At 35.4% G+C, this 72,089-nt stretch overlaps 2 protein-coding genes and 2 long non-coding RNA genes across 4 annotated transcripts; all 4 read right to left on the bottom strand.

Annotated features, from left to right (window-relative positions):
• Window positions 1-1,475: 1,475 nt before the first annotated feature.
• LOC123652596 lies at window positions 1,476-3,261 on the bottom strand. Its single transcript, XR_006742025.1, has 2 exons — window positions 3,026-3,261; window positions 1,476-1,653 (listed from the first exon to the last, which is right to left on the bottom strand). It is a non-coding gene; the product is annotated as an uncharacterized LOC123652596 (long non-coding RNA).
• Window positions 3,262-10,572: 7,311 nt separating this feature from the next.
• Window positions 10,573-27,525, bottom strand: AADAC (arylacetamide deacetylase). Its single transcript, XM_036445522.2, has 5 exons — window positions 27,260-27,525; window positions 23,977-24,199; window positions 19,532-19,601; window positions 17,858-18,029; window positions 10,573-13,176 (listed from the first exon to the last, which is right to left on the bottom strand). The coding sequence occupies exons 1-5, from the start codon at window positions 27,395-27,397 to the stop codon at window positions 12,580-12,582; spliced, it is 1,200 nt and encodes a 399-aa protein (XP_036301415.1). The 5' UTR covers window positions 27,398-27,525; the 3' UTR covers window positions 10,573-12,579.
• Window positions 13,780-15,532, bottom strand: LOC118723309. Its single transcript, XR_004989218.2, has 2 exons — window positions 14,472-15,532; window positions 13,780-14,237 (listed from the first exon to the last, which is right to left on the bottom strand). It is a non-coding gene; the product is annotated as an uncharacterized LOC118723309 (long non-coding RNA).
• A 14,139-nt stretch (window positions 27,526-41,664) lies between the features above and the next one.
• On the bottom strand, window positions 41,665-61,388 carry AADACL2 (arylacetamide deacetylase like 2). The gene is made up of 5 exons (XM_045583601.1): window positions 61,121-61,388; window positions 57,995-58,217; window positions 53,373-53,442; window positions 52,118-52,289; window positions 41,665-43,079 (listed from the first exon to the last, which is right to left on the bottom strand). Exons 1-5 carry the CDS (start codon window positions 61,259-61,261, stop codon window positions 42,477-42,479), a joined length of 1,209 nt encoding a protein of 402 aa, XP_045439557.1. The 5' UTR covers window positions 61,262-61,388; the 3' UTR covers window positions 41,665-42,476.
• Window positions 61,389-72,089: the final 10,701 nt, after the last annotated feature.

The raw sequence follows: 72,089 nt of genomic DNA, 5'->3' as shown, positions 1-72,089 counted from the left end.
CTGTGGGGACAGACTCTTTCTTTGCCTAATAAGATTTCTTTGCCTAAAAGAATTCAATTATTGAATAAATGAGAAATAAAACATAAATCTGAGAGTTACAATCCGGGAGTTTCATCCATGGAAGAAATAGAAAAACATCCCCATGAAGCTAGACAGGGTCACATTCCCCCCCCCTCCCCCCCCGGCCACCACCAGAGTCAGAGGCCGGCAGGCAGGCAGGCAGTCACCATGACACTCCAGGGTCTCCTCCTCCATATCTGCACATCATGCCTCTTATTGTTAAACCTGAGCACCTGCTAACCAGCAGACTGACAGTATTTCCTTGAGAACTTACTTACATGTCTACACTCTGGATCCAAAAATTACTGAAAGTTTCTAACACAGTGCTGCAGAGTCAGAGATCTCTGGTTTGCTGATTAACTAAATGCTAAACAATATCTAAGATATCAAACATCTAATTGCAAACAAACACCACTCTTATGGCATTAATGCTACCTAAACAAAGCATTTTTAGTAAAAGCTACTCAAATGCTTCCTCACTTATTTTTCTTCTTATTTTTTTTTAATTTTAATTTTTGTTTTACTAGTTTCAAAGAATGGAAGAGGGAAAGGGAGACAGAAAATCAATGATGAGAGAGAACATTGATTTTCTGTCTCCTATATACTTCCTCCTGGGAATCAAGCCCCAAACTCAGGCATATACCCTGATCAGGAATTGAACCATGACCTCCTGGCTCATGGGTCAATGTTCCACCACTGAGCTACACAGTCCTGGCTTTCTTAATATTTTTTTAAACACGATTCTGATATAGAAACTAGAAACCAAGCAAACAAGTTAGCAATGTTTTAAATAAAAAAGAGACAAAGAATTGCAAAGTTTGTTTTTAAAAGATTAATAAATTGATCAACCAATAAATTAATGAAAAAAACCAAAGGGTCAAAATCATGGGAAAATCACTCCTCCAGATCAAATGGTTGCACATGCACATGTTCATAAAACTCCAAATTTACCAAATGTACTATAGTTTTCATATATGTCTTCAACCATATTATTCTCCATGGCTCCTCAAAATCATGTGGCAGAAAGTAAATAAACACAATATGCTAAAAGGACCCCCATGATCAGAAGGCACATGGATTTTCTTCCCATGATGTAGTTCCTATGCTTCTCTGATCCCTGAAACAGAGACTAAACTTGCCTAATATGTCAGCATGGTGTACTCAGCCTTGTGCTTCAGCTCCACCAAGAGCTCTATCTAATTTGTGAACACAGAGTTGCACACCTAGTTTTAGGGTTGGCATAATGAGGTTTAGATTTCACTGCCTATCCTTAGATAAGCATGTGAGCACAAGTTCAAGGTTAAGTAATAACAGGAAACTAATGCAAATTCTATTTTGTTTGTATTCCAGCCACCTGACTCAATGATGTTTCTATTTGTGCCTTTCTGGATTATTCCTGTTTGAACATTGCCCACTTTCTTGCTTGCCTCACTCTCCTGTGATGATGGTTTTTTCCCCTGAAATAGGCTGACTCTGTTTTACTTGTTATTGAAACCTCCCCTCCCCCTCTTGGCCCTGTAGGGATTATGTCCTCATCATTCAAGGGCTGCTTTGAGGTCTTTTCTTTAAGGGACGCTCCAGCAGTCTTGGTTTCTTCATGGAAAGAAATTGATCAATAGAAAAAAAAATAATAAAGTTAACATTAGTGATATTACTTGGCTTTTTCATTGATTTCTCCTCATAAGCATTGATTAACTGACATTGTCTATAATTAAAAATATAAAAACTGCAGCAGAGAAAGATGAACTAACTCACCAATAGCACACATTTATTTATCTTGTTATACCATAATAGTTTCTTATTACTGATGCAGAATCTATTTCTTAAACGTGAAATTACTTCTTTGCTCAGCTATTCTTTTTGGAGCAAGACAGATTGGGCTTGCATTTACTTCACTTTAGCTGTATATCTTTATTAACATGATTTTTTTGTTAATATTGTTTCATGCCTGCTTTACATTGAAATATAAGAAATTATCTCAAATTTTCAATAGTAAGATTCATACCATCACCAAAGGATCATTAATATTTGTTTATACTATTTTCTACCTTAAATTCTTCCACTTGAGTCAAATACTCAAAAGGTTACTAGAAATTCATTCTTTGTGTAATGTTACCAATATATGGGTTAGATTCCTTTGTTTCAGTTTGATTGACTTGAATACAATGATTATCAATATAGAAAATTATAAATCATACACTAAGAGCTATCAGAATACATTCTATTAAAACATTTTTTCTAATTATGATAATATTTGAATCTAGCTGTTCCTGTTACCTAGTTCTCATTTCTCTATTTGCCTTTGTACCTGGCTATCTTCAACTCACTATTGTTTGTTCAAATAAAAATAGGTATTTTTAGGAGCAGTTTGAAACCTAGGTTCATGTTGCCTTCTCCTAGTGATGACCTATATTTGCTGCTGTGAGCATTCATCCACATATTATGTAATGTTATACAACATCCTTTAAAGTATATTCTGACTATATTCAGAATACATGCAATATGCTGACTTTCAAATTATTGTTATTACTATCATTATTGATTTTTTTTCTTCACCCAAAAGGCTGGTATAGTATATAGGAAATTATATCAGTATTTTAATTAAAAATCAGTATTAAAGCATGAAATTATTCTTCTCAATGTTCCCTATATAACTAAAAGAAAAAAATATTGAAAACACTGTATTTATCATTTAAATGTATATCAACAATTATTAAATTAAAAATGAAAGAAAACATAATAAATTAAAATGCTAAACATTTTATCTGCTGAGTGACTGGTGCAGCTGAATTCTCTCTAGCACTATCTTCAGAAGTACCAACTCTCCCAGGACCTACACCATAGCTTACAAGGACTTTGGGATATAAAACCCATTTGAACAACTTGATAACAATAAAAATAAACCAAACCCAAATTAGAGCTTTAGAAAACTTTCCTCTCTTGGTTAATAAATATTTTCACTTACCAAATATGATGCTATTTTTATAACAGCATTAAACAGCCTTATTTTTCATTACTCCTTAACATCTGGAAGTGGTATGAAAATATAATATGCTAGGAGGACTCCCAATATCAGGAAGTAAAAGGATTATCCCCCATATTATAACGTATCATATCTTTAACAAGACTATTACGTTACTTCAATTCTGCAACTAAATAGACTTTGGGCAAGTCCCATTCAAATGATTATCTGATTTTGCAGTCACATCGTTTCCTCAGAAGCACACCAGATTTTCTTTTCTTTTCTTTTTTTTTTTAAATATATATTTTATTGATTTTTTTTCAGAGAGGAAAGGAGAGGGATAGAGAGCTAGAAACATCGATGAGAGAGAATCATCGACCTGCTGCCTCTTGCACACCTCCTACTGGGGATGTGCCTGCAACCAATGTACATGCCCTTGCCCGGAATCGAACCTGAGCCAAACCAGTTTCGGCAACATACCAGATTTTCATGTGACAAGTATCAACAGGTAGAGTTGCTGATAAAAGTGCAAGTTCCAGTGCGTGCTTTGTAACACAAATCACTCTCCCCAGGCAGGTTCTATTAAATCTGCCGACAAGATTGCATCGTTAATCACTGGACAAATATTTGTGGAACAGCTACTTGGAGAAAAGTCTATTTATTTTCAGAATTTGGAAAATATAGTAGAGCACATTGCCCTTAGAGGAGAGGAAAGAAAAAGAATTCAAACATGTTTTTTTTTTTTACATATTTTTACTGATATGTCTTTATTTTCCTTATATCTTTAATAAAAGCCAAATAATCAAATGCCATTGATTATCTTAGGAGCTATGTAGTGAATGGAGTCATTTGGAATGAATCATGGAAAACTTTGCTGCAAAGGTAACTTTGAATCAAGTCTTAGAAAATTAATTGTTTGATAGACTGGAAAAGGACAAAGGACCTTGCAAAATAAAAGGCATGGAAATAAAAATTTGTAAGTCCAATTTTTAAAGTGCATTTCTCAGCTTAATATATAACTTCTTGCTCTTTTGAAAATCCATCCTGGTTAATCTGTATATAACCTCTATTCACATGATGTTGAGTAACTCCACTGAATCATATCAGAAATGGAAATGTTTTAGGTGTGTTATTAAGCTAATTTTGCTGACTTTAAGGTGAGGTGTGTGTGTGTGTGTGTGTGTGTGTGTGTGTGTGTGTGTGTGTGTAACTATTCTTTCAAGGAACACAGGGAAAAGAATTTAGATATCCACCTTTTTCTGTATTTACAAGAGAATTTCTGCATGGAGAGTAGATGGTATAAAAGTAAAAATTTCAGTCACAGCAGTACTGGCCCTGAGAGAATACAAACTTAATGCTGTGCTTTACTAGAACTCTCTTGTTACATGCTCTTAGAGAGCCACACACTTTACGTAACTGTGACCCGAATCCAACTGAAGGTTCTTCTGTAACTAATGATCTATGGGGCTTGTTTTAACCTATTGTATACAGATATATGGAGTCATCGGTGTGCTGCACCAGCACAGCCAAGGGTCCGTCAAGCCTGAGGGAGGGCTGGCGAAGGATGAAGAAAAGACAGACAAAGATAGTAAGCTGGATCTAGGTGGATCTTCTGTGCCTGGCTGAGGCCACAGAACAGATCCAGACTGCAAGCTGAGCCTTTATTTTACAGTCCAAGGTAAACAAGGTAATTTACAATGTCTTTTCACTTGTTTTGGCAGCACTTGCTGCACCTCCCACAGTCCATTAGCTACCCAGGAAAGATCTAGGGAGTGTCACAAGATCAAGCTTAATTATGCTAAGAGGACTGTGCCCTTTAAACTGGGACTTTTTTTGGCTTTGCCAACAGATCAGTCCGAGGCTTAACCCTATAACCGCTCCCTACACATTGGTACTATTTGGAGAGCTGCTTTTCGATTCCTAATTATTACAGCCAATAACGGACCAGACCCAGGCACTTTTTAATATTTATAAATGTCTTTTCCTCCTCAGGAAATGACTCAATGAACTTCTTGTCTACCTGGTAATTAGCTCAGAATTAGCTAGATAATAGATAGATGATAGATGATAGATGGATGATAGATAGATGATAGATAAAAATATAGATAGATATAGATAAATACAATATATAGTTTTTGCTTTATAATTTGACTATAGGTAGAAGGTATTGGATAGAAATAAATGGCAGTTTAAGGCCCATGGGAAAATGTCACATTTCTTTCTATTCTTTCACTCATTTATTTTTGCCTTGTTCAACACAAATTATATATATATATATATATAATTTAAAGAACATAAAATTAATAAGTCACAGTAATAAATAGAAGAGAAATGTATGCATTAAATAACTTACAATTTTATTTCTCAGTTATACTTCAATAAAGCTCGGGGGGGAAAGACTATTTTATAAACTATAACATTTTTCAATATAAATGCTGCCTCTCCCACAGGGCAGAAAGTTTTGTTGCTGCTGCTAAGTTTGGTTCCTCATGGAGCTGCGGTGAGTTCTCCCCAGTGCCCTCCTCTCCTGCTCATAAAAGTGTTCCTTTCTAAGAGAGGCAGAGGAGGAAGTGCTGATGTGCTTCTGTCACTCTTCTTCAGCAGCCGCTCTTCTCCCCAGATTACACCATATTCACCTGTCGTGTGTGTGTGTGTGTGTGTGTGTGTGTGCATTTTCAAAATATTGCAGTTTTGAGCAGGTTGTCTTTTTGATGCATTTCACTGTGTGAGCTGGAAGCCCTAGTGAATTCTGTCTAACCAACCTCTACCTTTCATTTACATAGTCCCAAGAAGAAAGAAGAGAGAGAAATTCAAAAGCTCTATGAAGAAAGAATGCTAGGATCAGTGGACTTCAGCTGGGATTGGAGCAGGTTGCACTCTGGCATTCATCACTTTGAGGCCAGTTCAATTCCAATGTAATCAAAAGTTTGCCGTGTGCTAGAAATAGAGAATCTGGAGTTCTGAAAAAGACCAATGTAAAAAAAGCAAAGCCTGTCCTCTATTCAATCACAGCCTATGTAATGAGGTGATTATTATTTAAAAACCAGAATAAGGCTGCATTATGCTTCTCATTTAATAGATGTTATCATTGAAACTTACCTGTATGATTCACTACTTGTATGATCAACAGGAAATTTCTTATATTATTCTTGATGCAATAATTTCATTTATAATAAAGGCATATTAACTCATATTGAATGGGGTCATTTGGATTTAACTACTAGGTTTCCAATAAATGGTAATGTTGTAATTGCTACTCTTAACACTATATACTATATTATTATTAACATGACAGTGAGAAAGAACACTATATTTATGCCTGGATGGATCTGACTTAATCCATTACCCATTTAAAAAAATATCTACTCCTTTGCCGAAACCGGTTTGGCTCAGTGGATAGAGCATCGGCCTGGGAACTGAAAGGTCCCTGATTTGATTCCGGTCAAAGGCATGCACCTTGGTTGCAGGCACATCCCCAGTAGGGGGTATGCAAGAGGCAGCTGGTCGATGATTCTCTCTCATTGATGTTTCTAACTCTCTCTCTCTCTCTCTTCCTCTCTGTAAAAAAATCAATAAAATAAATATATATATATTAAAAAAAAAAATCTACTCCTTGGTGTTGCCTAAACTGGTGGATTGAACTATGAAGAGGGACAATTTAATGCACAAGCCCTAGGAACTATTCCTGCAAACCAGGTGGCCTTATAGAAAAGGCCAAGATTGTGCAGTGCAGTGAGTGGAGTTGAATAAAGGCATAGTGCCCATGGGAACCAAAACTCCCTGCTCCTTGATTGCGGATGGATTATTAGTCCATTAAAAATAGATAAAAGGCACCAGGTCTTCTAAGTGAAAGTTTTTGAATTAAAGACATAAAGCTTTTACACAAATATGAAAACAATTCCTCCTTCCCCACCCCGCTGTCCACCTGGATCACACTGCTTCTTTTAGATAATGCACAGTACATAAGATTATGCAAGATGTACTTCCATCCAAGAATGAATTGATGGGAAAGTTTTCCTCCTCACCCGTGAGCAAAGGTGGAGTACAGAGAAGCATGTTGCCTAGGGGAAAGAATGTTCCCTTTACAAGGATCTGTGTACTAGAGAACAAATGAGGACTAAAAATAGAGACATGCCAAGCCTTCCTACACTACACTGTAAGAATACTGACATAAAAGTTTGTTGGTAAACCAAATTCTCAACTTTTTTTTTTTCTTCTGAATTCAGTCTCACTTAGATTCACAGAAACTTTCACACAGGCAGGACATATGTGGCTTCCCATGTTGCAGGTATGAATAAGTTCCCAAAATGTTTGGCATTTAGAATTTAAATTATATCTAAAACCTAGGATTCTATTTTCTGTGAACCAATGAAGTGTTAATATTTTAATGTTTCCAATCGCAAATTAAAGCTTTTCTCACATGCTTAGCAAAGGTTGCAATTTGAGAGTATATAATTCTCACCGAGTTCATTTCAGCATTTTAATGAATACCAAAGGATTCAGAAATGTGCTCACAACCTTGAAATATTGTGGCTATTGTAAAACAAAAAAACTCACACGATCCCTAGCCAGTTTGGCTCAGTGGATAGAGTGTCAGCTTGCGGACTGAAGGGTCCCAGGTTTGATTTCAGTCAAGGGCACATGCCCAGATTGTGGGCTTGATCCCGAGTAGGAGGCATGCAAACAGCAGCTGATCAATGATTCTCTCTCATCATTGATGTTTCTATTTCTCTCTCCCTCTCCTTTCTTCCCTGAAATCAATACAAATATATTTTAAAAAAATCTCACACGAGAGAAACCAGTATGAAAGTGGTTGCATTTCCTCCTCTCAATCTCCTCACCCCATCTAGGAAAACTATCTTGACTCCAACTAACCTATCAAATGGATCCTCATTGGTTGTTGACGGTCCAAAGGAATTTAAAGTGATATTTACTGCAGCAGAAAGACACAAGGCCAACACTGAACAGAAATCATAACTCATGCCCATAAGGCTTTAGATATATGCCAATTGTTAATATTGCAATGCACTGCCTCCATCTGGCAGGGTCACCGGTTGTATGACGGGAAGCAGGAGAGAACTGTGGACTAGAAAGTGAAAAGTTGGCTACATATCCTTCATGGGCTCGCCCACATGGCTATAAATCAGGCAGGCAGCACAAACAATCCTGGGGAGCCTCTTTCCCCTAGTCAGGAGTTTCAACTGCCATGCAGCAACCTCTGAGTGCCAAGACTTTGCATGCTTGCAACAAGGCTGAAGAAAGAGCCAATATCATCACCTAGTTTTGGAATTTCCTCAGTCTGGCAAGCTCCGTGGCTTAGAAAACACTCCAAGTGCAATGGGGTTTATGATATGAGCTTACATCTCCGCCTCACTGAAGAGAGCACGTGGACAGGCTGGGCCCTGACCTAGGCACCCATATGTTTACAGGTATATTTCTATTAAAGTCCAAGTCATGTATTAATTCCCATATCTGTTTTTCTCGACTAACGGAGACTTCACACTGAGAACTTGTTGCATGGCTATCTGTCCAATCCCAAACTCAGAGGCTGTTGCACAATAGCCTTTCTGTTAATTTGTTCAATAATATTTTCCTTAACTGTAAAGGAATTATAATGCCTTTCTTACAGTCAAATAAATTAAACCTCTTTTTAAATGTTTGCTTTCTTTTTAGTATCTCTTTTTAAAAATGTATTGATTTAAAAGAGACAGGGAAAGGGGGAGAGAGAGGGAGAAATATTAACTTGTTGTTTCACTCATTTATGCATTCATTGGTGCACTCTTTTTAAAAAATATATTTTATCCATTGTTTTACAGAGAGGAAGGGAGAGGGATAGAGAATTAGAAACATTGATGAGAGAGAAACATCAATTAGCTGCCTCCTGCACATCCCTTGCTGGAGATGTGCCTGCAACCAAGGTACATGCCCTTGACCAGAATCGAACCCAGGACCTCTCAGTCTACAGGCTGACGCTCTATCCACTGAGCCAAACCAGTCAGGCATTGGTTGAATCTTGTATTTGCCCTGACTGGAGATTGAAACCACAACCTTGGTGTATCAGGACGACATTCCAACTAACTGAACCATTTGGCCAGGGCTTAGTATCTCTTTTAACAAGGAGTTGTAACTACACATATAATAATACATGCAGTAAAATATATACCAGGATATTTCTTATATGTATTTAATGTATTTTCCTATCCAAAGATAACTAATTTATTTGACGCTCCCACAAAGCTTCCAAAAATGATCACATAGTATTTATAATTGGTTTTAAAATGAGTTAAAGTGAACTTTGTAAAAATTCCATACATAACAAAAACAAGTTATAATACCTTACATCACTGCTTTTCATTAGAAATAGGTGAGCTCCAAATGCAAGCCACATATGTAATTTTAAATTTTCTAGCATAAACATCAATAAAGGCTAAAAATAGCTTAAATTTAATGTTAGCAATATTTTATCAATATAAAATAAGATATTTTTGTACTAATCCTTTATGAAATTATTATTGAAACTATAGAATCACATACTCAAATTTTCATGAGCACACTGAAAAGTTTTCCAATAATAAATTAAGTACAAAAATAAATTTCCTTTATTATTCGCATCCATCCATATTGACAAATTGCTTCATCATTAACAAAATAATTCATTTGACTCTTAAGCAAAAACATATCAGTTTCAAAACTATATTTATCAAATGTAAGTAAATTTTAAAACTCTTGTGTCAATTCAATATAATTAACACAAAAATTAAAGGAGCAATGACTAAATTGAAAAAGGCTCTAAATTTATCAATAGCCATGAATGTTCTCCAATATTTCTTGTTCTTTTTGCAGCCAATTTATAAAATTATTTCAGTTGTATGTTAACACCTTCTGTATATTGATTCCTGTTAGAAATGTGCACAAACCATTATCACTGATTCTGATAATAAAAAGTGTGTATTTCAATATAAAATTTGGCACCTGTCTAGCTAGGTCACAAGTAAGCTTTTCTTTACTTGGAGTTTCAGAGTTAGCTTATTCATATGAGAAACAAGTTACACTGTCGTTTTTTATAGAACACAATAGTACATTTGGCAAACATTCCTTTTGTTTCAAGAAAACCTTAAAGTGAATGAATAGTATAATAAATCTTTGTAAAACTCTCTAATGACTCAACAACAAGCATTTTTTAAAGACCACAAGAGGATTAAAATCATATTTTATTTATTTCAATAGATTCACAAACTGGCAATGATTCATAACATTTCCACATATATATAAAAATTTAGAAAAGATTATTCATGGTACTTTTCACAGTTATTTCCAGATAGCTGAGCCAAACCCTTTCAGTTGATACCACACAGGGGACTGAAGCAGTAGGAAAAAGTGGTCTTTTGCTTAAAAATTCCATGAAGTCTTGAATGTTGCCTAACACACCCAGCTAGAGCACTTTCTGTGATGATAATTTTTTTATGACTAGTTAAAATTATTTTTTGATGGATATAGAATATTCAAACATACCCATATCATGAGTTCAGTATTTTTGGTCACAAGTGGACGTGTGTGTGTGTGCCCATGAACTTGGAGTATTTTTTAGAAAAAACATACCCAGAGTATTAATTGATAGATCTCATATCACACAAGTTATCTAAAACTAAAAGGGTTGGCGCTTTTCCAAATTTTTAATTTACTGATCTTTGGTATTATTACAAATATTTTGCATCCTACATATGATTATTTGTATCCTACATATAATTGTTTTAAATCCTACAAATATTTAAAATATTTCACTTTTCTGAACAATTATTTTAGCCTTTATTTCATCATTTTCTAACAAACACCATAATATATATGCCCTATGTAAAACTACATATATATTTATGTGTATATGTAGTTTTATCACTATCTATTACGACCTTTTTATCTAAAAATAATTTTCTTTTTTTGTGTCAGAATCCAAACTCTAATTGGACAAAGTTATAAACTCAGATCACATTAAAAATAATTTATAAATTATGCATAAGCTACTATGTCTATTCATGTTATCCACTTTATTATTTTCACAATTTGTTTTATACAACAGACAAGTAGCGTATTGTTTTTCTCTGCTACAGAAAAATCTCAGCTGCCACTTGCTATAAAGTTTTAAATACACTTTCTTCCAGTCTTATCTTTTTGTAGCTATTTCAGGAACTGCACTAGCTTATGCATCTCTGCTTGACTGCATTAGTCTTATACATTCATTTTAGGCATTAAAATGTGTTCAACTTATTTTTTTCAAACTAAAAAAAGGACTGAATTGTAAATAAAATGATTAACTATTTCAATGTAATTTCCAATTAAGATTTACAAAAATACTGCAAAGCTCCTGCTTTCTTCATGAAATATTCAACTACGCACATTACAGTGCTACATCAGTGTTCAAGAAATCATTTTCACTAAGTCAGCCTGTTGACAGTGCGTAGATTGTGTTTTTTGTGTAATATTGGAAATAGTCCACACAACTGACACTACAATATAATGATAGCTTATATAATGCAACAATTCAAGTAAAATGTAGTCCTATCTAAAAAAGTAAAATTTATAGAAGTTTTAAAATTTAGGTTTTTATGTTTAGATCAATAAGTCATTTTGAGTTAATTTTTTTTCTATAATGTGAAGTAAGTCAAGATCAGGGTTAAGGGTATTTTATATGAATACTCAAATGTTTAATCACCATTTAAAATATATATAATACTTTTGGAATGGGATTATATTGGCAATCTTATCTCAACAATTGACTCTAAATATATGAATTGGTTTCTAGATTCTATTGTATTATCTATTTGCTTATCTGTATTGAAATGCCATACTATCTTGACTGGTAGCTTTATATTGCTTTGCAATCTATAAATCCTCCAATTTGTTCCCTCAAAACAAAATAATGTTTTTATATCAATTTTATTTCCATACATATTTTTTAATAAACATTGCATTTTCTTTAAAACAGACATTACTCATTTCTTATAGCTGTATTTTACAGCCTTAGTTTTTTTTATTGTCTAATAGTATTATTGTTAAGAAAACGTTTTAAATAAACACATCTGGCTTGTAAGATACCAGAAATGGATTTAGTGCCTTGAAAAAATCTTGAAGGCACTAACTAATATGACCTTTGTGCCAACTGTTTTTTTCAAAGTATTTGTTTCAATATAATGCCATCTATTACTATAAAATCCACTTCTTAATATGAGTCAGCCTATTTCTGTTCTAGGATACCAAAATTAATACCAGTGATCTCTTAGGCACTTTAGTAGCAAGAAAAAAAATTTAAGAATGTAGACATTTTCTAAGATAACAGATGTGAGTACACAAAACTTAGAATAAGAAGTAGGGAATCTACTCAGTAAAAAAGCAAACAAAAACCAAACAAAAAAAATCCCAAAACAACAAAAAATCACAATAGTTCAGAGGACCTTAGAAAGGTCATGGGTGATAAAGAGAAATTTAAACATAACCTTTTGATTCTCACTAATGTTTTATATTTGAGGCTTACATATTTTTATAAACCACTGCTAAGATATTTACTATAGATTTTCACTTAGCCAACTCAGATACTGATTTTCTACTCTTGGTCCAATTTTAAATCCAGGAAGGGTAACTATTCCATGAAATCCATCCTCAACATGGTTATGGGTCACCCTAACTCCAGCATCCCGAAGTCGGGTGACATACATGATTCCATCATCTCTTAAAACATCATATTGACAAGTGATTACATAGGTCAAGGGTAAGCTACGCAACTTGTTGTCATCAACTAATAAGGGGGCTGCCCTCACATCTAGAAACCCTGAATACTTTCTAGCTAGCTCAGAAGGACCATGAGTTGGATTGCTATAGATGTGCCCTTTCTTAAAATTCTCTGGGAGCAAAGAACTCCAATTAACAAATTTGAAGAGGTAGCTTGATTCCACTGGTACATGTTGATTGACGAGCATGGCTTTTTCAAGTGATCTATCTGTGGTAATGTATTCACTCCAAAACCTCACCATGAGTGATCTGGGCAGAGTTGAAAAATGTGCATTTTCCCGATAAGATGGTAAATCCATATCAAGAGACTGAAGGGCAGGATAAATTAAAGACTGGATCTTGAGTTTGATCTTGACATCTGGATCATCTATGAGCTGAAATTATTTAAATAAGTTGTTGAAATAATAATTTCCACTAATATTATATGTATATTTTTATTTATGAAGCTATGATACATTCAAAATTTCAAAAAGATAGTCAAAAATAAGAAATATATTTCAAAGAAATTCCCAATTTTTAATATTATACCTAAGATTCAGTATCTACACTTAAATACTATAAATATAAACAAAAAAATTTGTACTACTCTCCTCCTGGGTAGGGAAAAAGACTAATATATGATTAATCAGTCATAAATATAATGTTTCTCTGAATAAAACGGAAGAGTGTACATATTTTCCCCATTCTCTTGCATATTTTTTGTTTATTTTGGATTTATTTCTTCTTAAGTGTTTGAAGCAAATTGCCATTGAAGTTTCTCATTGGAACTATATTTTTATTATTTATGTAATTTATTTTATGATTATAAGATGACAGGTTTTCATTTCTTATTGTTTCTGTTTTGCATGATATATTTTTATTTGTTAATTCAATTAAAATATTATTAGGTGTTTTAATTTTAAAGTTATTCAAATATTGCTTTTGAGAGTTGCAATGTGCATTCTTCACATCAAAAACTTTCTTTTTTATGTCAAAGGGTCTGAAGAGTTGTCCCTTTCTCAATCTTGACATTTGTACCTAACTTTTGTTTTTCCTCATTTGTCTTTTCAGAGAATTAAAACTCTGTTATTCCTTTCAATTAATTAACTTTTTGCTTTTTGTTATATTTACTCTGAGCTTATTTGAATACCACAATTTCTTTTCTTGTCATTATCTTCATTTTATTGACTTTATTTCTTAAGTCAGATGCTTATTTCTTTCTTCCTTATTTTCTAACATATGTTTTTGAGAAAGTATAGTTTTCTATAAATATAGTTCTAAATGCAGAGAACATATAGATGCATTCTTTTACATTCCTGACCCATAGGTTTTTAGTCTATTTTTTAAAATTTCCAAATTTCCATAGAAGCATATTTTATTTGTCTTTTTCTTGTTGATTTCCCACATTATTTCATTGTAGTAAAAGTCCAAATGTTGAACAATTTAAATTTTGTGACTTTTTTTTAACTTTCTGTCTAATTTTATTTTATTTTTTTTACATTTTTTAATTAAATTATTATCTGTGTACATATTTTAACATTGCCTCCCCTCCCATACAAACCCTCCCTCCCCAGAGTTTTGTGTCCCTGGTTGTACTTGTATGCATGTATACAAGTCCTTCGGTTGATCTATTATCTCCCCCAGATCTCCCTACCCTCCCTGCTGTAATTTGACAGTCTGCTTGTGTGACTTTTTTTGAGACTGGCTTTTTTATGGTCTAGAACTCGGTTGATTTTTAAAATGTACTTGCTTATTTGCCTGTTCCCTTGAATGAAATATATTGATTATTATTACATTCCTCTATATACTTATTATTTTTGCCCATTGTTCTCTTCATTGCTACAAGTAGTACTATTAAACCTCTTGTTGTGGTCATAAACTTGTGTTTTCTTCTGTCATTCTTTTATGTATTTAATGCCATCTTATTAAAACCATGTAGATTTAGTTTTATTTTCTTGGCCATTATTTTCTATAATGATGTGATCTTATATGTCTAGCAAGTCTTCTAAATATTATTGCAGTGTGTACATTTTCCATCCATTTGTTTTCAAATTTTATGCTTATTTTTTAATCTTATAATCTTAGTACTACAGCAAGATCATTTAAAACACAAATGGTTAAATTACTAAAATCATTAGTCATGACCTACCCCTTATTTTGTGCATCTTCTTTTTCTTTTTCTCTACTTTTTGCATTCTTTCTGGTTGGTTGATCTTTCAATTATTCTATTTTTCCCCCCTGTAGCTTTTTATGTTATACCCTGTTTTTATTCTTTAATTGAATACCCTAAACATTAAAATATGTATTCTTAACTTCTTATAGACTAAGGAGCTTGTTAAAAGACAATTCAAAGTCTTTATTTTTTCTTAGATGATAAAAAATACCTTATAAGATTTGAAATCTATCCTTTCCTTTAAATTATAGTTTTTTTTGTCATATTCTAATTCTGTATATCTTATTATTATTATTATTTTAAAATATTCAAGTTTATGAAGATTTACTCACATCTTACCACACTCTACCTCTTTGCTTCTTCCTGCATGTTAAAATTTCAGCTGCATTTTCATTTCATCTGAAACACTTAAAGTAGTCTTAGAGTGTTCCATTAATAGCAAGTTCTCTTAGTTTTAGCTTACCTGAATGTTACTTTTTCTCCTTTATTCTTTTTTTTTTTTAAATCTTTATTGTTGAGAATATTACAAATGTTTTTCTTTGTTCCTCCATTGCCCCTATCCACCTGATTCCTTCCCTGCCCCAGGCCTTCACCACTCTATTGTCTGTATCCTTTGGAAATGCATATATGTATATGTATTTTTTATTCATCTCTTCCTGCTTTCCCTCCCCCAACCCCTTTCCCCCTGAGACTCATTAGTCTGTTCTTTGTTTCCATGACTCTGGTACTATTTTATTCATCAGTTCATTAGTCTGTTCTTTGTTTCCATGACTCTGGTACTATTTTATTCATCAGTTCATTTTGTTCAATAAATTCCTTGTTTATTTTGATTTTTAGATGCAATTGTTGATAGATAAGTATTTATTTTCTTCTTCTTCTTCTTCTTCTTCTTCTTCTTCTTCTTCTTCTTCTTCTTCTTCTTCTTCTTCTTCTTCTCCTTCTCCTTCTCCTTCTCCTTCTCCTTCTCCTTCTCCTTCTCCTTCTCCTTCTCCTTCTCCTTCTCCTTCTCCTTTTTTTTTTTTTAAGAATACTATTCAACATTTTATTTTATGTAATACTTGTTTGGTGTTAATGAGCTTCTTTAGCTTTTTCTTCTCTATGAAAATCTTTATCTGACCTTCAATTCTAAATGATAGCTTTACTAGGTAGAGTAATCTTGATTGTAGGTCCTTGCTATTCCTCACATTAAATATTTCTTGCTACTTCCTTCTGACTTGCAAAGTTTCTGTTGAGAAATCAGCTGACAGTTCTATGGGTGCTAGGTAACTAACTGTTTTTCTCTTGCTGCTTTTGAGATTACCTCTGTCTTTTGCCCTTGACACTTTAGTTACGATGTGTCTTGGTGTGGGCCTCTTTGGGCTCATCTTTTTTGGTCTTCCTGGACTTATAAGTCTATTTCTTTTACTGGGTAGTGGGAGATTTCTGTCATTATTTCTTCAAATAGATTTTCAATATCTTGCTCTCTCTCTCTTCTCCTTCTGGAACCCCCATAATGCAAATGTTGGAATGCTCAAAGTTGTCCCAGAGGCTCCTTACAGTATCTTTGGATTCTTTTTTTTTTTTTTTCCTCCTGGTTGGGTGTTTTTGGCTTCTTCATATTCCAAATCACTGATTTGATTCTTGGAATCCTCTATTCTGCTGTTGAATTTATGTAAATTATTCTTTATTTCAGTTACTGAATACTTAATTTTGACTAGTTCTTTTTCGTGTCTTTGAAATTCTCACTAAGATCCTTGAAGTTCCCACAAAGTCCCTTGAAGCTTTTATTAAGATCATTGAGAATCCATATAACTATTATTTCAAACTCTCTATCTTATAGTTTGTTTGCTTCCATTTAATTTACTTTTCTGAATATTCCTTCTGTTCTTTCATTTGTCATGTTTCTTTGTCTCTTTATTTTTGCTGCTTCCCTATGTTTCTATGTCTTAGGTAGAGCTTCTATGTTTCCTGGAATTGGTAGAGTGGTCTTGTGTGGTAGATGTCCTGTAGGGCCCAGTGGCTCAGCCTCCCAAGCCATCTGAGCTGGGCACTCTAGGTGCACCCCTGTGTAGGCTGTGTGTACATAGTTTTTGGTATCTTTTTTCTTGTTGAAGACAAGATGATTCTAAAACTATAAGTAGCCAAAATTTATATACTTTAAAATGTGTATTAAAATAAACAATAAAAATGATAGCAAAGTTTGTTTTATAGCACAATATGTTTATGTGTAATATCTATTATTAGAATTAAATTGTAAACATTTATTTGTAAATACATTAGATTTTTTTTTCTCTCCAGGAACATTGCTTCCAAGCCATCAGTGCCAAGTTAATGTCTTAGGTTAATTAAACCAGTATCCAAAGCAATTTTACTCATAATCTATTAGACTAAGTATAATTAATTATTTCCATATTAAGTCAATAGTTAATAGGTGTCCAGTTTTAGCTAAATGTCATAAAAATAGTGTATTAATTGATATATGAAAAGTATAGTTCCTTCTGAAAATGAAGAATATTTGTGAACCTGCTAACTTTTTTGTCCATAGGCAACTTTATTATTCTGATAACAGTTTTCATCTATGTTTTAACATACTCCACTAAAGAATATTGAAATAAGCATCAGATTGGTATCATTGATTGATTTCACAAATGCAATCCAGTAATATAACAAACACAGTGATAATTACCTGACAATACCAATTAGGTTTAAACCAATGATCTAGAAAGAGGATTTTATAATGTTATTTTAATAAATATGGCAGGAGGTAGGAATAGAGGAACTAGATATATTAATGTTCTCTGACATGATTTCTATGTATCTCTAATGTATTAATATAACATATTTGAGTTAATATTTTAATATTTGAAATAAATATATTTAAGTATAATACATTTTTAAAAAGGAAGCAAATCCAAGCAACATACCTGTTGAGTCACTGCTGCAGCTAAATTTCCTCCAGCACTGTCTCCAGAAATACCAATTCTTTTGGGATCTACACCATAGCCTTTAAGAATATCTTGGCGTAAGAACCACTTTAATGCATTATACACATCTTCAAATTGATTTGGAAAGTGGTATTTAGGTGCTAGTCTATAGCTGTGGGTAGAAAAACAATGTACTTTAAGTCAATATTTATAATAAAAATGTGTGTGTGTGTGTGTGTGTGTGTGCCTGTGTGTGAGTACATACCCATTTGTGTGCATGCTATTGCCTCAAAATAAAAAGTAAAATTTTTCTTTAACAAATATATTTTGAATTGCTATGAATCCAAAGCCAGACTTAATTCTAATGATAATACTGGATATGAAAATTTTCATAAATGTCATTTTTGCATGAGTAATGGCCTGAATGCAAAACCTGGATTGGGTTTAAGAAAAAAAAAAATCCCAGATGATAACTAACTAAACTCCTAGAATGTTATTTTCTTTGTAATCATTATACTTTATTACTAACCAATAGATATTAAACAAATCTTAGAAATTATTTTATGCCAACTTAATCTCATGATCAAGTTGCCATGCATCAATACTATTTTTTTTTCATTTTCTATTATTGATTATTGGTCTAGAATGCTTTTTAGAATAGACTATGCCTGTATTCCCATGTTATTTAGTAACTACTGGCTTTTGATGAAGGATTATACCATAAAATATACTATACTGCCCTAACAGGTTTGGCTCAGTGGATAGAGTGCCAGTCTGTGGACTCAAGGGTCCCAGGTTCGATTCTGCTCAGGGCATATATCTTGGTTGTGGGCAAATCCACAATAAGGGTTGTGCAGGAGGCAGCTGGTTGATGTTTCTCTCTCATCAATGTTTCTAACTCTCTTTCTCCCTTCTTCTCTGTAAAAAAATCAATAAAACATATTTAAATATATATATACTATACTAATTGCTTTAAACATAGTTTATTATTTGATTTTCAAAATAACTCTATGACATAGGAAATATTATATAATGCCCAGTTTACATATGAGAAAATGGAGTTAAAATGAGATTTAACTGTCACAGTCACTCAGTAAATTCTAGAACCAAATTTTGAGCTTGATTCTCTGGTACTGAAGCCCTCCTTATTCATTCTGCAAACTAAAAGTAGGTGGGAAATCCAACAAATCATTTGTCAATAAAATTTAATATTTTAATTTTATTCTAACACTTCCTTTTTTAAAAAATATATTTTATTGATTTTTTACAGAGAGGAGATTGAGAGTTAGAAACATTGATGAAAGGGAAACATCAACCAGCTGCCTCCTGCACACCCTCTACTGGGGATGTGCCCACAACCAAGATTTATGCCTCTGACTGGAGTTAAACCTGGAACCCTTGAGTCTGCAGGCCGATGCTCTATCCACTGAGCCAAACCGGTTAGGGCTCTAACAATTTCTTGACATCCTGTTTTTTGATCCCCACTTGACCCAACTCTACAAATCTGTTCTCTGTCTCTTTTCTGGTCATGCCCAAGCTCACTTTCTCTGTTTTCACCCTCTGATTTTCATTTGAAACACACCTGGCATAACCAGGGAATCATTAGAACATCTGAAAACATCTCACTATCTAAGGCACCTGGCCCAAACCCAAACCAACCAACAGTGCTCTTACTTGGTTGAAATGACAACAGCATCAAGTCTATCAGCTGTTCGTCTTGACAATGTATCATAAGAATAAGAAGCTGAAATAAAAGAAAAGATAATCAGAGACTGATAAATTGATGGACATTTTTCCCCCAGCAAAAAGTCTACTATGACATCTCATTCTTCATGAATGTTTTGGAAAAATATTTCTAATATTTCATCACAGCTACAGAGCATGAATTCTCTTGCTCAGTGATCCTGTTACATGTACATTATCAGGTTTTTTTTGCTCTTCCCCACATTCTACACTGTATAATTTAAGCAATTTCACTTTTTTTTTCAAGATTAATCTGTGCTTTCTTCAATCAGCAGTTGTTAAGTGTTAAAAGAATAAACATAAATATACCTCCTGACTTTCAGGAAATCACAGTCTACTGGAGACAGGAGCTGGGAAGATCAAGCATATATACTAAAAGGAATATAATAGTTGCTTTAATGGAGGGGTAGAGATAGTGCTCTGTGGAATAGTATTCGCTTTCATCAAAATTGCCAGAGCATGTTAAAGAAGAGTAAAAGGAAATAGGGAGAGCTGAGACCCGATTTTGGCATTCATTTTTCCTAGGTAGATGAGAAGACATGTATTTTCTGGGGTTATTTTGGCCACGTATATGGATCGAGTGGGGAGGAGTCACACATGTTTGCTATTGTGCTTGGAAAAATGCTTCCTTTGGCACTTAAAAAGTGTTTAAGAAAATAAAATAGGATTTTCCAGTAACAAAAGGAGGGAGAGATCATAAAGTACTGATGAGAAATAATAGCATATAAAGTTGTCACAAAATGTACATCCTATGGACCATAAAAAGAGGATTAGACATTTTCTTATGATGTTGCCAAAGTTGGGTGCTGAATATTCTTTTTAAAAATATATATATTTTATTATTTTTTTACAGAAAGGAAGGGAGAGAGATAAAGAGTTAGAAACATTGATGAGAGAGAAACATCGATCAGCTGCCTCCTGCACAGCTCCTACTGGGGACATATCTGCAGCCAAGGTACATGTCCTTGACCAGAACCGAACCTGGGACCTTTCAGTCTCCAGGCTGATCTTCTATCCACTGAACCAAACTGGTCAGGGCAGGTGTTGAATATTCTTAAAATATAAAAGACACACCAAATTTTGAACTTTTGTTTAACATTTACTATACAAAGTCATGCTTGTATTTTGGATTAGGACACACATTTTTATAGGTTTTTAAAAAAATATATATATATTGAAAGAGAAAGCATCAGGCAAATACTATTTTGCTTCAGAGATAATTCTTATTTAGTTTTTTTCCCCCTTTATAAGCATGCTCCTCCTCTTTTTTGTTTTGTTGTTATTAATCCTCACCTGAGGATATTTTCCAATTGACTTTTAGGGAGAGTAGAAAAGAGGGAGAAAAACAGAGAGAAACATTGATGTGAGAGAACACAACAACTGGTTGCCTCCTGCATGTACCCTCACCAGGCCACAGGCTGGGAGGAGCCTGTAACCAAGGTGCAGGCCCTTAACAGGAATCAAGCCCAGGCTTCTTTGGTCCACAGGCCTATGCTCTATCCACTGAGCAAAATCAGCTAGAAAAACCTATATTGTTGTAGAAATATAGGAACTACATAAATAAATTAAAATGTGCATTTTAATTTTTGTTTACTCTTTAGGGAAACATTGATGGAAAGATTTTTAAGGGATTGCTTTCAGCAGCAGGAACTCATGGAAACCAACTGAGGCATGGCATCGTGGCAGAGTCTGTTTTTTATTTTTATTTTTATTTTTTAGATTTAGTCTTAGAACATCACTTCATTGCCAGCTGATGACTTCACTGCTTGAATTTATACAAAATGTTAGCATCACACCCTTTACTGCTCCAATTTACATTTCTAATCTATATCAGTACTCATCAACACCTCTTTTTTATTTCCCTCCTGAAAACAGAGAGAGAAAACATAACAGAGAAAATTATGTTTCTCTCCATGTGTGATATAAATACTCCCTTTTGTAAGGAGTCCAGTTCCCTCTAACATCCTGTAGGTCAGGCAAACTTTATCCTGTCCTCCTGTGTCTCTTCCCACATTTCAACACACTTCTATTTACTGTTATCTTTTTCTTTTCTTTTTTGAAAATAAATTTTTATTGATTTTTACAGAGAGGAAGGGGGAGGAATAGAGAGTTAGAAACATGGAGAGGGAAACACTGATCAGCTGCCTCCTGCCTGCCCCCTACTGGGGATTGAGCCTGTAACCAAGGTACATTCCCTTGACAAGAATTAAGCTGGGGACCCTTCAGTCTAGGCCCTTGCTCAATCTAGCCAAACCGGTTAGGGCTATTTATTGCTTTCTTTACCTTCAGCTTATAAACATTTTCATAGACCTTCCATATATAAATATAATATGTATTTAAACATAAATATATATAAGACTAGAGGCCCAGTGCATGAAATTCATGCATGGGGTAGGGTTGTCCCTCAGCCTGTCAGCCTGACCTGCACCCTCTCCAATCTCAAAGGATGTCTTATTGCCTATTTACAGGGATAGGGCCTAAACTGGCAGTTGGATAGCCCTCTTGCAATCCGGGACTGCTGGCTCCTAACCCCTTACTTACTAGCCTGCCTGCCTGATTGCCCCTAACCACTCTGCCTGCTGGCCTGCTTGCCCCCAAATGCCCCCTCCCCCCCGTCAGCCTAATCATCCCCAACTGCCCCCCTGCTGGCCTGCTCACTCCAAACTACCCCCCCACTGTCCTGATCACTTCCAACTGTCCCCCACTGAAGGCCTGCTCACCACCAACTGGCCCTCCTGCTGGTCTGCTTACCCCCAATGGCCCCACCTCCCACCAGTCTGATTACCCACAACTGCCATTCAGTACTGGACTGATCACCCACAACTACCCTCCCCTCTTGGTCTCTAACCACCTCTACCTTGGCCCTGCCACCATGGCTTTGTCCAGAAGAACATCCAGAAAGTCTCCTGGAAGGTATTCCAGTCTAATTAGCATATTATCCTTTTATTAGTATAGATAGAGGCCTGGTGCATGGGTGGGGGCCATCTGGTTTGCCCTGAAGGGTGTCCCAGATTAGGGTGGGGATTCCCTTGGGGCATGGGCAGCTTGGATGAGGGGCCTGTGGTGGTTTTCAGGCTGGCCATACCTCCTTCAGGGTGGGGGTATAACCTGGGGGAGGGGCTGATGGCTGTTTTAAAGTTGGCCAAGCTTCCCAGTGGGAACCGTACCCCATGGGAGTGTGGTTAGCCTGGGTTAGGAGCTGAAGGCTGTTTTTAGGCTGGCCATGCTCCACGATGATCCAGGCTTCCAGCCTCTCCTTTCTTTCTTTTTCTTTTTTATCAGTGCCTCCTAGAGCAGAGACCAGGTATTTGGGATTTATTTATCTTCTATAATTGAAAATTTGTAGCCTTGAGAGGAGACCAGGGCCGGCCAGGGCGGGTGGGAAGTTTGGCTTCCTTTATCACTAGGGGAAACCCAAGCCTCCTGCTTGCTCCAGCTCCATGGCTGCCACCATCTTTGTTGAGCTAATTTGCATATTTACTCCTGATTGGCTGGTGGATATAGCAGAGTGATGGTCAATTTGCATGTTTCTCTTTTATTAATGTAGGTATAACATTTATATAAGATATAAAATTTATATTACATTTAATGAAATGATATATTTTAGATATATTTGTAGAAATATAGGAAGTATATAAGATAAAATGTGAATTTTAATTTTGGTTAAGCCTCACCCAAGCATATTTTTATTTTTACTGATTTTAGAGATAGGGGAAGAGGAAGAAAGAGAGAGAAAGAATAGAGAGAGGAAGAGAGGGAGAAATATTGATGTATGAGAGAAACATTGATTCCTTGCCTTTTATATGTACTACTATCAGGGGTCAAAGCCATAACCTAGGTATGAGCCCTGACAGGGAATTGAACAGGCAAACTTTCAGTGCATGAGAAGACCTTCCAAACAACTGAGCCAAACTTGTCAGGGCTGTACATATATTTTTCATAAAATGAAAATAAAGTACACTTACTCAACCCTATGCTTCTTTTCTATCTGAGACCTCATCTTTCCTAAATTTATTAAAAGTCTGCATCGCCATCTTCATTTCCTCACTTCTCCTCCACACTTCAACTAATTTAATTTTGGTTTCCATTACAACATTCCATCATATTTGCAATTAACAATCTTAATAATACATTTCTACGTTCACGAAAGTTTTTCTCCTTATCTGAAATTTGCTACAGCTTTGAATATTTATTTCCTTTGAGAAATGAATTCAAAATAATTTTTAAACTAACATAATTCCAACTAAAGAAATTTCAGACAGCTGAGGTATTCTGTTTCTGTGATAATGTTCACCAGATATGTCAGAGAAAACATGTTAATAAAATATATGCTCTATGATAAAAAATAAAATAAAAGTGCAACAAGGGGAACTTACTAGCACTTCCCAAACACCAACCGCCTCCATGAATATAAAATAAGCCCCTTCTTAGCGCCTCTGACTTGCGCTTTGGTATGTATACTCGGACAGGAACATTGCTGAAAGTTGTGTCCAACACAGTAACAGTTTCATCAGATGTGGGTGGGACATCTTGAAAGCTCATGAAAAACACTACAGTGCTCATGAAATGGTTGATTCCCAGGAGTTCACCAACCAGGGCCTAAAAGGAAAGAAAGAAAACACATACCATCCAAGTTACAAACAGCAAGTGCCAGTGCTGTTTATGAACATAGAAGTATGCACTTATGCTCCCAAAAGCCCTGTGTCTTGTTACCACAGCTGAATCTGAATGACACAGAATCTTTACCATAATAGTTGCCTCATATTAAAAAAAAAGATATTTAATGAATTCTTGAGATATTACAACTTGGAAGGATCTAGGCTTCACTTTACTATGAGCTTTGAAGTACATTTAAAATATATATTTAATTTCAGAGAGGAAGGGAAAGGGAGAGAGAGAGAAACATCAATGATGAGAGAGAATCATTGATTGGCTATCTCCTGCATTCCCCACACTGGCGATCAGGCCAATCACCTGGGCATGTGCTCTGACCAGGAATCAAACCTCCTGGTTCATAGGTTGACACTCAACCACTGAGTCACACCAGCCAGGCTGAAATCACATGTATGCTTCTTACTTCGAGTACACAGGTAAACAATGTACACTTTCTACTCTAAATAAACTCGGAGTCAAGTGGGAGGAATGGATACAAAAGCAGTTATGAAACAACATAGCTGCCCATCTCAGAGACATGTACAAGAACTTTGGCAAAAGTCACTAGAGAGGTAAACTATTGATACTTGCCAGGTCATGAGACCTGAGGGAGAAAGTTTCAAACACTATGTGAACTCTGCTGTGAGTACAGAGAGGGAAGTTCGGGTGAACAAAGGAGAAAATCTCTTTCTAGGCCAAAGGAACAGGGACACTCCTAGTACAATTAGAGACATTCAGGTAATTTAGTAAAGCTACAAGTCAGGTCCGCACCGGGATGCATGAAGTAAACAGGGTCCCAGAAAGTGAGTGTGAGCCAATCATGAAAGACCTATCACATTGGGTGGTCAAATATCAAAAAGACGATGCTTTCACTCATAATTTCAAAACATGCGGACTATGGGATCAGGGTCCAGTGGAAGGGTATTGTTTCCCCAAGCCAGGTGCATTTCCCAGCCCACTCATGCTCCACCCAAGTTGATGTTCAAGTGCAAACAAATACATCTCCTTACTGTTGCCTGGCAGCTGTCCCAAAGGAACTGTAGAAGTTAGACTCACAGAAAAGCACACACCTTCCAGAAATGGCTGTCCTCATGTGCACTTACCATCAGAGGAGTAGAATTCATGAAGATGAGAGTGAAAGGCAAATGCTTAGTCTGCCTGACAAGCCTCAGGAGACTGGCTACTCCAGCTATTAAGACTGTTCTAGGTGTCGTTTCCACATTGTGGGTACCCTCCCCCCCACGCACACACCCACAGAGAGAGCTCCACATGCTGACCAGGCCCCAGCATGGGGGTATCTTCCACCTGCTCCTCTCTGCAGTGGCAGAAGGGGTGGAGACTCCTACCTGCAGTGGACCATCATCTGTGCTCTTTATCTCTGCAGTATCACATTATGTTTCCCCATGTTGCCCAGTGTGAGTTTTGCACAAGCACTCCAACCAATTAACAGTGAGATTTTGAAGAAATCACATAAACATTAGGCTGATTTTAATTGTTAACACAGAAAGTTGAGATGCAGGTGATAGCATTTACTTAATTTTAGCAAATAAATTTAAAGTTTCTACAACCTCTGACGTAGAGGAGATATCAATGCGTATCCCACAAAAGTAGGTTATGCCAATTTAGTTGGCCCTCTGGCTTTAAATGAAAGTTAAGTACAGATACTGCAAGACCATCTTTCAAAACATTTATTACTGGACTCAAGTCATTTATCTTGAAAGAATAAGTCTGTTTTAAATTTTTTTTTTAAATGGCAGAGAATGGTACAAAGTTATGCAATTTAAGGACATAAATTTAGTTATGCAATACAAATTGCAATGTTGTATAAGAAAGTACAAAGTATGAAATTTTTAATGTAACTTTACAATTGCACAAGTTTTTAGATTCTACTAGGAAGTTTGGTTAATAGAAAACTGAAGACTAAAAGCCACCAGTGTGGCCTAAAACTATTGCTCAGTGTCTCTTGCAGTCTGAAATAAATAATTAAGGTCTTTAAAGTATCTTTGACTCTTTTTTTAGTGAAGTGTGGTGAATTAGAGAAGCAGATTAATATCTCAGACCAGCGTACTCTCTTTATACTGATTCCAAAACCCAAAAGCAATTGTTGATATGAGTTTGAAATATCGAATAATCAAGAGGGAAAATTTTGACCAACTCTGGAATTTATATGCCTCAGTGTGTGGACAAAATTGTTTTTCATACCTCAGTCATACAAAGATCTATCAGCTAAGGAAATAAATAGCTGATGATCACAGCTGAGAAATAGTGCCTATGTTACATACTGCACTGATTCAAAGCTACATTATATGCCAAAAGAGATTGTTCAAATACCTTGAAAAAGGGAGGGGTGAGACAAGGAAAGAGATAAAAAGCCAAGAGTTTTATTAGTCAGGCCAATTGTCCTTGAATTATTATAGGCAAATTGCTACCGAGAAGATTAAAGAAGATAATGAGTGGTTTCATTTCTAGGTAATTAGCTTCACTCAGAAAGAACCATAGGTCTTTAAGGAGCAGCCATGGTGGGCAGCTAGCCAGCCTAAGTCACCCCAGCAGCTCACCATCTAGTGGACACCACACATCTCCCTGGCCTTTACCAGTGACCTGTTTCCCAAAAATCTCAGTAAGAATTTATTTTTGTGTCTGAATACAAGATCATTGCATAGCATTCTGTATTGCTCAGTCCTACAATTTCTGTAGTTCATGCTTTAACATGCTTCCTCCTGGCTGTGTTCATGCCATGAAACTCACAAGAAGACTTTTTTGTTTTTCTCAGCTGACACATTTTGTCCTTTAATATTTAAAAATCAAAACTACTTGGCCACTTCCTTCATTTTCATTATGCTAGTGGCCAGCCTTAAAGGATAGTTAAATATAAAAAAATATTTTAAAATCAGCAAACTTAAAGAGCAAAATGTCCAAGACAGTAGAAGTTGTTAAAAGTAATACAACGGGAATTTTCTCCCGATTAAACTGTTAGATATGGAGTCAATAAAATTCTATACTTACCACATTTGTTAAAGTTTTAAATATGAGGGTGAACCCAATTATTTTCCATGGCTCCTCAATATTATCTGGGAGAGGTGTATAAACATAATATGCCGTGAAAATGCCCACCAACAGGAGCAAAATAATCTTTCTTCCCATGCTGTTTCCCGTCTGCTCCTCTTGTCAGCACAGCAAGTACACTTTGAAATATTCAGAGACGGAACTTTCCTCACCAGGTTTGGACCTATCAGAAAATGTTACTTAACTTCCTGAACACAATCTCCACTGCTCCCTGTGTCGTTTGATTGGCTATTCAGAAATAAACAGTAGGAGGACAAAGATCACTGTAAACATACAGCACAAACTGCAAGTTTTGTCTTGTCCAACATCCTGACTGGGTGGCTAGGTAGTCAAGCAAACAGCTTTTTTTTGCATATTATGAGGTGCAGAATACTTTCATTAATTGTTTTTTAAGGCCTGAGGAAAATTCCACAAACCCGGTATATGATTCCAATAACACATCTCAGACAGAAAAGAAACAAATCTTTGGAAAGTATTGAGAGCTTTCACAAAGCAGGATGGGTAGGATCACTTACATTTTACAGGATTATAACATTTGATTGTCTTGCTACAATTTTAAAATATATTTTATTGATTTTTTTAAAGAGAGGAAGAGAGAGGGGTAGAGAGTTAGAAACATCGATGAGAGAGAATCATCAATTACCTGCCTCTTGCACACCCCCTACTGGGGATGTGCCAGCAACCAAGGTACATGCCCTTGACCAGAACTGAACCCTGGACCTTTCAGTCCGCAGGCTGATGCTCTATCCATTGAGCCAAACCGGTTTGGCTGTCTTGCTACAATTTTAAATGCCAGCAAGTAATACTAATTATGTTAAAATTATGCCACAATCATAAAGATAGCTAACCGTTTTTGAGCACTTAACTCTGTATCTGAGTCAGATTACCAAAACTTTTAAATTTTATTTAGTCCTCAGAAGTATTACTATCATGTGAGAGAGCAGTAAACAGACAGAGGAAAGTTCAGAAAGTTGCACAAGCTTATTCAGCATATGGAGTGAAGCCAGTTACACCCTCTGTGAGTCTCTTACACTGAAATCTCACTTGACTCAGTTCATCAAATAGTCTCAGATCACAGATAAGCAAATCAGATGAAGATGAAGTAATTTGCTAAGATCATACAAAACCAAGAGGCAGGGTTGGAGACCCTGACTATTCACTGAATATCCGTGTGCCCCTATAATTTTTAGATCCCTTCTCTAGCAGTTAAGTAAGGTTATGGGACCCCAGCTAGCCCAAGGGATCAGATATAAATTAATGTGTGTCATTTTCAGACAGTGTTACAGAGTTCCCGAACAATCAAACAATGCAGAAAGAGAGTTTGGAGAGACTTAGTTTATTCATCGTGCGATGGGCTTAGAGAAAATGATTTCAAATTCTAAGCAAAGCTACAAGCAGAACTTCCCTTTTTATTAAAGAGCCAGCCCTATGTGCATTTAGTGGTTATCTTGATGCTGGCCTTGAAAACAATACAATTCTATCCAATTAAAAAATGCACCTGGCATGGCATTAAGATTATGGTCATATCTAGTCTCTGGCCTACAAGGTCATACAGCTAAGTTTATTATCATCTTTCTTCAAACAGGCTAAAGCAGACTAGAAAGCAACACTTTACCTAAGAATAACAGCAGAAAATTCCAAACAGCAGTTTGTTACAAATAGGGGTTTCCTTCTCAACAGAAGTGGTTAGAATCCAAGGGACCTGGAAACTATCTTTGGAATTGGTGGCATCACAAACTGTAGGAATTGAATAGGCAAACTTTCGGTGCATGGGGGTGATGCTCACCCAACTGAGCCACACTGGCCAGGGCAGTCTAGGCTACATTAAAAGATAGTTTTGCTGAATATATGATTTTAGTTGTCCTTTTCTCAAATCCTTTATGTCATTCGGTCACCTTCTAGCTTATCTAATTCCTGAAAATTTTGCTCTTCAGTGAAGTTTTGTATCTCTGTATATACTGTATTGTTTTTCCCCCAGGCTTCTTTCAATAATTGATTTTCAGCAATTTGGTTGTGATGTCTGTACCTTTCGGTAATTTCTTCCTATTTATCTTTATTCAGGTTTGTTGAGCTCTAGGATCAGTGACTGCACAGTTTTAAGAAAGTGGGGGGAAGAAAAGGTTGCATGGAGTTCAGGCAACTAGGCACCCTTTTTGGGTTGTGGAATCGGTTTAGCTTACAGCTCCTGTTTATTTGCTGGCTTCACGGAGTAATGTCCCCCCTTACATGGCACATTGTTCAGCTGGTCTAGGATGGCCCTATATATTGTTCTCAAGCTATTTATTTATTTATTTATTAAATATATTTTATTGATTTTTCACAGAGAGGAAGAGAGAGGGGTAGAGAGTTAGAAACATCGATGAGAGAGAATCATCGATTACCTGCCTCTTGCACACCCCCTACTGGGGATGTGCCCGCAACCAAGGTACATGCCCTTGACCAGAATCGAACCCGGGACCTTACAGTCCACAAGCCGACGCTCTATCCACTGAGCCAAACCAGTGCCGGCTCAAGCTCTTTTTTAATAAAACATTTTATCCTGTCCAGAGCTCTACATTATGGCTTCCAGCTGCCTCAGTCTCCCTGAACTTCCATTTCTACCTCCTCAATTCTGATCAATTACCCAAACAATGATCTGCAAGTTTCCTTCAGACAGAAGGCTGACACAATTGTGTGACTGACCTTGTTCTTTACTCTTCTCTCCCCTAAGGGTGTTTGCCATTATCCCAGATATAAAAACAGGTGTTTCAGCCATTGTTTAAAAAGAGAAGTTGTCTGTTTTCACCAAGGCCAGAAGTGACACTCAAATTATTTCATTTTTTAAATGAACATGCATTAAAAATTAGAATTTTATTGCAGTTTTATGGATGGTAGCACATGGATAATCAGGATACAGAACACATCCACAGTCTCCAAAATGCCTACTTTCTGAAAAAACAAACAAACAAACAAACAAAAAAAAAAACAACAACAACAACAACTACTTTTTGCAGTTGTATCCTTGACTAAAGACTGAAAATCTTTCTCTCTTTCTGCTGAAGACAAGTAGTGCTAAAATTATTTTTTGTATAAAAACCAGAAAGATGTGGCAACATTATGTAAATGATAGGACTGTTTGTACAGCAAGTCCTATGTATAAATATTATACAGTAAAGGCATATGGGATGGCTTTATTCAGCAAATCCCAGCAAACAAGTTGTTTGATTTTGTATAACTATTGGTTGATAGTATGAACACAATGTGATAGATATTTTTATCTGCAAAATATAATACGAATAATAATTTTTTTGTCAAATTGCTGATTAAACATGCAATTTCCACTGCTATGTCTCATTGGAATTATTGTATAAGGTCTTATCCAGGGCATTTCCATTATTTGTACATCATGTTATTTGTCCTTGATTAAAGCCTGAATTTCCTTCTCTCTGCTGAAAGCCAGTAGTGCTAAAATTATTTTTGTACAAAAACCAGAAAGATGCGACAACATTATGTTCCTGTAATTATGGAATCATTCATATACTCATCATAAGATATAAAAACCACTTGATAAGAAAATAAATATAATATTATCATGAAAGCACTCCTCATTAATCTATTGCCATCAAACTTTAGAAAGTTGAAAAGTTGTTCAGTTGTCTCTGTATCTCTCCATATATGATATATATTTTTAAAGTGTGCATTTGATATTATTACTCAAGATGAAAATCAATCAGTAATGCACTCACCCATATCAAACAATTACAAATGGTAAATAAAGCTCAAAGAATGTAGAAGGAAATAATAAAAATATGAGGATTAATTAATAACATTGAAATAAACATAATATATAATTAATGACATTAAAATAAACATAATATAAAAAGGATCAACAAAAGACTACACCACTTTATAAAGGTTGATAAATTGATAAATCCTTAAGTGGCTTGTAAAAAAATAAATAACAGAAATAAGAAAAAGACCACTACAGATTCTAATGCCATTTTATTTTACTTTTTAACTTTACCTTTATTGTTGAGAGTATTAAAGATGCCCCCCTTTTACTTTCATTTACCACCTCCAATCATGTTCCCATCCCCTCCCTAGGTCTTATTTGTCTGTCCATTAGTTATGCATATGTGCATATAAATTCATTGACTAATCACTTGTCAGCCTCTCCCCCACTTCCCTCTGAAATACACCAGTCTGTTGCTTGCTTCCATGTCACTGGATCTTTTTTATACATCAGTTTATTTTGTTCATTAGATTCCATGAATAAGTGGGTTCCTGAGGTACTTGTATTTCTTTGACTGGTTTATATCAATTAGCATAATAATTACCAAGTCCCTCCATGCTATCTCAAAGGGTAAGAGATCCTTCTTTTTTACAGCTGCATAGTATTCTATTGTGTAAATGGAACACAGTTTTTAATCCATTCATCTACTGAGGGGAACTTGAGTTGTTTCCAGATCTTAGCTATTGCATATTGCACTGCTTTGGACATAGGAGTGCATGTATTCTTTCTGAGTGGTGTTTACAGATCTTAGCTATTTAAATCATGCTGCTATGAATATTTTCAACAATAAAAGATTTTTCAAAAGAAGAAAAAATAATAATGCTGCTATGAACATAGGGGTGTATATATTCTTTCTGATTGGTATATCTGGCTTCTTAGGCTCTATTCCTAGAAGTGGGGTCACTGGGTCAAATGGCAGTTTCATTTTTAATATTTTGAGGAAACTCCACACTGCTTTTCATAGTAGTTACACCAGTTTGCATTTCCACAAGCAGTGTACTAAGGTTCCTTTTTCTCCATACACTCTCATTTGTTGTTTGTTGGTTTATTGATGATAACCATTCTGGCAGGTGTAAGATGACACCTTATTGTCATTTTAATTTGCATCTATGATTATTAGTGACATTGAACATGTTTTCATATGTTCCTTGGCCATTCCTATGTCCTCTTTGGAGAAGTGTTTATTTAGGTCTTCTGTCCATTTTTAAATTGGGTTGTTTGTCTTCTTTTTGTTAAGACGTTTGAATACTTGATATATTTTGGAAATTGACGCCTTATCAGATGTATCATTGGCAAATATGTTCTTCCATACAGTGGGTTACCTTTTCATTTTGATCCTGTTTTTTTATTTTTTATTTTTATTTTTATTTTTTTTATGTGTAGAAGCTTTTTAATTTGATGTAGTTCTATTTGTTTATTTTTTCTTTGTTTCTCTTACCTTAGGCCGTGTATCAGTGAAAGTTCTGCTCCATGAGATGGCTGATATTTTGTTTCCTATATTTTCTTCTAGGATTTTTATGGTTTCATGACTTACATTTAAGTGTTTGGTCCATTTTGAGTATATTCTTATGTATGGTTAAAGCTGGTGGTCTAGTTTTATTTATTCCATGTACCTGTCCAATTATCCTAACACCATTTATTAAAGAAACTGTCTTGAATTCATTATATGCTTTTGTCAAATATTAATTGAGCATAATGGCTTGGATTGATTTCTGAGTTCACTATTCTGTTCCATTGATGTATATTCCTGTTCTTGTGTCAGTACCAGTCTGTTCAGGTTACAGTGGCTTTGAAGTATAGCTTAATCTCTGGTATTATGATCCCAGCAACTTCATTATTCTTTCTCAAGATTGCTGGGATCTATTCAGGGTCTTTTTGGTTCCATATAAATTTTTGGATTATTTGTTCCAGATCTGTAAAATATGCTGTTGATATTTTCATAGGGATTACATTGAATCTGTGGATTGCTTTGGGTAATATGAGTGTTTTAATGATATTGATTCTACCAATTCATAAAAATGGTATATTCTTCCACTTGTTTATATCTTCCTCTATCTCTTTTATTAATGTCCTGTAGTTTTCTGAATACAAGTCTTTTACCTTCTTGGTTTAGTTTATTCCTAAGCATCTTAATTTTTTTGTTTTGTTATAATGGTAAATGGGATTGCTTTTATAGTTTCTCTTTCTGAGAGTTCTGGTGTATAAAAACGCCATTGATTTCTGGGTGTTAATTTTGTATCCTGCTACATTGCCAAATTCATTTGTTAAATCTAGTAGTTTTTTGGTGGTGTCTTTAGAGTGTTCTACTGTATCATTAAAAAAATATTATAAACAATATCATGTCAATAAATTTAAAATTTTGGAAAAAATGGATAAATCTCCGGGGGAAAAAAAGTCATCTAAGAATAAGTTTTAAACAAGCTGGATGTCAACATAACTATAAATGATATTTAATCTGCAATTTTAATAACTTTCTACAATAAAAACCCCACTCAAGATGTGTTCACTTTTGAATTCTTCAAACCACTGAAAGAAAAGATGCCAGTCTTATACACATTTTTCAAAGAAGGAAAAAAAATATAGGTGGAGTATTTTACAAATCATTTTATGTGACCAGCAGACTTGAACTCCAAATTTGACAAGGCCAGTAAAAGAGAAGAAAGTAACAGATAAAGCCGAAACTGGTTTGACTCAGCGGTAGAGCTTTGTTCTGCGGACTGAAAGGTCCCAGGTTCGATTTTGGTCAGGGGCATGTACATTGGTTGCGGGCACATCCCCGGTAGGGGGTGTGCAAGAGGCAGCTGGTCGATGTTCCTCTCTCATCGATGTTTCTAGCTCTCTATCTCTCTCCCTTCCTCTCTGTAAAAAAATCAATAAAATATATTTAAGAAAAACAAGAAAGTAACAGATAAAAATCTCCCATAAAAGCAAATACTAATTCTAAGCCCAATGTTAGCACATAGAACCCAACTTTATTATATGTATCACTAATGGAATTAACATTAATTATGCATATTGTTTTAACATTTGACAAGTGTGTTAATGGAAGTGCTTTAATAATAAAAATATGATAAGCTTAAAAGATGCAGAAAAAGCATTTAAATGAATTCAACATTTGCCGAGACCAGTTTGGCTCAATGGATAGAGCGTCGACTTGGGGACTGAAGGGTCCCGGGTTCGATTCCCGTCAAGGGCATGTACCTTGGTTGCGGGCATATCCCCAGTAGGGGGTGTGCAAGAGGCAGCTGATCGATGACTCTCTCGCATCGATGTTTCTAACTCTCTGTCTCTCTCCCTTCCACTCTGTACAAAATCAATAAAATATATTAAAATAAATAAAGACATAAATGAATGAATTCAACATTGGATAATCCTATGTAATAAAAGCATGGTGTGCAAATTGTCCCCTACACTGGGAGGTCATCTGGGAGTTTGACCAGGAGGCAGAGCCAGCTGGGGGAAAGGAGAGAGGCCCTGGCTGGTGGCCAGTAGCCACTAGGGACCCTTCCAGTGCACTAATTTTGTGCATTGGGCCTCTAGTAATAATTATAAATCCCTCACCAAACAAATAATAGAAAATAATTTATCTAACTTTTTCAAGGGTATTTATGAGGAAGTTAGATCTAATATATCAAATTTAATAGTAAAACATAAAATTATTTATTCCTAAAATCAAGAAAAATAAATAAGATCCCTCTCATCACTTCAACTCAGCATTGTCCTGGAGGTCTTGATCAATGCAGTAAGACAAGACAAGGAAATCAAAGTCATACATATTGGAAAAATAAAAAAATAGAAAGACAATTGCCTTTCTTGGACGATGATATTGCATGTTAGAAGAAATTTCTATGGAATTTATAAGTCAGAGTTAGTAAGTGAATTTAGTGGTCTTAATATATAAGCTCAATATTAAAATATCAAATATATTTCTTTATACTATAAGAAATATTGGACAATATAATTAAAACATTATGACCCATTCACAATAACAACCAAAAAATCAAATTCTTATAATTAAATCTAGCAAAAGACTTGTAAAACCTTGATGTTGTAAACTACAAAACACTGCTGGGAGAAATTAGAAAATAAATCGAGATATATTCCATGTACATGAATTGAAAAAGGCATTATTTTTAATATAAACATTGTCCTAAAAATAATCCATAAATGTAATGAAATCTGACTTAAAATCTCAGAAAAAGTTTTTGGGAAAACTGACAAGCAGATTCCAAAGGCTTTTGATGTTTGTTCTTTTTTTTTTGGGGGGGGGGATGTCGGGGTTTGTTTTTTACATTCTTTTATCAGTGTGTGTGTTTTGTTTGTTTGCTTGATTTTTTTTTCTTTCTTCTTTTTTTTTCTTTCAAAAAACATAGAATAACCAAGACAATTTTTAAGCAGAAGGAAGTTGAATATTTACTAAACCAGATTTTGAACTTAGGACAAAGATCAGTGAAGTTGAGTAACAATAGCAAGTGTTCAAAATAAAACATTCAGAGAGGAAAGAATAAAGAGACCACTGGGAAAATATCAAGCAGTTTAATATATGTATTGAATTTCCAGAAAGTGATAGCAGATATGTTATGGAAGTAGGGGGAGACAGATAAATTATCTGAAGTTAGAAAGGTTTACAATTTTTCTAAATCCGAGTAAAACTATAAACTGAATGATTCAGGAAGCTCAATTAATCCCACCAAAATAATAAAAATATAAACCAAAGCAAGACACCTCATAATCAAATTGCTGGGGAAAAAAGTGGCAAAACGCAAGTCTTCAAACCAACCAGAGATAAGAATGACCACAGTCTTCTCATTAGAAGACATGTATGAAGACAGATCATTCTTAAAAGTGTTGGAGAAAAAAACAATCAAACCATTAACTCCTTTGAAGTAAAATATTTTATTAAATGAGGGCAAGTTAAAATTTTACTCAGAAAAAATGTTCAGAATTCATTGCAAGCAAATTTACATTGAAAAAAAATTATAGAAATAGTTTTTTGACAAAATAAAAATAATAAAAAACTTTTATCTATAAAAAAAGAATGAAGAATTTTAGAAAGTTAATCATTTGAGTCAATATCTCAAAAGATAAATAAATAAAAAATATTTTTAAAATTATGTTGAGTTCATAATACATGTGGAATCAAAATATAGGGCCAAAATAATCTAAAAGGAGAGAAGGAAAAAAATTGAAAAATTCTTACTAGTTGTGTGTACCATTATCATTTAAATTTGCATTGATAAAATAAGGAAGCATATTGTAAACTCTTAAAGCAACCACTAAAAATATAAAAGTAATAGCTCAATAATGGGAAAAAAATTAAATCATTAAAATAGCAAATTAATCCTTTAAGAAGACAGGGAAATGTTGAAACAATGAACACATAGAAAACATAGCAGACTAACTTAAACCCATCTATGTATTTCTCCAGACATTTCACCTACATACAATTTCCATGCTATCAAAGAGCTCTGCTGTGTTGTGCCATATTTATCAGGAAGTCTCTCTTAAGTTACACAAATCAAATTGTTTATCAACCCACAACATTACATGGTGAGTTTCTATATTGGAAGCTTTTTGCACCAAGGCACAATAATCAACTGGTCAAAAAAGCAGTATTTTGCTACTGTTCCCAAGTGGATTTTTGAATCTCAAATTCCAAAAGTTGCCACTGGGTGGCAGTGCTTGACTTAATTTGCAAGTACCTTAGTAGAAGTTGCAAAAATTATCTGTTCAGGCCTGTTTTTATTCTAGATCCTCCTCTGATATCTGTCCTTGCTTCTTTTCTAATGCATGCATTTTAGTTATAAACTCTTTTGTAAGACCAGTTTTAGCTGCCTTCCACACGTTTTTTTCTTGTACTGGTATGTGGTGTTTTTATTATTATTTAAGTAGAAATATTTTCTAATTTTTAATTATGTTTTTAACCATGAATTATTTAGTTATATGTTTATTTAAAAAAATGGGATTTTTGAATTATCATGTTATTCACTTCTAGCCTAATTCCACTGTAGCCAAAGATTATGCATAGCTTCCATCATTTTAAATGTGATAAAAATTGTTTATAAGCAAGAGTTGTTTTTGTTTGTTTGTTTTTAAGTTCCATGTGTACTTGAAATGACGGTGTATTATGACATTACTTGATACTGGTTTCAATTTGTATAAATTAAATGAATTTTATTATTTTTCCAAAATCTCCTCTACTTATTAATTTTTAGCTGTTTATTCTATCAGTTACTAGGGAAAAAAATGTGCTAAATATCCCACTATGAGTCTTTAGCTTTTACAAACCTTTCAATGTCCCCATGAAAACTCACAGAGAAACTTGGTTAATAAAACCAACAAACTATGGACAACATACCAGGAAGCCAACTATGAGCTAACCCTGCATAGTGCTGCACAAACCTCCGAGGATGAGCAGTGGACACAAGACCCCAACAGCTCCAAGGCCTGTGCAGCAGCAGCAGCCTCTGTGCAGGAGGAAGCCGAGTGAAACAATAGAGCAGACCTTACCAACGTGTATTCATCTGTAGTCTTAGTAACAAATTGGAAAGCCGCTGAAACTGGCAGGATTTGAGCACCCTCGGGAGTGAGTACAAGCTGTCTGCCATCAGATCTGAAGGGGATAGAAGAGTCTGGGCCCTACTATCCCTCAACACTAACCAATCTTTTTTTTTATATATAATATATTTTACTGATTTTTTTTTTACAGAGAGGAAGGAAGAGAGATAGAGAGAAACATTGATGAGAGAGAGTCATCAATCAGCTGCCTCTTGCATACCCTCTACTGGGATTGTGCCCACAACCAAGATACATGCCCATGACCGGAAAAGAACTCAGAACCCTTCAGTCTGCAGACTGACACTCTATCCACTGAGCCAAACCAGTTTCGGCAATACTAACCAATCTTAAGGAGACAGAGGTCTGTGTGAGGGAGAGCCCATCTGAATGAGCTGCCAATGACCTAAGCTGAAACAACGTAAGTGCCAGAATGAATAACATAGTCTAGTTTATAACCCCAAATACAAAACAAATATACAGTATATGTCCCTGATGATACCAGCCACCTCCTTGATTTTGGTATTTTTGGATATGCTTTAAGGACAGTGAGTACAACAAATGTGATGTAAAAGAGGGAGGACTTCCTGTTGGAAATGGTGTCAAACAAAGGTACCTCCAGACAATCTTCCTACAAGGTTGGTGATTGTTTCTGTAAAGAGGTTGGAGCACCCTTCTGTGAACTCTCCTGTCCATAGGGAGGACCCTTAGTCACTCACTGAAGCACAGAGCTGAGCTTGCAATTTTGATGCCCCTCATGCTAGGCAGTTAGAATTAAATAATTTAATGTTTTTAATCTTTATTATTGCAAATATTATATATGTCCCATTGATCTCTCCCAGCTCGCCCAGGTCCCCGACCTTAGGCCTTTACCACCCTATTGTCTGTGTCCATTGGTTATGCATATATGTGTATACAAGTTCCTTGTTGGATCTCTGCCCACCCATCTCATCCCTCCCTTCCTGCTGAGGTTTGACATTCTGTTCCGTGTTTCTCTGTCTTTGGATCCATTTTTGTTCATCAGTTTGTTGTTCATCAGATTCCAATATGAATTTGATCATGTGGTGCTTATCTTTCTCGGGCTTATTTCACTTAGCATAACGCTCTCCAGGTCCATCCATGCTGTTGCAAATGGTAAGAGTTCTTTCTTAATTCTTAATTAGGCCTTTGTTCATGTGTTCAATCTCTCTTCCTGCTCAACTTTCGGTCTCACAAATGCAGTCCCAGGTTGCTGATGTGGTGTCTCTTTGTCCAGCAGGAGGAGACAACTTCAGGGTCTCAGGAAAATTTACGAGTTTGTTTGGGAGAAGGAAGGAATGTCTTCAAGGTAGCTGCAGCCAACTGCTGACACCCAAGAGTCTGATAGGAAAAAGTGTTATCTGTGACTAAAGAAACACAGACTTCTCTCTGGATCTCCTCCTCCCCTACTCCCTACTTGCATAAAAACTCTCTATTTTGCTTTTTTTTGAGAGAGGGGGATTGAGAATCTTGCTCCTCATCCTCTTGGTTTGATTAAAATTTAATCAAGGGGTGTCGAACTCAATCAGAGAAGGGGCCAAAATCTAAAATTCCGCCTAAATCGCGGGCCGAATGGTTTACTGAACAGTCATAAACTGTCATTGTGATGGAAACGCAGCGGAGTGCAGTGATGACAGCGTGGTGCGGGCCACATTGCAAGGCCTGGCGGGATGGATTTGGCCCGCGGGCCTTGTGTTTGACACATGTGGATTAAATAAATAAACCTTTCTGTATCTTCAAGCACCAGTCTCAATATTCTGGCTTTGCCTGCACAAGAGGTTTTTATTTTTCCCTGACTGGAACTGGTAGCCAGTATCCTAAATGATGAAAAAAAGAACTGGAATTGGATTTAGTACCATGAAAATAATTACTTTTATACTTTAAAAATATATTTTAAGAAAGTATACTGGAAATGAAATCAGAACCATGACAATATAAGTATCAAATTTTTTGTATAGATTGCATTAACCTCAGTAGGGAAAAATAACTCATTCCAATGCCATTTTTTTTTTTTTTTAATTTGTGAGAATCATGGATGCATGCTTTATTTATTTATTTTTTATCCTAGGGACCTTGAAATTAAGCTGAATAAAAATATTTTTTTGAAAATAGTTAATTTCTTTCTGCAGTAAAAAAAAAAATAGTGCTAGGGTTGAAATACAATATTAGGGACTAGCCATAATTATAAAAATACTAATCATGCTCTGTTAACCATGATTGTTCTTATTAGAGAAAGCACATTCTAACCTGGCTGAGAGTCCTTGACCCTGGGGCGTGGGAGTTAACATCGGAATGCAGTCCATCCTCCTTTCCCAAGAACTGCCTACCATTGTGGAAAGATTAAAGATTTGCAGCCCTGTGCCTAAAATGATCTAGTTCAGAGGGCCTCACTTACCCTTTGCAACCCCAGCCACTACTGGTTCCAGAGGTGGTGCCTGGAGGCACCTGCCCTCCATGACACACTCCCGTCCCCGTGGCCTGTAATCTGTAACCATTAGGCCTTGTCTACTTTCCCATGCCTGCAATGCTTACTCTCCCACGTAATGTTTGCCTCTTACCCAATATAAGCAGCTGGCTTGTGGAGAGAGGCAGAGCAGCTTTTTGTGGGTGACCTGCAGCTCTCCATACTGCCTGCATTATTGGAATAAACACTCATATATGATTTAACCCTGTCTCAGCTTAATTGGCTCAAGTAGTAACAGGCAGCTCAGACACCTTGGTTGTCTGGTTACAGTAGTACAGTGTTTTACTAGTATGGACTGTTGAAATTGTCATTTTTAATTGCCTTCTGAAAAAGGTATGATGTAATGTCTAGTCTTAACTGAACAAATTATACACTGAGTGGCCAGATTATTATGATTTCTTGATGCATATTCTATATATTTTTAGAGTGGCCAGATTATTCTATCACTGGATATAAATTCTATATATTTTAGAGGCCCAATGCATGAATGCATGCATGGGTGGGTTCTGGCCAATCTGTAAAAGGGGAGGAGACATAGGTGGCTGGCTGGCCTGCCTGCTGGTCGAACTCCTGGTAGAGGGAACAATTTGCATATTAACCTTTTGTTATATAGGCTAGACACTGAGTGGCCAGATTATTATGCATTCAAAGATCATAATAATCTTGCCATTTAGTGTATAGACAACTGGCTTGTAGATTTTCACCCCCTCCACCCATTACAGGTACACACACACACACACACACACACACACACACACATTTCTTGCCACATTTTTATTTTTAACTTCACTTGATTCAACTGATTATGCTTAATACCCAAGATTCATACTACTTTACTACACATTTTCACAGCAATAAGTCTTCAGTTTTAACATATGATTATACTCAACCAAAGGATTGCAGAAGTGATTTATTTTTTGAGTATTTCTAGATAATATATTTAGGATGTTTGTAGGAAAGTTTTTCACTACATATTCAGATGAACTACATTGTCAAGTGCATATTTAGATTTGATTGAATTATAGTGTAGCTCTGTTGCTTTTTAAAAAACAACAACACTGAAAATTTAAAAAAGGCCTTCCCAAAATATCTAAATCCTAATCTCTGTGTATGTTACCTTATATAGGGATAGAAAGGGAATATCTGCAAATGTAAATTGGAAATGGCCCAAGTGTCCATCAGCAGATGAGTGGATAAAAAAAGCTGTTACATTTTCACAATTGAATAGTAAAGGATTGTAAATAAGAAAGAAAAAGAAACTTACCATTCGCAACAACATGATTGGACCTGGAGAGTGTTATGCTAAGTGAAATAAGCCAGTCAGAAAAACATAAGTATCACATGATCTCACTCATTTGTGGAATCTATGAACAAAATAAACTGAGGAACAAACTAGACTGAGAGACATAGATGGATGGAACAGACTCATGGATTTCAGAGGGAAGCAGGAGAGGGGAGATAGGTGGGAAGAGATCAACCGGGAATTTATATGCATATATTTATAGCCCATGGACACAGACAATAATGTGATGAAGGTCTGGGAGGGGCAGGTGCAGGGTGGAGGGGGCCAATGGGGAAAAAATAAACAAAAGGGACATCTGTAATATTCTCAATAATAAAGATAAAATTTTTAAAAGAATCTTAAAATGGGAAGATTGTTCTAGATTATTTGGATAGAATCTGAATACAAACATATGTATCCTTCTCAGAGGAGGCATGGGAGAAGACTTTGTGAAGATGCAGCAGTGAGATTTGTAGATGCCAGCCTCTGAGATTAAGGTGATTTGGCTATAGCAAGGAGTACTGCTGGCCACCAGGTGAAAGAGGCAGGAGCTCAGACATCTGGACATGTCTCTCACCAGTACCTTAGTTTTGGCCCAGTGATACTAATATTGGACTTCAGGCCCAGGAATTCAAGAGAATACATTTCTGTTATTTTAACCTACACACTTTGTAATACTTTGTTATAACAGCCACAATAAATTAATACAATTTCCTTATGATGTTGTCTTCATTTTTTTTCCTCTTCCCACTTATACAATTTCTGTACCTATCTGTATATTGTCTTTTCTTACTTGTCAGTATTATTCTTATTTCTAAACTTTAATAAGCACTGATCTCTATCAGGATCAACATAATCCTAATAACCATAAGTAATGAGAAAAAAGTGGATCACATGCAGGTTTTGTGAGTCAAAAATATTACTAATTTAAGGATATGCAGTAATCATTATAACTGATTCAAGTCTAGATTTAGACAATACAAATGGCATTGTTCTTTGTACTACAACTACAAAAATCACAAAATACAATCAACTAAGTGATGCCAGGTATATATTTGATATACACTTATAAATTCTTATCCAGCCAACTAATGTACATGTCTCTTATCCTAAGACCTAGATGTAAATACAGGGGTGATGTCATATATGATAGAGCTCCATGGATTCCATCCTCAATATGTTCATGAGCAACTTGAACTCCAGCATTTTGAAGTCTTGAAACATACATAAATCCATCATCTCTCAGGATATCATATTGACAGGTAATAACATAGGTTGATGGCAAATTCTGTAACTGGGAATCATTGGCCAACAAGGGTGACATTCTGATGTCCATAAGAGATGGCAATGAATAACTAGTTTTTCCAAGAATTGGTTCAGTATAAACATAGTCCTTTCTAAGCTTCTTGGGTAAGAGAGTACTCCAGTTAACAAACTTGAACAAATGTCTTGATTCCAGCGGCATATGTTGGTTTCTTTTTAGTGCCTGGGGAAATGTTTTATCCTCGGTGATGTATAAGCTCAGGAACTTTATGGCTAGGTCCCTTGTCAGAACCACACCATGCTCATTTTCTCTGTGAGATGGCGTATTAGAATCAATTACCTGTAAGTGAGGGTAAAGTAAAGCTTGTACTTTGATTTTATGTTTTATTTCAAGATCATTCTGCACCTGGGGGGAAAAAAAAATACCTTGTAAGGCAAAGACTCCCAAAACACCAAGAAGAGGACATTTAATGTTATTGGTTTAAGCAATCCTGAGCTATGAACAAATCTACATAAATGGATGTGATGTTATAATTATTTTCATAATATTTATAATGTGAGTGACATGAAAAAATGTCAAGCTTATTTTAACAGTAAAGTTTTTAAAACTTTTTCTTTGTGTGTGTGAGAGAGAGAGAGAAAGAGAAAAAGAAAGAGATACAAACTACCAGCTATAAATTACATAAGTTCTAGGGAATATAATATACAGTATGGTGACTATAATATTATAATAAAAGCATAATATGCTAATTAGACTGGATGTCCTTCTGGATATCCTTACAGGCAACCTTCCTGACCAAGCCAGGCTGTGAAGGAAGCCCAGGTCCCAGGTGTCTGCCAGCAGCCAGAGGGAAGCTTGGGTCCTGGGTGCCAGAGAGAAGCGAGTGCCAGCAGTTGGAGAAAGGAAGGCCTACTCTTGCAGGAATTTCATGCATTGGGCCTCTAGTACTTAATAATGCTATATTGTATATTTGAAGTTGCTAAGATAGTAGATCTTATAATTTCTCATCACATGAAGAATTATGTAACTACGTGAGGTGATAGATTTATTGTGGTGATCACTCTATAATATATACATATATGGAATCATTATGTTTTATAAAACATATTGCAAAATTTTGGCCCTAAGGTGCTATATCAAAGAGTAATTTGAAAGAACGAGAGCAGCAACCACAGTGATCTCCTCAATCTGAGGTAATGATAGAAATATCAGCAACTTGGCTTCATAACCATAATAATAGCACAATCTAGAGCTAGATTTGCTCTAGCAAATTTGGTGCCTTATCAACAATGGAATTAGTGCACAAAATGAGTTCTATAGAATAGGCAATGGGGGAAAGACAAGAGAGAGAATGATAGAATACTGTTTTTGTCAAAAACCACCAATGGGGAAAAACTAAATACTATATACTTGAGGAAATTGAGGGCATATATAGCCTTGTCAAAATTATAGTCTAAAAACAAAAAACAAACAAACAAACAAACAAAAAACACACACCCAACTTCCAGTCAAGATGACAGAGTAGGTAAACTGTGAGATTGCCTCCTGCCAAGATCACATCAAAAATTACAGCTACACTATGGAACAACCACCACTGAGAACCACCTGAAGACTAGCTGAACAGGATTCCTATAACTAATGATACAGAAGAAAAAGTCATAACTGAGACAGGTAAGAGAGGTGGAGATGCAGACAGGGCAGGTTCCATGCCTGAAATTATTGAGTAAGAAAACAGGAGAGATGTATCAGGCCCAACTCCAATCTGGGCTCCTAAGTTCAGTGCTGGGAAGAGGAGTCCCCATGACATCTGTCTCTGAAAACCAGTGGGGTCTGCATCCCAGACAGATAAATGCCTGTGGGGGACCAGGATATGCTGCTCTTCAAGGGGCAGAACAGAAACTCATTCAATCTAAATTCCAGCACAGAGGCAGCAAGTCAAAAAGTGCCAGGAACATCTGGGGAAAAACTAAGTTGACTAACTTCTGGATGAGGGCTGCCATTCTCACCAGGGACAGAATCACTGGCTGGCACCATTGTTCCTTTGCTGAGCTCTCCTCCCAGAAGCTGGCCCAGGGCAGGAAGGTACCAAATTCATGCTCTCCATTATCATAGCAAACATAGTTCACCCCACTCTGGTGACTCCCTCAGACCCCATCCAACTCAATTCCCTAGTCTGGTTTGAGCTTCTTCCAGAAGTGCCTCCATAGGAGTGGCCTGCCTTGGCTCATGTTGCAGACACACTCAAAGGACTGCAAACTCCACATGAGTCATGGAACCCTTAGGCTTGTGCTGCAGACTTTTTCAAAAGGTCACAAAGTCCATGCAAGTGGTTGCTCTTGGCTCATGCTACAGACTCTCTTAAAGGTCCAAAAACCCCACACAAACAACAACAGGCCTTGGCTTAAATTGTAGCTCCTGCCAAGTGGCCTCAAGGTGAACATACGTGATAACGAGTCTCAATTTGCACTGTCACTGCCATTGGGTGGCCTCAAACTGGACTTAAGTGGCAACCAGTCTTAGCCTGCAGCATAGTTGCCACAATCCCAGCACTAATGACGACTAGCCTCAGTTTGCATCATAGCACCCACCAAAGGTCTCAAATCCAGAACAAGTGGCAGCTGGTCTCAGTTTGCAGCGTAGCCTCTCCCAAGCACATCCAAGTCCAGCACTAGTGGCAAACAATCAATCACTTTGTGGCTCCTACCAAGCACCCCCAAACCATGAACAAGCAGTGGCTGGTGTAATATGCTAATTAGACTGGATGTCCTTGTAGACTACCTTCTGGATGAAGCTATAACTGTGAGGGAAACCAGGGTCCCAGGTGCCTTCTAGTGGCCAGAGGGAAGCCCAGATCCCTGATGCTAGAGAGAAGCTGATGCTGGCAGGTGGGGGAAGGAAGGCCTTCTCTTGCACAGATTTCATGTGTTGTGCCTCTAGTTATAAAATAACTGAAATCAATAAGACATCAGAGGGAATCAACAGCAATTAGATGAAATGGAAAATTGAATCAATAATATGGAAGACAAGGTAGTGAAAAACTCCCAACTGGAACAACAACAAAGAATAAAAAAGGAGGTTAGTTTAAGGGACCACTATCAAGAATATCAAGTATACCAATAATTGCATCAAAAAGATCCCAGGAGAGGATAGAGAACAAAGGGTTAAAAAAAATAATACTCCTTGAGCCAATACCAGTTTGGCTCAGTGGATAGAGCGTTGGCCTGCAGACTGAAGGGTCCTGGGTTCGATTCTGGTCAAGGACATATATGTTGGTTATGGGCATATCCCCAGTAGGGGGTGTGCAAGAGGCAGCTGATCAATGACTCTCTCTCATCGACGTTTCTAACTCTCTATCTCTCTCCCTTCCTCTCTAAAAGAATCAATAAAATATATTTTTTAAAAAAATACTACTTGAAGAAATAATGACTGAAAATTTTCCTAACCTAGCAAAGGAAATAGGCATACAAGTCCAAGAAGTGCAGAGAGTTCCAGATAAAATAAACACAAAGAAGTCCACAGCAGGACATATTATAATTAGAATATCAAAGGTTAAAGACAAAAGAGAATTTTAAATGCAGCAAGAGGAAAGTGGTTATGTAAGATGGAGATCCCAGCTGATTTCTCAATAGAAATGTTGTAGAAGAGAAGGGATTAGCATGAAATATTGAAAGTGTTGAAAAGCAAAGACATAGTGTTCACTTTGGCAGCAAATATGCTAAAATTGGAAGAGGAAAGACTTACAATCAAGATTACTCTTCCCAGCAAGGCTATCATTAGAACTGAAGGAGAGAGAAGGAGTTTTCCAGACAAAGGAAAGCTAAAGAAGTTCATCAACACTAACCCAGTACTGTAAGAAATGATAAAGGAATTTCTTTAAGTGGAAAAGAAAAGATCAAAGATATAAATACAAAAATATAAAAAGAAAAATATTTGACTGACAAAAGGCAAACATTTTGCAAAAACAATGAATCAACAAATTATGAAGCTAGTATGAAAACTAAATGTAGAAAGCAAATATAGATGGACATAAAGCAAGAGATACAGAGTAACATGGTAATAATAGGGCCTTAAATACCTCATTGAAATCAATGAATAGATAATTCAGACAAAATCAACAAGCAAACCATTCCTTAAACAACAAATTAGAGCATATGAACTTAATAAATATTTTTAGAACATTTTACCTCAAAGAAGAGGAATACACATTTTTTTTTCAAGGGCACATGGAATGTATTCCAGGACAGGGCATATGTCAAGACACATAATAAGTCTCAATAAATTTAAGAAGACTGAAATCATAAAAAATATCTTCTTCAATCACAATGGTATGAGTTAAGTAAAAAAAAAAAAAAATCACAAAGCCCTTTAATGATCTGACCTTGACAATCTCTCTAAATTCATCATTTACTATATTTTACTCTGATGTAACATTTATGGACTTCTTTGTTTTCCCCACCAAGGACCAAAGAAAGAAACAGAGAGGGGACAAAATAAATCCACCCACACTCTTCTCAGGCAAATTACCAAACCAACCTAATTCCAAAGATAAATAATTGTTGCTCTTTCCAATGGTGTACATTTCCCCCCGCAAATACACATTGAAGATAACTTGTGAAATCGTGCTATGTTGGAAAGGGAATAGGTTAAAGAAAGTAACTAATCAGTTCAGGTAAAACAAGTTGAAGAGAAGTGGAGGTCAAACCCCAGCAATCCTGAGAGGTGGAGAAAAAAAGATAGGAGGTATACAGGTATGATGTCAGGGTTTGGAAATATAGAAAGTAGAACACACACACACACACACACACACACACACACACACACACACACATACACTTCTAGATTTCCAAACATTTAAGATTCTAGTTGGGGAATTTCACATGCAACAAATAGAAGGATAAGCACTATACTCTGTGTATAATCTGCTACGGGCAATATAGAGGTAACAGAAGAGCTTGGTCTGGAGGAGTTTCTGGAGTTTCTGAAACATCTGGGTGGAAACATCTACTCTGGTGTATGAGTTTTAAACTCAGGACAGTGGTAACAGTGGAATATGTGGATTAGAGAGTCTTCAGCAGATAAATCAGAGCTGAGCCATAGAGCATAGAGAGAGAATGGGAGAGAAGAAAGAATGACCAAAGAGTTGAACCCTGGGAAATACCAGGGAGTGTAAAAAGGAGTTTTGTCTCACATAAAACTAAATGAAAGGGCACTGGCCAGTGTGACTCAGTTGGTTGTACTTCATCTCACGCGCTGAGGGGTTAAGGAACATGCCTGGGTTGTAGAGTTCATCCCTGATGGGGGGAATGTAGGAAGCAGCTAGTCAAAGTTATATTCTCACATTAATGTTTCTCTCTTCTCCCTTTCTCTCTAAAGATTAATAAATTATGTTGTGTTTTTTTTGTTTTTTTTTAAACTGAATAGAAGAGAACTTAGAACACAGAGAGTGCCATTATCAATAGCTTGGCAAGAATTTAAAATAAAAAAAGTTATATAAAAACAACAAAAGGAAGATAACCAACTCAAAAAAAATAGGCAATGGACTAAATAGATACTTTTTTGAAAGAGGTCATAAGGAAGGCCAAGAGATATATGAAAACATGCTCAAAGTCACTAATCATCCAAGAGATGCAAATCAAAATGACAGTGAGGTACCATCTCACACCTGTCAAAATAGTTATTATCAACAAATCAACAAATGATAAGTGCTGGCGAAGATGTGGAGAACAGGGAACACTCATGCACTGCTGGTGTGAATGCAGACTGGTGCAGCCACTTTGGAGAACAGTATGGAGTTTCCTCAAAAACTAAAAATGGAACTCCCATTTGACCCAGTGATCCCACTTCTAGGCATGTATCCCAAGAAACTAGAAACACCAATCAGAAAGGATATTTGCACTGCTATGTTCATAGCAGCCCAATTTACAATAGTTAATATTTGGAAACAGCCTAAATGCCCATCAGCAGATGAATGGGTTAAAAACCTGTGGTACATCTACACAATGGACTATTATGCTGCTGTAAAAAAGAAGGAACTCCTACCATTTGCAACAGCATGGATTGTCCTGGAGAGCATTGTCATAAGCGAAATAAGCCACTCAGAGAAAGATAAATATCACATGATCTCACTCATTTGTGGAATATAATTAAATACATAAACTGATTAACAAAAACAGATCCAGAGACAGAGAAGCATCAATCAGATGTTCAAATCTCAGAGGGAAGGAAGCGGAGGGTTCTGGTAAGGGTGGAAGATCAACCAAAGAACTTGTTTGCATGCATATAAGCATAACCAATGGACACAGACACCATGGGGGTTGATGGGGGATGGAGGTGGGGCAATGGGGGATGTGTCCACAACCAATGTGCATGCCTTTGACCGTAATCGAACCTGGGACCTTTCAGCCTGCAAGCCGATGTTCTCTCCACTGAGCCCAAACCGGTTTTGGCTCACTGAGTTTTTAATGCAGCATTCTCAGTTGTAACAATCTCTTTGAACAGATAGACCAAAATTTTAAATATCTACTCTTTTTTTTTTGTATAATTCAAAGAATAGAATAATATCAAATTTCTTTTACTTCAAGATGACCTCACTGCTGACAAGGCTTGGAGGAAGTAGACTAAGCTCACCTGGAGAAACCTGCACACATGTTCAGTTCTTTCCCTTCATTCCCTTGGATAATGTATTTTCATGGACTTTTCCTTTATTTTTGTTAACATTTTAAAAATATGTATGGCATGGCAACTAGTTAAAGGGAAGACTGGGTTCCTTTCCCTCTCTATGTGTATGAGACTGTGATATTCAGGCACTGAAGCCGGACTCCTTTTTCTTTCCTAGTTCCATGTTGGCCTGTTTTAACAGAATGGGGTTATCTTTGTTGTAAGATACGTGTAGCCTAATGTACATTAACTTTGTGGTCTGAAGTATTTATCTCTCAAGCATATTCCTAAGTAGACCAAATCTTTGTTGCTAAAGTGTTCTGAGATTCGTGGTTGAAACAACCTTCATCCCTGAAGATCTACTTTTTGAGCCTGACACCCCTGTAGTTACCAAATGCATGTATGGCCTCTAGAAGTTAGTATGTTAAACTGACCAACACGATGGTAGTAACTGTCCATTGGGTTTGTCTCCAAAGAAAAGGTTTGTGTAGCATAGCAGAAATAATATAAGCTACCTAGGCATGTTGTAAAGCCCTTTGACAGTAACTGAGAGCAAGTTTTGTGAATAGAAGTGCAGTGCTCATTATATTCTGCTTTAAAAAGTTATGGCAAATACAGACAAAAAGAAAAAGAAAAGAAAAAGAAAACAATTTGTACTGCCCTACAAATTTTATTTGTGAATTGCATTTATTTTGGGTGGCTATATTAATATTGAAGATTGCCAAGTGGGTCTTCATTTCTTCATGAATATCTATGGCTACACTTACTCATCATTTCAAAAGCTTTCTTTACTTTCAAAGCCAGCCCATAATTACATTGTACATGTAGAAATTATAGGTGTGGCAAGGTGTTGCATGGTCAATCATCGTGGGGTAATTGTTGGAGGCTTTTCAGAATCTCTACATCCACAAAACCAGTTTTAGATAAGAATCAAGATCAGCTTGCTATATGACTTGGTATGGCAGCTAGCATAATAATCTGAAACTATTTTCAAATTTCTTTCCTTAATTAAGTTCTCACCCTTGGCCAGCAAGATCCTTCAAATAAGTGACATATTAGTATTATTTCAAATACACATCAGGTTAGTTCAGGGTGAAAGAGACCTCAGCAATCAACACATCTAATGGTTTGCAAACTTCCTTTTTCCCCCTAAAAAAAATTATGTAGTACTCTAACCACAAAAGGCATTGAAGTGGAGCATCTTGGGTTATAAGGAGGCCCAAGGTGCAGAGCCAAAGGTTAAATTTTGCTATTGCAGATGTAATGGCTCCACAATAGGGCTTTATATGTGTATATGGTGTTGCAGATCAGTACATACATAAGGCATAATAAGTATGTATGCATATGTGTGTATATATCTTCACATGTGTATAGTATATACATAAAATATAAATGTATATGTCTCTCTGTTTGTATTTTCAATCTTTTAAGTGCTCCAAGCATGAATAATTTATTTTAATATTTAAGAGAAAAGAAATTAAGAAAAAAGGTATCGGAATGCTTCCCAAATGTTTTAATTGAAGCCAGTATAAACCTTAGGTCAATATCTGACAAAGACATTTTTTAAAAATAGAAAGCAATCCCTCCCAAAGCTCTACATCTTTAATTTTAGCAAATGGAAACTAGCCATATATAAAATTTTTATTTATCATGACCAAAGGAGGCTCATGCCTGAGTGCAAGCATAATGTAATGTCTGAAAGTCAATTGACTTAACTTACCACATTGAAAAAAATTAAAGGTGAGGAATCATATGTTCATCTGAAATAGATGCATTCAAAGCAGTCAGCAAATTCCATACCCACTTATGAAAAAAAACTATCAGTAAAAAGGAATAGAAGGAATTCCTCAATCTGACAAAAGCAAACTATGGAAAACCTTCAGTTAACATCATATTTATTGGTGAAATATTGCATGATTTTCTCCTAAGTTTTAAAGGAAGGAAATTAATATTGCACTGTACAGCCAGTGCACTGATTAAGAAAATAAAATAAAAGCATAAAAATTACAAAGGAAGAATTAAAACTCCCTTTAGTTGCAGAATATATGATTGTACAGAAATCATAGAAGATGTAAAAAAAACAAAAAACACCCTACTATAATGTATAAGTAAAATTTTTAAGAATATAATTATAAGTTTACTTTAAAAATCAAATGCATTTTATGTACTATCAGTAAACATTTGGAAATATTATTTTAAATAAAACTTTCCAAAGTAACTCAAGAATAACTATGGGAAAATATTTTCAATTGATGCACATGGTATGTCTCATACTTTATATTGCTGTAGAAATTGAAGAGAAACTAAATAAAATAGGAGATATACCATGTGCATTAATTTTTAAACATTTTAAAAAAGTATTGAAAAAGCATTTAATAACATCATTATTAAAATGATAATCCTCTCCAAATTTATAGATTCAATGCAGTACCAATCAAAATTCAATTAGTCTTTATTTAAAAATTGATAAGATATCCTAGTATTTTGAGAGAAAAGACATGGAATATTAGAAATAATTTAGAAAAAAACGAAAACAAAAAATAAAGCTGAAGTCAACATAGTATTGGCATAAGGATAGACATATAGATCAGTGGAACAGAAGAGAGAATTCAGAAATAGATTGTCATATTATTATAGTCAATTGATTTTTACATGCAAGCATCATTATAATCCAAGAAGAAAGGATGATCTTTTCAAGAAATGGTTCTGGAAGAACTAGCTATCTGTAAGAGGGAGGAAATAACTTTTGACCTCTATTTCCCAGCATAAAGACTAATATAATGTACCTCTTGAGTCACTGCTGCTGCTAAATTGCCCCCAGAACTGTCTCCGGAAATACAGATTCGGGTGTGATCCACTCCATATTTCGTAAGAATTTTATCCTGAAGAAAGAACTTGACTGCAGCGATGCTGTCTTCAAACTGAGCAGGAAAACGGTGTTGGGGAGCTAGCCTATAGCTTTGGGGGGAAATGTATTTAAACAGTTTTAATAAGTACCATTATGGTTGTATCTATCTAGGTAGCTTCAAAGTATCAAATAGATGTAATTAAACAGGTTTTATTGTTTTATCTTCCAAAAATCAAACCCGAGTTTTCTGCTAAGTCATTATGATGTGAAAAACTAAAAATAGATATAAAGCTTTTCACATCATATTTAAGGTCCATGGATGGCATTGCATGTGAGAAGTAAGGGGAATGTTATGAATTCCCGATACTATAACCATAACTTTTAGTCCAAGTATATTTTGGATTGAAGATGTTATATAGTTTACATCATATTCTCAGTGTATCTGGTGATCAAAAATATTTTTTACAATTATTGAAAAAGCACCATTGACAATAACAATGGCAATCATGTTTTAGTTAAGGAAATTTTACTTTAGTTTTTCCTCTAAATTTCCATAACTTAAAGCAAGCAAACAAACAAACAAAAACTATGTCACAATATCTTGAAAGAACTATTGGATTAGAACTTTCTATATTTTTTTTACTGAGAAAGAATCATCAGAAAAAAATTTCTCTGAGGATGTTGGCTTTAGAATTCCAGACTATCCCAGTGTAAGAAAATATTGAACTGACCTAAGATATGATTGTATATTCTTGCAAAATCCAGAATGTAAGATTACTTTTCTGGAGAGTGGTTTAAAATTATCAGCTGATTTCAACCTTTACTTTCCATAATACTTCAAAGACTTGTCCTGAAGTAAAACATATAAACTCAGATACACTGAACATTCCCAATGTGTAATTGTTTATTTCTTTCTCTCTAGCCAAATTTCTTGGGGCATAAATAGGGCCTTTACAATCTGAGTTTAAGAATCTAGAGCAATAATGTTTTTAAAAATACACAGAAATTCCCATATCACAGAAGAAAAATGAGATACTAACATATTTGAAGTCTTCTCTATGTTGTAATGGTTACAAATAAAATATATAAATTCTTAAATATTATTTTTAAGGCATAGCTGATTTGATTAGAAAACAAAACCTCTACTTTGTGAAAGCAAAAATCATAGTAGCCTAAGAAAAGTATTCTCTTACTCCACTCCTACAACAACAGCATCAAGTTTGTTTGCAGTCCATCTGTTGAGGATGTCAAAAGCCTTCTGCTCTGAAATGAAGAAATAAATGTCAAAGTTCTCCTTATAATAATAATAATAAAACAGCAACAGAAAATTATATCTATGAACTTGAACAGAAATGTGATTTGAGTATTACAAGGAACTATGTTCCCTACCACTTTTTATATGCAGAGTCACCTGAATCAGCATGACACAGTCTATGGGAGTGTTTCTTCAATTGCTGTCATCAGGGGTAAAAAATTACATGGCTCATTGGTGCTCTGGGCAATTGAAACTAGGCTCAGTCCATTCCAATTTTTGCTGGTCATTTGTTGTCTAAACACAGTAATACTCCCAAAAACCCTTTGTGTTCTTGTGCTCTGCTTCTCTAGGCAACTAGCCACTACAGATGAGTCTCTGACTCAACGACACCTGGATACACATTCTTCAACCTTCACCAGAAACTGGTTCTGTTTTGATTTTATTTACCTGAACTTTGTGTACAATCTTTCAATTGGCTTAGAACTAAGTGAAATAAAAAAGCAGTAGGTGAGTTGACTGTCTAATACTACAACACTCCATAACATGGTTCTTTAAAAACTTCATTTTCTCCCAATATACCACATTGTGAATTGGTCCATAACTTTGGCATGTAAGACAAAGTTTAAAAAAGCAGCTAGATTTTTGAGAGAGTCTCTGACAAGTCGGTGTAGGTTTGATGTACATGTGCATTGTGGCATACTTGGCATACAAGTCATCACCTCTCCTCCAACACACACATACACACACCTATCTCTATGTACCCGCAAATCCAATTTACTGGGTCAGTGCCTTCGTCACCGAACTTTGGCAAGTCTGTGACATCTACTAATACTTTGTTTACCACAAGACTCTAGAAATTCAGAGAATTCTTGAGTTGTTATCAAATTCTAGGCTTTTCTAAGTTGTCTGCTGTATATTAGCAAAACTTCAAATTAAATACTGGGTATATAATAACCTTAAAATTAGAAAAAAAAACCTGACTAGTCATTTATGTAGAAAAATGTTTTCATTAAAGATGGAATTAATAATGTAAAAAAGACAATGTATAGGTGAAGATTAAAATATATAATAATCCATTGGTCCTCACATTTAAAGTCCCTTAATGATATATTTCAAACATGTTTTTACTTTTATCTTCCATTTATTTTTTTACTTATTATTTAATAAAAAATTAAAATTTGACTACAGAGAGGAAGATGGAGAGAGACACAGAAATATCAATGACAAGAGAGAATCATTGATCCATCACCTCCTACATGCCCCACACTGGGACTGAGCCCACAACCCAGGTATGTGTCACTGACCGGAATCAAACTGAGACCTTCTGGCCCACAGGTTGACACTCAACCAATGAGCCACACTGGATGGGCTGTTTTGCTTATTCTTTATAATAAAGAGGTAATATACAACTTGACTATCACACCCTCATACAATATGGCCACCCCCATGCGGTCACAAGATGGCTGCTACAAGATGGCCAGCAGAAGAGGCAGTTAGGGGCAACCAGGTCAACAGGGGAGGGCTCTTGGGGGGACCAGGCCTTCAGGGGAGCAATTAGGCATTGATCAGGCTGGCAGGGGAGTGGTTAGGGGGTGACCAGGTTGGTAGGCAGAAGTGGTTAAGGGCAATCAGGAAGGCAGGCCGGTGAGCGGTTGGTAGCCAGCAGTCCCATATTGTGAGAGGGATGTCTGCTGGTTTAGGGCTGATCACCAGTGTTCATATTAATATCACTGTAATATTAATATGAACATTTGGATATTTCATAGACCTTATAAAAACTAAAGTGGTGTTAATTATTGAAATGAAGCCAACTCGGTCTTTAATTTATCTTAGAAGGAATCTGAATATTCTGACCATCTTAATGCCTAATATAAATTGAATTATAGATGAAATCTAATTTACTAAAAACATTAGGGAAATGAATAAAGACATAAAAAAAAGTACTAGGAAAATTTTCTTTGATAATCACTCTAAAGATCTATAACAGAATTTCCTTTAATTATTCTCTCCCCCCCCCAAAAAAAGGACATTTGTTGAACATTTACTGTATGAAAGTGCTTTGCTAGATGCTAGGAGGTTATGCCACTTACAAGGAGATGCTAAAACAAACATGTAACACAGTTGTGAAACAAAGCAAGAATTGGTGGCATCAAGCTTATACAAGCTGTAAAGGACACACAGGAATATTGCTAAAATCTTATAGAACCAGGGAAGCCTACACACACACACACTTGAGCATCCCCCCACCTCAGCATGTGTACATACATGCACATGTGCACACACAGCTGAATTGATAGTTTACCTAAACATAAAAGGATGAGAAGTAAGATTGGAAAGACATGCTAGGAAAGCATAGTCACAGAGAGAAATGAGCATGCATGGAGTATTTGGTTGAAATAAAATTATGGAAAAAAGCATTGCATTGGCAGGGACAAAAAAGTTAAAGAATGTTAAGAACCTGGAAATCTGAACATTGTGCTAAGGGATTTTGATTTCTTTCAATAAATGATGGAAGTTTCTAAATAATTTAGACAAAGAAAGCATGTAACCAGATTTTCATGTTAGAGAGTGCTAAATATATAAGATGAAATAAAGTTCAGTAGGATAAAGGCAAGGGCATCAGAAAGGAATATCTCAGATCGTGAAGTACTAAATTGTATCAATGAGGTCAAAATATATGAAAGGGGAATGAATGAGATGTAAATTTAATGTCAGCTCCAGGAACAGCAAAGAATTGGTGATAATTACTGTTTACTGAGAACATTCAAGAGGATGAGAGATTGATTTAGATAAGACTGTTTGGACATAAGACAGTGGACTGTGCTCAGTCATACTGAACTTGAGATGTCTGGTTTGTCCAGTTGTAAATATCTAATTGTAGTTTTAGTGAGAATCCAGAATCCAGGATATTGTCAGAGTAGGAGATTCAGAACTGGTTGTCAGTAGCATATTGGGTATTTGGAGAAAATAAAGGATTGGAAAAGAGAATGTGTAGAGTTGAAGCTGGGAGGTAAGGATTGAAAATATACAGAGTAAGTATAGAGATTGTTAATTTGTTCATTTTGTTTTAAAATGAGACATGGAAAAGAGAAAGATTGGAAAAAAATAAGTTACAGAAACATTAGGTGATTTTTTTTTCATAGAAAAACCTAAGACAGTGGTACTCCAATATTAGTGCCTCAGAATAAGCTAGAAGACTTGTTAGGATTATGATTCCCACCCCCCCAAAAAAAATGTTAGTTATCAAAAAGGTAGGGAGGAGAAACCAGAAATGCAAAATTACAGTCTAACCATCTTATTGTTTTGAATATTAATAAAAGCCTTTGTGCTTCATTAATTTTCCATGCTTATTTTCTCTTTGACTAATATTCATTACTCAAATTTGGTCAAGTGTCACTTGCTATGTTGCAATATATCTTTGTAAGATTCTCAAATTACTTAGAATTAAGTGAGGCTTAGAGAAAGACAGAAGGTGAACACTTACATTTATAAATTATTTACTTTTCTTCAATTCTATTAATTTGTTAAACTTCATTATTCTAATTAAGTAGAACACTGCTTATCCTCCACCCCCAACTACTAGCACCATTTTAAGATGGAGTTTTCCAAAAAGTGAATTTGCTCATGTATTTTTTTTTTTTGAATCTGCAATATTTGCCTCTTGGAATCATTACCAGACATAAGTAGGAACATTAGACTTCATAGGTCAATTTTGTGTTTTCACAAAATCTTTACATAGTTCAATTTTGTGTTTTCCTTTTATAATCAAGACTAACAACTAGTCTAGGCTTTTCCACTGTTAGCATTATGGCTATCAGTAATCACAAATGTATTTTTGTAGCCACCAACAGTATATGCTTCTGATTTACTGCTTAATGCATCTGCACCACCTCAAAGTTTCTGTTCTTGAGTATTTTCTTTATTTTTTTAATTTATTTTTAAAATATATTTTATTGATTTTTTACAGAGAGGAGGAGAGAAGGATAGAGAGCTAGAAACATCGATGAGAGAGAAACATTGACCAGCTGCCTTTTGCACACCCACTACCGGGGATGTGCCCCCAACCAATGTACATGCCCTTGACCGTAATCAAACCTGGGACCTTTCACTTCTCAGACTGACGCTCTACCACTGAGCCAAACTGGTTTCGGCTTGAATATATTCTTATCCCAAAGAAAAAAGTTTACTAATTGATGTTCATGTCCAACATTCGATATAAGCTTACTCAACGAAAAAAAAATGAGAAGAAAATGTTTACCAAAAAAACAAAACAAAACAAAAAATAGAAATTGCAATCTCCATGATATATTTTGCTAGATATATCTATGTATGTATATTTCTCTAATAGATACCTAATACTTATAGCTATACTTATGCACCATATATATATATATATATATATATATATACTGTATATGTATATGTTTATTTATATCAAATATATAATGTGCATATATATATATATACTGTGCATAAGTATATATGTTTATTTATATCAAATTGTACTTATATAAAAAAACATATAACCTATTATAATATTGACTTATATAATGAACTTACTGAAACTTCCCAAACAATAAGCTCCACCATGAAAATAGATTACAGCTCGTCTTGGGGTTTCTGACTTTCTCTTTGGCAAGTACAAACGCACTGGAATGTCAGTGAATGCTGTATCAGTCACTGTGACGTATTCATCTGAAAGTGGTTGGGTATAATCCAGCCTGAATATCATGGAAATAAAGTCTTCAAGTGACATAATACCTAGATTTTCAAAACACATACCCTGTAAGAGCAGAACAAAAGTAAATGTTTTCATCTTTAAATTACATCAAACGTATACAGAGGGAAAGTGAAAAACATAAGCAAAATATATAAACAGAAATAGAATGTTTATAAAAATTGTTTCCAAATAATATTATATAGCTCTTATTGCATAAATTTATTGCTGTTGAAATCTCAAGTATTATGTCTTTAGACTAATAACTATCTCTCTCAAAAGCTTCAATTTACTGACAGTTTCTTTTATGCCTATCATCATTATTTTTTAATTGTAAAGTATTAACTGAAAAATCTCTAGGTCTTATAACATCCTACCTTCCTTTCTTTTTGGCACTCTGTCATATTTTTCTCTTTGTTATTTTTAATTGTATTTAATCTAAAATGTTAACTGTCATCTAAATGATTCAAATGCCCTGCTTTTTATTTCCAAATAGATTTCTGTTCATAGCCTTTTCATCATTCTCTACCTGCCAATTGTTTATAGCCCTTTCACAATTCCCTCTCCCCCCTACACCAAGCCTTGTCCCCCATAAATGATATCATGGAAAAAAATCTCTCCTTGGTATTTCTGAACAGCTTCTCCAGGACCTGGGTGACATGTCCTGGACAGTTTATTCAAAATAAAAAACTTTTAAAAAATACATGGTCAATAGTACATTAAACAGCCTTTATTACTATAATTATTCCAAAGAGTTTAAGGTATTACAGCGGGTTAGAGAACATCGAATCCCCACACTTTAATGTTAAGGAAACATGTAAAAACCTGAAATGATAGCCATTAAATCTCAAAGCCAAGTCTGCAACCATTTTTCTAGACTAGTTTCTTATACCCCTGTATACTCCGTCTGACCTTAAACAAATTACTCTCTGTACTTCAGTTTTCTTACCTGTATAATTAAAATCATAATAATTAATAATCATATAGAATTTCTCACTGCGTTTTAGTAGGGTTTAGATGAGCTAGGACTCTGAATGCACTGTAGAAGAGTGCCTAGACCATGTAAGTTCTCAGACAATCTTGTCTTATTGTTAGTTAAGCATTTCTCACCAACATGAGCTTTTTAGTGTTTTAATCCTAAATGCATGCTTTCACATAGAATGTTCCTTAAAGCATGTTTTTGATAAATGGTTAAATTGTGTTAATTTAATTTTTCATTTGGTGAATTGGCTTTTAAAAATTAGATTTTTTTTGGCAAATTACCTTTTTTCATTTCTTAGATATCTCCTGGTTTTGAATAAATACTTAAGTATTTTTGGAACAATATCAAAAGCTACCATTTTAGAGATTATTTTGTGTTTGCCTAGAATACAAGATCTCTAATTATCAGAGCAATGCTGCAAAATATTTATCATTATTATCTTCTTTTTAAAGCTAAAAAAAATTGCTTGAAAACCTAAGGAAATTTCTCAGGATTGGGCATGTTTCTTTCTTAAACTGTCTTTCAATTTGACATGTGATAACATAGTAATTGTGTTTGTTTTTCAAAGCCACTTTGCCAAGAATTTTAATTTTCACTTTCCTTTTATATGTTAAAAAATAATTTTTCTTACTGGTATCACAACTTTGAGTTGCAAATTCAGTACAGACAACAATAAAATTGTTTTCCCTATAACAGTGAACGACTGTTGATTTTACTAGAATAATCTTTAAAGTAACTATATATGTGCTTTTTCAATATATTTTTTTAATAAAGGGCAACCCATTATGACATCAAATACATCAAGTGCATTATTTTACTATAGGTAGGTAAGAATAATTTGTAGTTACGAAAGTAGAAGTAGAACTTTTAAGTTGGCTGTTCTGCCAATGTACTTTTGATAATATCAGTATCAGTCACTCTGAGTTTGAAATACCTATGAAAGAGTCAAGTAAGATAACAGCAGTTTCTCCATGGAGCTGGCACTTGTCAACCCACATATCCTTGAGTTTGTGTAAAATGAAGTGAGAACATTAGGAAAAGACAGTAGGGTGAAAATGAGCCCCTAAGAGTGGTTTGAGAGCAAAGTATCAGGACTTAGCAGACACAGACAGGAAGTGGCTCTGGTTTCAGAGAACTGTCATCCACTGTACAAAGCTCCATGGGACAGCCTCTCCCTCTTAGACCAGGGGTTGCTCACTTCTCTAATCATCTACTGCTGCCACTGCCTCCTCACATTGTTATCTCACATTGTTACTCCCATCAGAGAACTTTTCCGGGAGCCACCTGGTTTTGCGGAGAGAGTTTGAGTTTTGAAATGAGGCAGTCCTGAGTTCAGATTCTGGAGTTGTCAATTTCTAGCTGCACAAACTCTTCTCAGCCTTTTTTTCCTCCTCTTTAAACCGCTAAAAATAACTGAAGAATAGTGGAGATGAGAAGAGGTATATGTTACAGAATGCTTATGCATTATAAAAACTCAGAAATTTTAGTTTATAGCCATGTCTCCCCTTACCAAGGAGCTATTTTTTGCTTGAACTCATAATCTACCCTGCATATTCCAAGTCAAACAATCTCTGAAATTCAGCAATGTAGACTTGGGACGGACAGCCAAAGCCATTGAAATAGTAAGAGCTCTATATTAACATCAAATGGGTACAAACATCAATGCTTAGCTCTGACCTATGGAACTAGATTGTCCCTGGAAACTCAAATATAAGTCAAGTTGTCAAATAAATGTCCAAGTTTTCTCTTAAAAATACCATTTATTTTATGCATATCACAACAGATAGAGTCTACATTTAGACATAAACTCTTTGGAAACAAGAATCCTATCTCGTTCTGTTTTGCACTGATACACCGAGTTTTACTTAATTTCATGTAGTTCATTTATTCTAGTGAACAAACAATGGTTATGTACAAACAGTAATTAATAGAAAAGTCACAAGTTAACAAGGCACCCCAATATCCACAGGAAAAATTATCATCTTACCATAAATGTACAAGTTTTAACAGCTGCATCCAAAGCTATTACTTTCCAGCGTTCTTCAATGTTGCCCGGTATAGGTGTGTAAATATGAGAAGCAAAAAGAACACAAAGCAGCGCCAAACAGATAGCTTTGGACCTCCTCATATTCCTCTTTCCAGCCTCTTCACACTGCCAAGATTAAAACAGTTCTATTAATATTAAATAATAAGTAGCAGAACAATGTAGCTTGGAAACCGTCTCAGGGAAAATTATAAATCTTAACAACATGAAGGTAATCTTCAAGTCTAACATTACAACATCAACAGAAACTTATATTGCACTGACTCAGAGACAGATGTAATTTGTCAGTTGATGCTAATATCATTAGCATGCAATTAAAACCTCCCACAGTGTTTCCTCACCCTGGAAAACCATCATCAGCTCAAAAACAAGTGTATTATTGAGACCTAAATCAGAGCTTTAGTTAGAACTCTGAATAAGTCTGGAAGTAACATTTTGTGATTGGTTGGTCACAATGCTTTGGAAAAAAGAAGTCTAAAATAATTAGCTGATACTTAGTCAAAATCCAGGCTAATGTAATTTGGATACTAACCATGTTAATAAACGCTGCTTATGGTGGTGGTCAAGCTTTGGGTCAATAAATAGGGGATATAGGACCTTGTCCAACTTCCATAATCCATGAAGCTGAAACTTTTCAATAAACCAAAGTAGCACAAGGCTTGCTACAAGTATCTCAGGAAACATTCTCGATTTCCCCCCAAAGAATCACATAGATTTTGTTTATATAGTTAAGTGTAAAATCTTTAAAATTAATTTACATCAGGAATTTAGCCTAGTGTGGAAGGAAATATCAAGTACAAATATTGGACTCATACCTACTGCAACCTAAAAACCTGACAGAAACCTGTCCAAAAGCTGGTCACCTGGAAGTCTTTAAAGATGCAAGGACTACAGATTTCCAGTGTAATATGTCAGGATCTAGAAAATAAATGAGTAGTCATAACTCAATAAATCCACAATTCTCAAGCTCATTGACCAGGAATCAATACTAGAGGAAGTACTTTTTAGTGATAGATTTCAGTTCAATCAGGGCTCCAATTGAAGTATATATTAGACTTCTTGAGAGCATAAGTACTAATCTCAAAGCCTATCATACACTTAATTATTAAAATGGTTCCTTTTATTTATCTTCTCTGAATCCCATAAACAAAACTTAGCATTAAAATTTATCATTCAAACAAGAACGCTATTAAGAGTGAGAGAGACAATATTAACAATAATGCACATAAACTGGACAAATTGGGACTCATGATCTTATCCGAATCATAGCTCTTTTACCAAATTTAATTTAATTAATATGCCTGCCTTTTCAAGTAGACAGCAAGGTTATTGAAAAAGGATACAATATATATTTGCTGATAAGTTTGAGATTAATTTGAACCAATAGAAAGTAAAATTTGTCTACTATTTCCAGGTCCCTCGATAGCATAAAGTGCATAACTTGCCACCCAACAGACAAGAACAACACTGTACTCCCTGCCTCTCTCTATAGTTTACTGATTTTATTGCAGACTCTTACAGGAGGTTATTATGACCATTTAGTGATGCAAAAGTAGAGAATACTTGCAAACAAAGGATCAGCTAAAGTATACACAATGTCTGGGCAAAATATTCTTGATCTATCAGCTTTCATTGCTTGTGTGCTTAATTGATTGATTAATTAGCTTTCTGAATGAAATATTGTACATTATTTTATTACAATAAATAGGTATACATTTTGCTTATTTTGTTTGATATTCTCAGCCAGGTCTTCTCTGTAACCCAATGTAGTATCTAAATTCCCAGTGTAGACTCAAATTTAATAATTGGCAGCCTGCCAAAACCGGTTTGGCTCAGTGGATAGAGCATGGGCCTGTGGACTGAAAGGTCCCAGGCTCGATTCAGGTCAAGGGCATGTACCTTGGTTGTGGGCACATCACCAGTAGGGGGTGTGCAGGAGGCAGCTAATCTATGATTCTCTCTCATCAACGTTTCTACCTCTCTATATCTCTCTCTTCCTCTCTGTAAAAATATTAATTTTATATATATATATATATATATATATATATATATATATATATATAAATATATATATATATAATTGGCAGCCTGCTCAAATACAACAGCCTTGCAACTCACATGCTAGAGCTACTTTTAAAATTAAGTACTATTATTAATAGCTTATATAGACAGGTTGTTTTATATGTAGACATATCAATCATTATATTTGTTCAATAATTCTTATGTACATTGGCAGATACCTTTCTTGCATATAATCACTGAGGGACACAGCTTCTTTCTTTAATTGTCTCAATAATTTTCTTTTTATAGTCTTAATCCAACTAGCAGAAGGGAAAAGAGACTGTTGTGGAGGCACAGTAGCTTCTTACTACCTTTAGCCCAGAATGACATACATCAGTCACTTCCACCTACTTTTTATTGGCCAATTTTTATTGGCCAAAAATCATAGTGCTCTCTTTCTAAGAAAAGAATGGGCACATGACTAAGCAAGAGAATCTGGACCTACTTTCTGAGAACTTTGACTTTTGAATAGAGAGACTCAAGACCAGAAGCATGTTTAAAGCTCTTTACCGTTAGTAGTTATCCTTGACAGGATACTTGAATATGCCTTCCACCTGGACTCCAGAGAAATTTTTGTTTAAAGCCTTTCCTGAGCCTTGAAACTCCAGATTTCCTGCCAACTTCATAAGCTTCCCAATAATATTAAAATTAATGTTACACTTGGACCAGCTAGATTAAGTTGGACCAGCTAGATTCTGTTGCTGGCAATGAGATAACTTTAACTCTACAGGAGGTTATAAAATAACTTCTGACATCTTGAGGGTATTCTGAATCTGGAGGAGCAGAAGGGAGGGCACCTTCTAATAAGAAAGTTATAAAAGGAAAGGGTAACTTAATATTTGTTTGGCTAAGGGCAAAAGTGTTCCTTCATACTTCTAAGTATTATCAATTTCCTTGATCCATGTGTTTTAGAAAATCTACATTACTGAGGGAGTAGTTTTCCATTCTGATAATTTCAGAGGTCTTTTAAATTATTTATCTAACATGTGTATGCTGGGGATCTAGCCCACAATCTGGCTTGGAATCAATCAGTGATTTTCTAGTTCATGGATCAATATTCAACCACTGAGCCATGCCAGCCAGGCAAAAACTAATTTATTTTAAAAGTACATAGTTAATCTTATTTCATTTGGTATTTTTACTGATCAATATCTATGTGAATATGTCAGCAGCATTTCCAATAGAGATTTTTTTTTTCAAACAGAATGGATAAAGAGATTACTTTGATAATATTTATTCTTTTAGATGTTATATTTATGTTGGTAATAATTGGATACTTTAAAAATATATATTTTTTAAAAATCTGGGTATAAGAGAACCCCTGGAGATCAAACTTGTATTATTTCAGGGTCAACTGTAATTGTCTTTAAAACAGGTAAAACTTAGTAAGCTTTATTACTACTAATTCATATTTATGGTATAATTGATTTGTAAACATGCCAAATTTAAGTCAGTAAAATTTTTATTCTAATTATTCATAGTATTTGAACATTATTTATAATGAAGTAACAAAAATTACATATGTCCTTATGTTTGAATATTTTATTATTAAGATTATTAGAACTTATAGAAATAAATTTGACATTAGGAAAAATAATGTATACTTAAAGAAAAATTATGGATTTATATATTCTTTCTGAAAAAATAAATCTTTATTAATTAGAATATTGTAGTTGTTCTCTTTTTTCCACCCATAGCTTCCCTCCACCCAATTCCCACCCCACCCCCACCCACACCCCCTGTCCTTACCATCCCCCACTGTCTTCCTCCATAGTGGTATGATTTTTGTCTAGGCTCTTCCTGCACCCCCTACACCCTTCATGTCTGTGTCCATTGGTTAGGCTTATGTGCATGCATACAAGTCCTTTGGTTGAACTCTTTCCCTTTACCCCCACCCTCTCCTACCTCCCCTCTGAGGTTTAATGGTCTGATTGATGCTTCTCTGTCTCTGGATCTATTTTTGTTCATAAGTTTATATTGTTCATTATATTCCACACAAATGAATAAGATCATGTGATATTTATCTTTATCTAATTGGCTTATTTTGCTTAGCATAGTGCTTTCCAATTCCATCCATGCTGATGAAAATGGTAAGAATTCCTTCTTTTTTACAGCAATGTAGTATTCCATTGTGTAGATATAACACAGTTTTCTCCCATCCAAGTACTAACCAGGCCCGACCCTGATTAGCTTCCGAGATCAGACGAGATTGGGCGCATTCAGGGTGGTATGGCCTTAGATGTAACACAGTTTTTTAATCCACTCATTTGCTGATGGGAATTTAGGCTGTTTCCAAATCCTAGCTATTGTAAATTGTGCTGCTATGAACATAGGGGTGCATATATCCTTAATGATTGGTGTTTCTGGTTTCTTGGGATATATTCCTAGGAGTGGGATTCCTGGGTCAAATGGGAGCTCCATTTTTATTTTTTTGAGGAAACTCCGTACTATTCTCCACAGTGGCTGCACCGGTCTGCATTCCCACCAGCAGTGCATGATTGATTCCTTTTCTCTGAATCCTCACCAGCACTTGTCACTTGTTGATGATGGCCATTCTGACAGGGGTAAGATGGTACTGCATTGTCTGTTTTGAATATTTGTTGTCGAGTTTGTTTTGTGTTGGTGACAGAATCAATCAGAAAAGAACTATATTGGGCAAAAGTTTGCTATTTCCCAGGATATTATACAAAAATATGTCCAAATCCTAAAAAAAAAAAAAAAAAGTTATATAAATTGAACTTATTTTTGTGCTAAGATTTCTAAATAAATATTTAAAAAATTAACATAAATATTAACCATATCTCAAAGTTAACTTAAAAAGGCTTAAGAGTTTCTGAATATCATGACCATGTTTTCTAACCATGCATAATGAATTGTAATGCAAACAGAAAGGAAAATACAGCCTGGGTAAAGCTAAACTGTTAGCATTTCTTATTCTATCTAAATTGTATACCTGAAAGAATAGATGTGTTGGATACAAGAGAGTAGAAAATGGACTGTTTAGCACATAATTATTTTTGGAAAGTTTCTGTGGTAGTGTCATCTAATTAAGCAGTGAGGTTCCCATTCCCTCCTTAAATTAATTTTCCTCAAACTTCTTATCTCTTAATTAGCACAAATACTGGTTCCATTTTGCTTGCAAGTATTTTCTACTTCCTACATGCTTGTAGTTTACTAATTTGGAGAGAATTATAATCAGTGTACTACAGATAACTCTACTTCAGATAACTCTACAATACTACAGAGTCCAAGGTAGAAAAGACCAATTTTCTGTGTCTGGGGTAATTTTCAACAACTCTTATTCACAACACAGTCCATTGGTTTTATTTGTTTTATAAAATGAGGAACATTTCCTTACAAATATGATAACATGCTCAAGCTGCTATATTAGAGAAGACTTCTTTCCTTCCTTCCTTCCTTCCTTCCTTCCTTCCTTCCTTCCTTCCTTCCTTCCTTCTTTCCTTCCTTCCTTCCTTCTTTCCTTCCTTTCTTCCTTCCTTCCTGTCTCCCTTCTCTTTTATATTCAAATATATTCAAATGGATACAGATCTCCCCCCTTTATTTTTTCTAACGGAACCCATCTCTGAGATTCACAAACCTCCAAATAAAACCAATAAAAGTGAAAAGTGGTACAATTATCTTTTTATATTTGTTTAAATGGATAACTTAGTCATCTACAATTTTTGGCTTGATATTTTAAAATACAGTGAATGATAATATTAAGATCAATGACCATGCAATTGAAGATATCCAATGTTTTGAAACTCTAGCAGGGTCTGTTAACTCTTGCTTTTAAGAGTGGAGAAGTTTATGAGGAGTTTTATAATCCTATATTAGAAGGAAAAGAATTCTGTAAAAGCGTTGTATTGCATCTGAACCGCGACATTATCTCATAAATACTTAAAATTTGACTATAAAAAGAGAGAGAGAAGAAGCGGTATTTGCTGTGAAATAGTATTTTAAAGACAATCAAGTTTAGAAAAATAATTTTGTGTTTGTTTTTTAAGGAACTAGATAATGAGAATTCTTTAAGGAAGGAAAGTAGGTCAGAGTAAACAGGAAATTATTTAATTTAAAGTTTGATGGACCACTTGCCATTTGTAATGTGTATCAAGATAATGGGAGCAGGAGTGGCTAAGAATTTGGCTAAATATTATCTCTGGATGTGTCTGTGAGATGATATTAGTGTGTGAATGGTGGACTCATTAAAGGAGCTTGCTTTTTCCAGTGTGTATAAGTATCCATTGGCCCACATCCCATTAATAGAATAAAATAGTCAGAGAGGAAGGCAGAATGTCCTGTCTGATTTCTAACTAGACATTGGTTTGCTCCTGCCCTCAGACTGGGACTTATAGCTCAGATTTCCCTGGGTCTCAGCACTTCAGACTCTGACTGAACTACATCATCAGGTCTTTAACCTGCAGAGGTTAGATTCTGGGACTGCTCTGCCTTCTTAGTCATGTGACCTGTTCAGTCAAATTAAGTCAATCTCTTTCTCTCTATCTCACTGGATAAATAGATATAGATGTAGATATAGATACAAATAAAGATATAGATACATAGGCAGGGATCAATATAGCTATAAACAAATACATATATAGATGATTGATAGATAGATGATAGATAGATATAGATGTACCTCCTATTGATTCTGTTCTTTTGGAGTATCCTGGCTAATACATCTTCACTTGATTCCATTCTCACAAATAGTATTCATAATTATGTTTAACTATTTGAATAATAGTAATGTATAATCAATCAGGTATGCAGGCACTTTTAACTGACTATGGGGTATATATATATACACAAGGATGGTGAGAATATGAAAATAAATGATGTGGAAAAATGAACCCCAATCCATACCTCAGTTGAGAATGGTTTGATTATAAATTTTAAAGAGTAAAAAATAGGTAATTTATTACCATGATTCTTCTTTTATTTTTAGAATTCAACTTTGTATGTTGAGATTTGGTTTTATTTATGCTATTAGCTAGGCATAAGAGCATACATATTGTGTTTATGGTACATTCAATACATTCACAATTTATCTACTTAAATTCTGTATAAAAAGTCACTGTCAATTGATATGCTTACTGATGGCAAGGGGCTTAGACTAATCAAAAAGTATAATAAGTTTGCAGGTTACCCCAAGAATCAAAAGGTGTTATAACATATATGACTTAAAAAATATATAAAAAGTCATATATCAAGTACAAAAATATCCAAACCATTTACTATGAACTATATCATTACCCTGATTCTTAATTTTTAATCTGTATTGCATGTCATTTTATAAAATGCCATCATTAATCGCTATCATTAACTTCTTAATGGTATTTGGTGTTGAGTGACCTTTTTCAAAAATATATTTCTTGAAATGTGAATTATAATTTATTAAATCTATTTTAATTGAGCTGCCCACTTCACTGAGAACTAACAGTTACAGTAAATCTGCTAAGTAAAAATGCTAATACATAGTCCCAACATCTGTGCCATCTTGGTATTGGCATCTATTGATTTTCTTTTCTCATTTAAGTTGAAATTTTCATAGTTCTTGGTATGATGAGTGATTTGCGATTGTAGCCTGAACATTTTGGTGTCACGTTATTGGATATTATATAGATCTTTTGTGATATGGAACTGGCCAGTGATATGGAAGCTCCTCTTCAATACAGCCAGGAGAAGGTGAGAATCCAGGTTTCCCAACAGGCCTTGTTGACACCACAGTCTGGGGGTATGTTGATGAGTACCTCATTACTTCTGTTTTTGGGTAAAATAAACAAATAAATAAATAAATAAATATCAGGCTTTCTACCAGACCTTCTAGGATACTCCTCTGACTAGAATGCCTTCTTATTTCTTTCTATGTGGCCTTCATTGGTATGTGAAGCAAGGTAGGAATAACATTAGTTTACCTCTGAACAGTGGTAAAAGTTCTAAATCTTCACTAGACTTCATCTGACACCACTGAAGCATAGGGGAGGTGTGCTTTGTTACCCCAGCCAAGGGTAGAAGTCTGATTCCCAGGTGGTATCCACTGATATCTGCAGAGTAAGGTGGGATTCAAAAATGCTTGATGGAGACGGGCTTCCTAACTCTGTACCCAGCCCTGTCCTACACCACACCAGCAGGGGTGAGGTGTGGAGGGGCACTAATACATTTGGGTCAGAGTTAAAGTCCAGGCTTCTTACTTGGCCTCCGCTGACCTAGGGGAGGGGGGGGGGGTTATGGACAGGAGGCAGCAGTTTTCCTGTGGCCTTTGTTTGGAGTTGAGTTGTTATTGTTTAGGCGATCTTCTTGTGGTCCTTTGAGTAGGACAAAAATGGACTCTTGTTGAGCCTTAATTGTCTGTGCCCATTAGCATTTCCTGCTTGCTGAATTCTCCAGATGCACATCAGGGATATATGAGGCAGAAGAAAACCCAGGGATCTCACCAGGCTGTTATTCCTTGGCTCCACAGTCTTCTCCTAGTCTTCTCCTGTCGTCTTCTTTCCACCTTCATATATGTATGTGGTATCCAGAATATTTAGCTGTCCTGAGTGGGAAAAGTGTATTTCTTTCATCTTAGCAAAATGACAATGATTTATTTGAGTAATCAAAAGTAAAGATATTGAAGAAAACAAAAACAGTTTGTGTTACATGGAAGTAGGATAAAAGGAAGATACTGAGAAAGCCAAGACATATGTGTGTGTGGGGTGGGATGGAGTGGGGGGTGGGGAGGAGACAGATAGAAATTAATTTGACTGAATTTGGGAAAACTACACATTGGCTATTATAACCAGCATGTTCCCACAATGTTATTTCCCAACCATGGCCACAATGTCCACAACTATGCAGACATACCCATAAGCTCTTCCTCTCAGTGATTAGATGTGAATGTTCAAATCTTTGGGGAGAAACTGACTAAAGCAATAGTAGTGGGTCATTGAAATATTCTTCAGGATTCTTATTTAAGTGTTGTGCAGATTCAGCACCACTGTGACTGCCTGCTTTCTTGGTTACATGGTAAACAGTATCATTTGTTTATTTTCATTGTTTCCTTCCCATATGCAAACTTGACTTCTTTCATTATGCTTCCAGGGTAAAACAATGTAAAGCTTGGTATTCCAGAAATTTCATTTAAGACAGAATTTTGTGGTTTTACCAGGCTAGTGAGCACTCAGATTTTACTAGTATTTTAACCCACAGCTCATACCTTCAAAATATCCCATCAGTGCAAATCGAGTTGTTTTTGGAAGAAGGGAGTTTTCCAGAAATCTAAAAATCCCCTGTCCTTCAGTTCTCTGATGCTCCCTCATTAAAATCACAATTCTCATATTTATTACAGGAGAATCATATGCGATTTTAATTTCTTTCTCTCTCAGCTTCTTTGCCAGCTGGAATGAGAAGTTATACAATATGGATTGATGTTTAAAACCAAGATAGAATCATGACTGTGAAGCTGGTAAAAAACAAAACAAAACATATTTTACGGAATTTAACACCCAACATATCACCTGGGAATAGTTTGAAATTTACTCTGTATATTTAATCAGGAAATTATGGTTTATCTAAGCATGTGTCAAGCATACCATTTAAATATGTGCTCCTTGGTTCCAGTCTAAAGAACGAGGCTGGCCTTAGAAGGATTTGAGGCATTTAACAAATTTTCTTAGATATTTGAATTTTAGATCACAAACACTTGTGAATAATTTCTGCAGAAAGTTTGAAGATAAGAAAATGGTTCTTAAGTCAAGAACCAACTTGAGGGGCCCATAGCAATAAACTGCTTTGAGAAGCAATACACATGATATTTGTTCACATATCCGATTAGCTAGATGTGTTCAGGGACACAGGAGCCACTTCATGAAGACATTTGTGGAAAATTACAGAACCTTGCCATGGTGTATATCTAGTTTCACCATCTATTTCAATATTGGTCATGCTTGAAGAAGGAGGGTAGGATAGCTCCATTGGATACTTGCATCTTGGGAGGAATTAAAGATACTTGGTCATTCACTACAAGTATTTTATTTCTGGAGATTTCAATACCTTAAAATTACAATAGTCTAAACAGCTTTAATTTAGCAAAGGGTTCTCTGCTTAATACACAAATACATCTGAGAGATGTGCACATTACAACATTCAAAGGTGGGTGAGTGGGAACAAACCGGGGGAGGAATGAATGCAGAAGAGCTGAGATGGTGGCACAAATGAAGCCCAGAGTTCACTGCAGGCCGTGGGAGAGGGGTTAAGCCAGGTTGTCTCTGGCACTCCCTTCATCTGGGAGGAGCAGAGAGATACAGTGAGCATTTCTGTAAGAGTGGCCAGTACTTACTGTTGTGAACCCAGGAATCTGGGCAGTGACAAAGCACAGAGGTGTGGCTGCAATTGTTGGGCAGCTTTCATCTCCAGTTAAAAAGAATAAAGCTACACAGCCTGGCCAGAACAAAACCACAAAGGTCTCTCGCAGTTTTCCCTTCCCACACGCATCACGGCTGCATTGCCACCAGCATCTGGTTGCAGGAGATAGCGCTTGGATTGGATTTCACAGACCTGGAATCCCATTGCCCACCACATCCCCTGCAGGGCTGGTGCCCAGAGGCTGAGATAACTTAGTCACCTAAGAGTTGCCTATTTCCCCAGAGAACACAGGCACCATCTACCACCCCACAGAGATATGAAATAGCAGAATGGTGCAAGAGAAACAAACAAACAAACAAACAAAAAGTGTGCTTCAGTGCCATCTACTGGGGGATAAAAGAAATATTTATTAATCTACTAGAAAATTACTACTCATACATAGACTCCTAGACAGAGAAAGAATACATCAAATACCATGAATAACCAAGGTAACTAGATACCTCAGAAA

The sequence above is a fragment of the Pipistrellus kuhlii genome, unplaced genomic scaffold (genome assembly GCF_014108245.1).
Source record: "Pipistrellus kuhlii isolate mPipKuh1 unplaced genomic scaffold, mPipKuh1.p scaffold_m20_p_2, whole genome shotgun sequence".
Taxonomy (NCBI): domain Eukaryota; kingdom Metazoa; phylum Chordata; class Mammalia; order Chiroptera; family Vespertilionidae; genus Pipistrellus; species Pipistrellus kuhlii.
The sequence above is the reverse complement of the archived record's forward strand: the minus strand, read 5'-3'. Positions and strand labels throughout refer to the sequence as shown.

Excerpts from the sequence above, each read along its gene's own strand:
- AADAC (XM_036445522.2), bottom strand. The coding sequence starts at position 27,397 with ATGGGAAGAAAGATTATTTTGCTCCTGTTGGTGGGCATTTTCACGGCA. Across the intron at positions 19,602-23,976 it reads TTGGTGTTTGGGAAGTGCTA|CTTCTTATTCTTATGATACA; the intron begins GTAAGTTCCCCT and ends CTTTTATTTCAG. Across the intron at positions 18,030-19,531 it reads GCTGTTGTCATTTCAACCAA|CTATAGACTAGCACCTAAAT; the intron begins GTAAGAGCACTG and ends TTCTACCCACAG.
- AADACL2 (XM_045583601.1), bottom strand. The coding sequence starts at position 61,261 with ATGAGGAGGTCCAAAGCTATCTGTTTGGCGCTGCTTTGTGTTCTTTTT. Across the intron at positions 58,218-61,120 it reads TTAAAACTTGTACATTTATG|GGTATGTGTTTTGAAAATCT; the intron begins GTAAGATGATAA and ends CTGCTCTTACAG. Across the intron at positions 53,443-57,994 it reads TTATTGTTTGGGAAGTTTCA|AGCAGAAGGCTTTTGACATC; the intron begins GTAAGTTCATTA and ends TCTTCATTTCAG.